Genomic DNA, 71,830 nt, shown 5'->3' on the forward strand with positions numbered 1-71,830 from the left:
CTCCTCCTCCTCCTCCTCCTCCATCATTCCCTTGTGACACTGATGATATTCCCTAGTTGGGTCATGAAACGTCTGCAAGAAAACCACCAAGCTGAGAGAGCACCAAGGACCCCATAGTTCTCTTCCTCTCCTCCTCCTCCTCCTCCTCCTCCTCCTCCTCCTCCTCCTCCTCCTCCTCCTCCTCCTCCTCCTCCTCCTCCTCCTCCTCCTCCTCCTCCTCCTCCATCATTCCCTTGTGGCACTGATGATATTCCCTAGTTGGGTTATGAAACGTCTGCAAGAAAACCACCAAGCTCAGAGAGCACCAAGAACTCCATATCCCCCCTCCTCTTCTTCCTGCAAACCCCATCCCCTTCTACCACTGATGATGTTCCCTAGATGGGTCATGAGACGTCTGCAAGAAAACCACCAAGCTCAGAGAGCACCAAGCACCCCCTTCAGTTCAACCCTGAGCTACCAAGATTCTCTTCTATTAATATTCTGACTATTATTACAGTTAGAGGCCATTATTCTCCATTATTTCTGACCGAATTGTCAATTATCCATTTTTTCCCCCCGTGCAGCTTGGATTTCTTGGAAGGCGGCAAGACGCAAATTGCAATTGGCAAGGTTTTACGCATGCGTTCGATCCCTCTTCTCAAAGCCTCCCAGCGTTGCCCATTGTCCGGGGCTGAATGGCAAGAGAAGGATTCCAGATCCCGCCCGAAATATCCTTGCCAATTTTGGGAAGGGGAGCTGCTGGCCTGGCAGTTTATTCCTGGATTCCACAGACTGAAGCCCTACCACTTCAAGGCAGCAGCTGCTCTTTGGAAGAGGGAGAGATTCTTATGCCAGGCCTGATTTTTGGGGCAACTGCCAGAACAGAAAAACAAACAGAACTGCTGCCATTAACCGAACAAAACATTTGCAGCTCAGAGCAGAACTGTGGGGTCCTTGGTGCTCTCTGAGCTGGGTGGTTTTCTTTGCAGACGTTTCCAAAGCAGGTAACATCATCAGTGGGTGTTGTGCTAAGAGGGAGCTAATCCCACAAGCACTAGCTCTGATGAGAGCAATAGCCCTTGGACTTATATACCGCTTCACGGTGCTTCCCAGCCCTCTCTAAGCGGTTTACAGAGTCAGCCTCTTGCCCCCCAACAATCTGGGTCCTCATTTTACTGATCCTCGGAAGGACGGAAGGCTGAGTCAACCTGGAGCCCAGATTTGAACTCCTGGCTGTGAGCAATGAATTAGCCTGCAATACTGCATTCTCAATCTCTGTGCCACCATGGATGGATGGATGGATGGATGGATGGATGGATGGATGGATGGATGGAAGGAAGGAAGGAAGTAAGTAAGGAAGGAAGGAAGGAAGGAAGGAAGGAGGGAGAATGGGGAAGAAGAAGGGAAGGAGAATGGGGAAGAAGGAAGGAAGGAAGGAAGGAAGGAAGGAGGGAAGGAAGGAGAATGGAGGAAGAAGAAGGGAAGGAGAATGGGGAAAGAAGGAAGGAAGAAAGGAAGGAAGGAGGAAGGAAGGGCAATAGCACTTTGACTTATATACCACTTCACAGTGTCTTACAGGAAGGAAGGAAGGAAGGAAGGAAGGAAGGAAGGAAGGAAGGAAGGAAGGAAGGAAGGAAGGAAGGAAGGAGAATGGGGGAAGAAGGAGGAAGGAAGGAGAATTGGGGAAGAAGGGAAGGAGAATGGGGGAAGAAGAAGGAAGGATGGATGGATGGATGGATGGAAGGAAGGAAGGAAGGAGAATGGGGAAGAAGAAGGGAAGGAGAATGGGGAAGAAGGAAGGAAACGAAGGAAGGATGGATGGAAGGAAGGAAGGAGAATGGAGGAAGAAGAAGGGAAGGAGAATGGGGAAAGAAGGAAGGAAGAAAGGAAGGAAGGAGGAAGGAAGGGCAATAGCACTTTGACATATACCGCTTCACAGTGTCTTACAGGAAGGAAGGAAGGAAGGAAGGAAGGAAGGAAGGAAGGAAGGAAGGAAGGAAAGGAGAATCGGGGAAGAAGTAGGAAGGAAGGAGAATGGGGGAAGGGAAGGGAAGGAGAATGGGGGAAGGAGAAGGAAGGAAGGATGGATGGATGGATGGATGGATGGATGGAAGGAAGGAAGGAAGGAAGGAAGGGCAATAGCAGTTACATTTATATACCGCTTCACAGTGTTTTCCAGCCCTCTCTAAGCTGTTAACAGAGTCAGCCTCTTGCTCCCAACAATCTGGGTCCTCATTTTTCCCCACTTTGGAAGGACGGGAGGCTGAGTCAACCCTGAGCTAGTAAGATTCAAACTGCTAAATTGCTGGCAGTCGGCACGCAGCAGAAGTAGCCTGCAGTACTGCACTCTCACCACTGCGCCACACAACTCTGATGATCTTACGTAGCTGGGTCATGAAATGATCTGTAAGAAAAGAACCAAGCTCAGATAGCACCAAGGACCCCACACTCCTCCTTTTTAGCACTGATGATGTTCCCCAGTTGGGTCATGAAACATCTGCAAGAAAACCACCCAGCCCAGAGACCACCAAGGCGATTCAACCACGAGCTACAAATATTCTCTTCTCTCCGTTCCTCCAATCCCGTTTCTTCACCTGCGTGGAGTAACATCCCCACCAGGCTCCAGGAGAATTCGGGCGGGACAACCTGAGCAGGTGAGCAGACTCAGCCTCAGGAGGCGTGGCAGGGCGAGGATTGGCCAATGAGGGTTGTAGCCTAGAAGCCTAAGAGATGAGGGGCTTCTCAGTGGTCCTTGATGGAGCTTGGAGCGTCACCAAGGAAACCAGGCAGACCAAAGGATGATGCTTTTAAGCAGTGCTTCTCAACCTTGGCGACTTTAAGTCCTGTGGACTTCAACTCCCAGAATCCCCCAGCCAGCACAGCTGGCTGGGGGATTCTGGGAGTTGAAGTCCACAGGACTTCAAGTCGCCAAGGTTGAGAAACACTGCTTTTAAGCTTCTGCAGAGGGTGGCTGGGAGCCCACCACACCCGGTGTGTCCCGCCCCGCTTCAAAGCTTGAAGGAGTTTCTCCTGCTTGAGCAGGGGGTTGGACTAGAGGACCTCCAAGGTCCCTTCCGACTCTGCAATTCTGTACTTTATGAGTTGGCCTTCTTCTTCCCACTCAACGCCCCTCACCCCCAGCGGCAAAGAACAATGGATCCTATTGGAAGGGAACATTTTCAACAGCTTCCTCCCTCCACCCCCCACCCCCCAATTTTGGGGTTTCTCTGGGACTTCCCCCAGCAAATGGGCTGTGTCCTCTTTGGGGGAAAGAAACTTTTTATTTTTATTTATACATGTTACCATCATTATACCTCCATTTAAACTACAATTGGTTTAATTGTTATCCCTCCTTCCTTCCCTCCTTCCTTCCTTCCCTCCTTTTTTTCTCCTTCTCTCCTTCGTTTCCCCTTCCTTTCCTCCTTCCTTCCCTTCTTCCCCTTCTCTCTCCTACATTCCCTCCTTCCTTCCCTCCTTTCTTCTCTCCTACTCTCCTTCTTTCCCTCCTTCCTTCCCTCCTCCTTCCCTCCTCTCCTTCCCTCCTTCCTTCCCTCCTTCCTTCCTTCCCTCCTTTCTTTTCTCCTTCTCTCCTTCCTTTCCCCTTCCTTTCCTCCTTCCTTCCCCCTTCCTTCTCTCCTACATTCCCTCCTTCCTTCCCTCCTTTCTTCTCTCCTTCCTTCCCTCCTTCCTTCCTTCCCTCCTTTCTTTTCTCCTTCTCTCCTTCCTTTCCCCCTTCCTTCCCTCCTTCCTTCCTTCCCTCCTTTCTTTTCTCCTTCTCTCCTTCCTTTCCCCCTTCCTTTCCTCCCTTCCTTCCCCCTTTCCTTCTCTCCTACATTCCCTCCTTCCTTCCCTCCTTTCTTCTCTCCTTCCTTCCCTCCTTCCTTCCTTCCCTCCTTTCTTTTCTCCTTCCTCCCTTCCTTTCCCCTTCCTTTCCTCCTTCCTTCCCCCTTCCTTCCCTCCTTTCTTCTCTCCTTCCTTCCCTCCTTTCTTCTCTCCTTCCTTCCCTCTTTCCTTCCCTCCTTTCTTCTCTCCTTCCTTCCCTCCTTTCTTCTCTCCTTCCTTCCTTCCCTCCTTCCTTCCCTCCTTTCTTCTCTCCTTCCTTCCCTCCTTCCCTCCTTGCTTTCCTCCCTCCTTCCTATCCCCTTTCTTCTCTTTCTTCTCTCCTTCCTTCCTTCCTCCTCTCCTTTCCCTCCTCTCCTTCCCCTTCCTCCCCTTTACCCTTCCCCTCTTCTTCCCATTCCTTCCCTCTTTCCTACTCTTACATTCCCTCCCATTCTTCCTCTGCCTTTCCCTTTCTCCTATTCCTCTCCTTTCTCCTCTCCTTCCTATCTTGGGGGAAAGAAACTTAAGGCTCGCCTTTCCCTGTGGTTTTCAGCGGCTACAATAAATTGGCTGATGCAGCTCACCAGACAGTCAAATTACATCTTTATTTTTGTATTTTGCCCTTCAGCAAAAATGGCAGACGGGCTAGGAACATCCAGTCACATATACGGAAGGGGAAGGAAGGAAGGAGGGAAGGAAGGAAGGAAGGAAGGAACAAAAAGAAAAATAGAAATATAGAAGAGGTCTGAATTGGACTTCAGCACAGGGAAGTCTTCATCCTCATCCTGGTTTCACTCCGGTTCCCGCCAAGCGATCCAATTTCCATTCCTTTGGCGGAGCTGAAACGCAGAGTGCTGATCCCCCCCCCCAAAAAAAAATAATATCCAGGATGTGATTAACTGCTGGGTCTGGGGAAGCTCCCCGTTTTTCTCCCTCTTCCGCCTCTGTGTCCTCCTTCCGAACGAGGAGGACATAGACGATGCAGAAGGACAGGAAACAGCAGACTTCGAATAAAAGCTGGATGCCCACGAACCTGGGAGAGGACGAGAAACACGAGGGTCGTTTGCAAAACAGCTTCCCTCGCTCGCTCCTCTGTTGCAGGGAAACAAGAGCCTAATAATAAATGCTTAATAAATGCGAATTTCATTTCTCCTTGTGTTTCTTAAGAATAGTAGCCGGATAACCCAGTATTGCCCGGGCAATATTTATTTATAGGGGGGGAAGTGTCTAGGACAGTGTTTCTCAACCTTGGCAACTTGAAGATGTCCGGACTTCAACTCCCAGAATTCCCCAGCCAGCATTCCCAGCCAGGGAGGGAAGAAGGGAAGGAGAGGGAGGGAAGGAGGAGGACAGCAAGAAGGAAGGAAGGAAGGAAGGAATGGAGAAAGTAAGAAAAGGATGAAGGGAAGTTGAGGAGAGGGAAGGGGAGAAGAGGGAAGGGGAAGGAGGAAGCCGGGAAGGCACAATGGGAAAAAGAAGAAAAAATGAGAAGAAGGGAAGAGAGGAAAGGGAGGAGGGGAGAGATGAGGAAAGGAAAGGGAAAGGACTGAGAGGGGGGAAGGAAGGAGAATGGAGGAAGGGAAAGAGAAGGAAGGAGAAAGAGGGAGGGAGGAAGAGGAAGAAGGGGAGGGAGAGGAAAGGAAGGAGGAGGGAGAGAAGAAAGGAAAGGACAAAGGGATAGACAGGCATTCGCTGGCTGGGGAATTCTGGGAGTTGAAGTCCGGACATCTTCAAGTTGCCAAGGTTGAGAAACACTGGCCCAGACCAAACGTAATTTCTAACGTTGGGTTTTCTCACTTACTAGAGGGCGCCCCCTGGTGGAGGACTGTGAAGCCGTTACCGTGGCAACTGCACAGTAGGAGCCATTTTACGGCAGTACAGAAGCCATTTTAAGGCACAACAGGCTGTATCATAACAGAACGTACAGCCTGAGGGCTGTTAGGGACGTCTTACCACCCATAGTATTTGTTTCCAAGGGAGTAGGAAGCCAGGATCGAGCAAAGGGAGAGGACTTACCTTTTGCGGAAGGCTGTGTGGTCGTAGTATCGGCATCCTGCTCTCTTTTTGCACTTATATTGCCACAGGAGACAGGTGGTGTCGATAGCACTGCCGTAGACCACGGGCGCAGGCAACCAGGCTGAGAAAGAAGCAAAGGGTTCGAATCCCAGTAAGGGTATGGCTAGCTGATGAGGGCTAAATCGCTTGAAATAGATCTATACTAGTTTCCCTTCATTTATTTACCAGCAAAAATGCAACATGTATGTATATATGTATGTATGTATGTATGTAGTCCTTGAGTTCAGTTAGTGGTCGTTCCAAGTTACAATGGCACTGAAAAAAGTGACTTATGACCACTTTTCACACTTACGACTGTTGCAGCATCCTCAGGGTTATGTGATCAGAGGTCAGAGGCTTGGCATCTGATTTATATTTATGACGGTCGCAGTGTCCTGGGACACATGATCCTCTTTTGTGACCTTTCAACAAGCAAAGTCAATGGGGGAGCCAGTGTTGTGGCCCACCAGTGGCCAGTGGGGCTGGCAGAAGAGCCGGACAGCGAGGAGGTTGGGGAGGAAGATGGGCCAGTCCTGGAGTCTGGGGAAGGCTCCGAGGAGGGCTCTGTGTCAGAGGCAGAGAGGGGGCCAGGGGCCGTCTGACAGTTATCAGCTGCCTTCGGAGTCGGACATCAGTGAGGCAGAAGAACAGCTGGAGCCTGTTCCCAGTGTGCGCATGCGCAGAGCGGCCAGAAGACGAGAACAACTCAGAAATTCAAGGTCGATGTGGGAGTAAAGCCACAGGTGGACGGTGAATGGCCCCTCCCATTTTGCAGGAAACAAATCATTCATTAGATTTGTTCCAGGAGTGTGAAGATCTGTCCGTGAATCCCAGAGACTCTGTGCCCAGCCTTTCCTTCCACAGCACCTCATTGGGACAATATTGACATGGCAGCTTTCCAAGATAGATAAGGTCTGTGGCCATAAAGCCACCTTTGAAAGACTGTTTGCCGGGCCTTTGCTGAAGGTGAATGGGAGGAATTCACGTTCGTTTAATAAAAGGGGTTTTGTTGGGACCAGGCCTCTGCCTCGGGCTCTTTGGGGAAGCCTACAGGTCAGAAAAGCCAGATTCACTCAACAATCGTGTTACTGTCCTAACAACTGCAGTGATTCGCTTAACAACGGTGGCAAGAAAGACCGTGAAACGGGACTAACAAATGTCTCGCTTAGCGACAGAAATGTGGGGCTCGATTGTGGTCGTATGTTGAGGACCACCTGCCCATTTCCTGCCACCGCCGGATGCTTGTTTCCCCAGGGAGTGCCTGGAGCTGTGGAAGGGGGCTCCAGGGAGGCCTCCTCTTGCGTTTCCAGCCCCAAAATGTCATTTTCATCCTGAAGGCCTCCTTCGGCTGGGGAAATGCGGCCTTCATTTCCTGCCTCTCCAGGCCCTGAACTGTCCCAGGTGCTGAAGCTGCAGGCGGCTGGATCTGCTCAGTCGAGCTCTTCCTGCTTTCCCATCCCAGGAGGGAAGGGAAGAGGGAAAGGGAAAGGGGGGGAAGGAGAGGGGAGGAGAGGAAAGAAAAGGAGTGGAAAAGGAAGTGAAAGGAAAGGAAAAGGGAAAAGAAAAGAGAGGAAGGAAAGGGGAGGGGAGGAAGCAGAATGGAGGAAGGGTAGAAGGAGGAAGTAAAAAGAGGGAGGGAGGGAGGAAGATAGGTGGAAGGGAGGATAGAGCAAAGAGAGGGAGGAAAAGGGAGGGAAGAAGGGAAGGAGATGGAGGGAAGGGGAGGACAGCAAGAAGGAAGGAAGGAAGGAAGGAATGGAGAAAGTAAGAAAAGGATGAAGGGAAGTTGAGGAGAGGGAAGGGGAGAAGAGGGAAGGGGAAGGAGGAAGCAGGGAAGGCACAATGGGAAAAAGAAGAAAAAATGAGAGGAAGGGAAGAGGGAAAGGGAGGAGAGATGAGGAAAGGAAAGGGAAAGGACTGAGAGGGGGGGAAGGAAGGAAGGAGAATGGAGGAAGGGAAAGAGAAGGAAGGAGAAAGAGGCAGGAAGAGGAAGAAGGGGAGGGAGAGGAAAGGAAGGAGGAGGGAGAGAAGAAAGGAAGGGACAAATGGAGAAAGTAAGAAAACGATGGAGGGAAGGGGAGAAGAGAGAAGGGGAAGGAGGAAGCAGGGAAGGAACAATGGGAAAAAGAAGAAAAATGAGAGGAAGGGAAGAGGGAAAGGGAGGAGGGGAGAGATGAGGAAAGGAAAGGGAAAGGACTGAGAGGGGGGGAAGGAAGGAAGGAGAATGGAGGAAGGGAAAGAGAAGGAAGGAGAAAGAGGCAGGAAGAGGAAGAAGGGGAGGGAGAGGAAAGGAAGGAGGAGGGAGAGAAGAAAGGAAGGGACAAATGGAGAAAGTAAGAAAACGATGGAGGGAAGAGGAGAAGAGAGAAGGGGAAGGAGAAAGCAGGGAAGGAACAATGGGAGAAAGGAAGAAAAGAAGGGAGGAAATGAAAGGTGGAGTTGGCAGATGTGCTCTGCATTGTAATGACATGTAGGAAGGCCCAGGAGGGACGAGGGGATCGGAGAAGAGCTGCCTAGTGGTCAGAGAAAGGAACCCAGGAAGCTCCCACCCTCACTGATCCGCCTGCAAAGCGAGAAGGCGGAAGACTGGCAAGGGTCCCTTAGCGCCACCTGACAATAAACCAGCGTGAGCTCATCTGGTTTCCTTGCCTACCAGGTGTGCCTGGCAGGGCTGGCAGCTGTTCTGATCCCCTGATGGAGCCTGGCACAGACCCCCCTTGGCAGAGAACTGGGCACGTCTGAGGCCCTGGGAGGAGGGAGGGTGAGAACACCAACCCAGCTCCCAGTCTGGTTTTTTTTAAAAAAAAATTCACGCATTTGTTTAAACCTCAACCTGCTTCTTAGATTGCTAAAAATTCAGCCCATTTCCCAGAATTCCCGATGGAACCGGCCTTGGAAGTTGACTTACCTAGAACTCTCAAGAGCATAAACTGCAGGCCCAGGGCGAAGGATTTGTCCTGTTTCTTGACGCTCCTAAAACTCCAAGGAAAAAAGTTTTGGTTGGGAATAAATATGCACATCTGTGCTAGTCGTTCCCGACTCTAGGAGGCGCTGCTCCTCTCCGTTTAAAAGCTGAAGAGCCAGCACTGTCCGAAGACGTCTCCGTGGTCATGTGGCTGGCATGACTCAATGCCCGAAGGCGCACGGAACGCTGCTCCCTTCCCACCAAAGGTGGCTCCTGTTTTTCTACTTGCATTTTTTTACGTGCTTTCAAACTGCTAGGTTGGCAGAAGCTGGGACGAGTCACGGGAGCTCACGCCGTTACGCGGCTCTAGGGATTCGAACCGCCAATCTTTCTGATCAACAAGCTCGGTGTCTTAGCCCCTGAGCCACCGCGTCCCTTTGAAATGTGCACGTGGGGAGGGGGAATATTGGGGCTCTCTTTCAAAAGGCAACTGGGCTGGGATTTTTTTTAAATGTTTCTCCAGGAAGAAGAAAGTTTAAAAGTTTAAAAGTTAGTTTAAAAGTTAGTTTAAAAGTTTAAAAGTTTAAAAGTGTTTAAAAGTTTAAAAGTGTTTAAAAGTTTAAAAGTGTTTAAAAGTTTAAAAGTTTAAAAGTTTAAAAGTTTAAAAGTTTAAAAGTTTAAAAGTTTAAAAGTTTAAAAGTTTAAAAGTTTAAAAGTTTAAAAGTTTAAAAGTTTAAAAGTTTAAAAGTTTAAAAGTTTAAAAGTTTAAAAGTTTAAAAGTTTAAAAGTTTAAAAGTTTAAAAGTTTAAAAGTTTAAAAGTTTAAAAGTTTAAAAGTTTAAAAGTTTAAAAGTTTAAAAGTTTAAAAGTTTAAAAGTTTAAAAGTTTAAAAGTTTAAAAGTTTAAAAGTTTAAAAGTTTAAAAGTTTAAAAGTTTAAAAGTTTAAAAGTTTAAAAGTTTAAAAGTTTAAAAGTTTAAAAGTTTAAAAGTTTAAAAGTTTAAAAGTTTAAAAGTTTAAAAGTTGTTTAAAAGTTTATAGTTTAAAAGTTTAAAAGTTTAAAAGTTTAAAAGTTTAAAAGTTTAAAAGTTTAAAAGTTTAAAAGTTTAAAAGTTTAAAAGTTTAAAAGTTTAAAAGTTTAAAAGAAGTTTCAAAGTTTCAAAGTTTCAAAGTTTCAAAGTTTCAAAGTTTCAAAGTTTCATAGTATTTGCATGCCGCCCAATCCCGTGGGACTCCGGGCGGCTAACAATACAAATCAAAAAGAATAGAAGGAGGTAGAAAAGATAGATTTAAAAACACACCATGGACTCCCTTCCAAGTGGGGCTGGACCATATTTTGGGGTCAACAGCCCCAGGCCTGCCGGAACAGCCAGGTTTTAGTGGCCTTAGGGAAGGCAGGGAGAGAGTGGGAAGGGTCCGGATCTCTGCGGGGAGATCATTCAAGAAGACATTTTTGCTTCCCCTTCGTAAAGATCATCAAGGCTGAACACAAATGAATCAACGGACGGACGCCCCCTTGCTTGGCTCCCTGCTTCGGCTACCTGAGAACCAGCACGAAGGCCGGTGTGTGGGAGAGGCTGGCTAGGAATCCGGATATCGCAGCGATGGTAACGAAGGGCATCAGGAGGTGCCCACAGGAGGAGCTGCAGTGGCCGGGCTTGGCGTACCCAATGGCATTGTTGACGATGACGCAGTTGCATCCGGTGTAGTTCTGAAGGAGAAGAAAGTGGAGAGGAGAAGGAGGAGAAAGTCAGGGAAGAAAGAATCAAGAGTAAGAGCAGAATAACAGACGGCGTCTCTATCCTTGGGACTTGAAGACGCGTGGACTTCGACTCCCAGAATTCCCCAGCCACCAAAGTGCCAGGAGTATCCAGCCTTGGGGACTTTAAGACTTGGCTGGCTGGGGAATTCTGGGAGTTGAAGTCCACAAGTCTTCACGTTCTCAACCCTAAATCATTTCGGACAAGTGATTGAAGTGGACTTCAACTCCCAGAGTTCCCCAGCCAGCCTTGTCCATGAGTCTTAAAAGCTGTTTGTAGGCAGGAAGCAGACTCACTTTTAATAGCACCCACCTTTGTCAATGGGCCATTAAAAGGCCTAGGGCGGTCTATTCTACATAACAAAGATCTCCCCCCTTCAGCTCCAGGTGTGATGGGATTAAGGCATGGTAGTATCAGCCCTTTACCCATCTCACCACAGGGCACCTGGGAAGAAGCCCTGTGGGGGGTTTGGGAATGAAACCCCAGTTAGTGAAGTCCAGGCATTGGCCACTCGGTTGCTGAAGTCGTATTTCCTGCAATTGAGTTTGGAGCAGTTTACCTTGAGTTCGTATCTATGGTGAGCTTGAGTGCTTAGAGGTCTTCTAGTCCAGCCCCCTGGCTCAAGCAGGGGACTCTAATAGACAGTGACGTACAACTTGGGAACTTCTAAATCTCGTCTTCCGGAAGAGGCGGTTTGCCCACGGTTGTTCTGAGCCGTGCTACAAATTTGAGCCTTTCTTTTCTGAGAGAGGCTCCTTCGAAATCCGCAGCGCTTCCCCCTCCCCTCCTCACATCTGTAGGAAGTTAGCCCCCCACCCCCCTCTCCTAGGAAAATGAAGTCTCCTGGGAAATATTGAAGAAGCAGAGTGTTCTATTTCTCTGGATCAGAAATGGAGAAACATGTTTTTAGGCAGGAAACAGACTCACTCTTAATAGCCCCCACCTTTTTTAAAAAAGTGGGTGTGCACGTGAGCTGGGTTAGTCTACTCTACATAACAAAGGTAGGATTAGCCTTCCACAGAAACTCGCCGCAGGGCACCTGGGAAAGAAGCAATGCTCAACCACACCTGGATTCAAAACGCAGCCCAGAGAGTTGCCCCTGCATGGCCCCCATGGGAGTCTGACAACCAATCAGAATGCAAAGCTCAAGATCAGCCGAGGTGGCGCAGTGGTTAGGGTGCAGTACTGAAGGCCACTACAGCTGACTGTTATCTGCAGTTCAGCGGTTCTAATCTCACCGGCTCAAGGTTGACTCAGCCTTCCATCCTTCCGAGGTGGGTGAAATGAGGACCCGGATTGTTGGGGGTGATATGCTGACTCTGTAAACCGCTTAGAGAGGGCTGAAAGCCCTATGAAGCGGTATATAAGTCTTAACTGCTATTGCTATTGCTATCAAAGGCCAGAAAGGGCATAAAACCAGGGACTTTCAGCATCTCAGCCCTTCCTTCTCTTCTTCTCCACCAACATTGAAGCATGTGATCCACCTTTTCTGTTCAGGACTCAAGCCACGTGGTCCTGTCCACCATTAAAACCATCTTTCCAAGCAGCCTCCGTGTCTCCGGTGTCTGTTCCCCCCACTTGGAGCCGAACCCAGAGGGACACTTCTTCCAACAATATAAAGGAATGCAAATGTGGATGCAATAAAGGTGCATTTTCTACCTACCAAGATGGTCTTGGTGATGGGATTGAGGTTGATATTGGTGCAGCCTGCAAAGCAAGGGGAGATGTATTCCAGGCGGTCCTGACCACAAACCGGGTTGAAAAAGGAGAGCGAACAATTGCACTTCAGGTTGCAAGCCGTAATCAGCTGCCAATATCCAGAACTATGAAAGGGGGGGGGGGGAATAGATATACATAGAAAGATAGTGTTAGAAATTCTGCTTAGATGCAGCACCGCAGAGCAAATGAAGAGCACAGTCACCATGTGCTCTTCGCCTTTACTGCTCAACTGTTTTACTGTTAACAAGAAACAGAAAATTTAAATACTATGGATGTTTAGCTACAATAGGATATAAGGATTTAGTGTCGTTGAAGGATTTTAGAAATATTAAATGAAATGCCAGTATGTGGTTATGCATTAAATCTTGGTATATTTTACGATGGACGTTTAAATAATTATAGTCAAATAAAAATGGAGGTATAAGGGCAACATGTATAAATGTTTGAGTTAAAATACTTGAGTCGATGTGAATTATGCTTGATGACTGTGGAAGAGATGCACGAAAACCTTTTGTAACCAACTGATACACTTTCTACAGTATGTAAGGAAGGAAGATTTTATGTGTTGTGTTTGTTTTGAAAATAAAATAAAGTAAAATTATATTCGATTCCCAGCAAGGGTATGGCTAGCTGACGAGAGCTAAATAGCTTGAAATAGATCTATACTAGTCTTCCTTTATTTATTTATCAGCACAAATATATATATATTTAGTGTCACAACCCCTGGTATGCCCAAATATGGGAGGAAGCCTACTGCTTCCTTTCTCTGTCTATCGGCTCGTCACAAGAGACCATCCAGACAGAAACCCAATATTTTTACTGTTCCCTTTGTTACATTTGTGTTGCATTTGTGCTGATAAATAAATAAAGGGAGACTAGTATAGATCTATTTCAAGCTATTTAGCTCTCATCAGCTAGCCATACCTTACTGGGATTCGAACCTGGGCTGTATTACATATTAGGCAGATGTGTTAACCACTAAGCCACAAGGTTTTCTTCCTTTATAAGCTGAGCCAGGGAAATAGGTATGTATTTAGTGTCACAAATACATCTCCCTAATATGTAATAAAGCCCAGGTTCGAATCCCAGTAAGGGTATGGCTAGCTGATGAGAGCTAAATAGCTTGAAATAGATCTATATTAGTCTCCCTTTATTTATTTATCAGCACAAATACAACACACACACACACACACACACACAGACACAAACACACAAACACACACACACAGACACAAACACACACAGACACACAGACAGACACAGACAGACACAGACAGACAGACAGACAGATAGACAGACACACACACACACACACACACACACACACATATATATATATATATGTTTTTATTTGTGCTGATATAACAAATATAACAAAGGCAACAGTAAAAATATTGGGTTTCTGTCATGATGGACTCTTGTGACGAGCCGAAGGACAGATGATGGAAGCAGTTAGCTTCCTCCCATAATTGGGGCTTACCAGGGGTTGTAAAAAATCTAATATATATATAATGTTATATTTGTGCTGATAAATATGTATCAGCACAAATATAACACATTTGTAGCAAAGGCAACAAGTAAAAATATTGGGTTTCTGTCTGGATGGTCTCTTGTGACGAGCCGGTGGACAGAGAATGGAAGCAGTGAACTTCCATATTTGGGCATACCAGGGGTTGTGACTTTAAATAAATAAATAAATAAATAAATAAATAAATAAATAAATAAATAAATAAATAAATAAATAAATAAATAAATAAATAAATAAATAAATAAATAAATAAGTAAGTAAGTAAGTAAGTAAGTAAGTAAATAAATAAATAAATAAATAAATAAATAAATAAATAATACATACATACATACATACATACATACATACATACATACATACATGAAACAGAAAATTCAACCTGGAACAAAAGCGCATACAGCAGTGTTGGTGAACCTTTTCGTCACCAAGTGGCCAAAATCAGAAAGTGCGCGCAGGCGTGCCGGGAACTGGAAGAGCGGCTGCCCGGTTGCGCATTCATGTGCCGCCCAGCTGTTCTTCCAGGTTCTGGTGCTCCTGCGTGCGCAAAGACCAGCTGACCTGTACAGATGCGAGCACCGGAACCTGGAAGAGCAGCTGGCGATGCCCAGAGAGAGGGTGTGTGTGTGTGTGAGCCCAAGTCTGTGTACCTTCCGGAGTAGTCCAGCCCTGCCACCGTCTGGGTGGGGCAGCCCATGAAGAGGAGGGGGATGTCAAAGAGGGCGCAAAAGGCCATGCTGATGATGCACAGGAGAGTCGCCTGCTGGAGAGAGAAGTTGCAGGTCTTTATGATGACCCCGCCGAGGATAATTCCCAGCATGGCTCCCGGGATGTTGACGGCACCTGCGGGCCGGAGGGAGAGAGAGAGCACAAAGGGGATGTTTAGGGCTGCCCCAAAGAAGAGGGGGCTCAAATTGTTTTTTCCAAAGCCCCCCCAAAGACAAGGAGCAATGGATGGACACTCATCAAGGGGAGAAGCAAGCTGGATGTCAGGCCTGCAGCCATCTTTGCTTTTCAGATTTCAGATTTCAGATTTAGTTTATTTGTATGCCGCCCTTCTCCAGGAGGGACTCAGGGCGGCGAACAACTCAAAAGGGGGAAAAGGGGATACAAACACAATACATATAATTAAAATACACAAGAGTCACACAGCCATACAAGTCGAGAGAGGAGGGGAACTCATCAACCCCAGGCCTGCCGGCACAGCCAGGTTTTGACGGCTTTCCGGAAGGCCTGGAGAGAGGTGAGGGTCCGAATCTCGGCGGGGAGTTCATTCCAAAGGGCCGGAGCTGCCACAGAGAAGGCCCTCCCCCGGGTAGTAGCCAGATGGCATTGGCTGGTAGACGGAACCCGGAGGAGGCCGACCCTGTGTGATCTAAGGGGTCTGTGGGAGGTAATTGGCAGCAGGCGGTCTCTCAAGTACCCAGGTCCAATACCATGAAGGGCTTTATAAGTTACGACTAGCACTTGGGAGCGTATCCGGAGACCGATCGGTAACCAGTGCAGCTCGCGGAGGATAGGTGTAACGTGGGTGTACCGAGGTGCACCCACAATCGCTCGCGCGGCTGCGTTCTGGACGAGTTGAAGTCTCCGAATACTCTTCAAAGGCTGCCCCATGTAGAGCGCATTGCAGTAGTCCAGTAGTCAGATCTTTGGCCTGCCACAATTTCCATTCTTCTGCTATGCATTTTCTATGGTGGGAAAATGGGATTGTATAGAGTTAGATGCTATGTAGCCATAACAACATTCTTTCTAGAAAACCAAGGTCATCCTTTGTCTTTGAACCTTTGCACCTGACCGGAACTGGATGGGTGGAAGCTGCCAGCGTGGCAGTGGGAGATTGGACCCTGGGATGGATTTGTGGGTGGGTGTGGGGGAAAGATCATGAACTTTCAGCCAGGTGGGGGAAACCAGGAAGCTTTCAGATTCAGGTTTTCCCAGCTGTGGCTCTCTTCATAAATTGGAACTTTTGAGCAATCCTTTGCCTCGGACTCTGATTTACTTCTGGATGCTATTTGGAACCCTGGCCCTGGGATTGAGGAGCAACTTCCTAACAGTGAGGACAATTAACCAATGGAACTGCTCGCCACCAGAAGTTGTGGGTGATGCTCCATCACCCACAACTTTGAAGAAGAGACTGGAGACTTGTATGAAACGGCCTAGGATGGTCTCCTGCTTGAGCAGAGGGCTGGACTAGACCACCTCCAAGGTCCCTTCCAGCTCTATTCAGATTCTGAATGGCGCACCTGCGGTGGCTGGCATCCCGATTGGCACTCGGCTGGCAGATGGATTGGTCGGTTTTGGTGGTTGTGGAAGTCCTACCCTGATGGGCCACAGCCGTGGGTGGGCCAGGCACACTGTGGCTACTTCAGTAAACCATGGATAGAGAGTCCTTGACTTACAACATAATTACAGACAATAAAGGCTGGATATATATCTTAGATCAGTGTTTCTCAACCTTGGCGACTTTAAGTCCTGTGGACTTCAATTCCCAGAATCCCCCAGCCAGCGCAGCTGCGCTGGCTGGGGGATTCTGGGAATTGAAGTCCACAGGACTTAAAGTCACCAAGGTTGAAAAACGCTGTATTAGATAAATAAAGAATTATATGGGAAGAGTAATCGGAGGGTTCGCCATCAAAAGGGGGAAACGAAGGCTGCCATGTCAAATGCCCAGAGTTGTTTTGATACAACTCGACTTACAACACTTCATTTAGTGACCGTTCAAAGTTATGACGGCAATGGAAAAAAACCTGACTCGTGACTGTGTTTTTTTGCAATTACGACTTCCAGCCTCCCCACCGTCACACGATCGAAATTTGGCAACCGACCCGTATTTACGACGGTTGCAGTGTCTGGGGGGGGGGATGTGATTCCCCTTTTGCGACCTTCCGGCCCGAGACGTCAATGGGAAATCCAGGTTCGCTTAACAACGGGTTACTCGTTTAACACCAGCAGGGATTCACTTAACAACTGTGGCAAGGAAAGTGGTAAAAGGGGAGCGAAATTCACCCGACCCGCTGTCTCGCTTAGCAACGGAAGGGTGGTGGGTCGAGGACTACCTGGAAATATTCATGACTAGGTAGCCCTTAGCACATACATACTAGTCGTTCCTGATTCTAGGGGGCGCTGCTCATCTACGTTTCAAAGCCGAAGAGCCAGCGCTGTCCGAAGACGTCTCCGTGGTCATGTGGCTGGCATGACTCAACTCCCGAAGCCACACGGAACGCTGTTCCCTTCCCACCAAAGGTGGTTCCTATTTTTTCTACTTGCATTTTTTAAAATGTGTTTTCAAACTGCTAGGTTTGGCAGAAGCTGGGACAAGTCACGGGAGCTCACTCTGTTAAGCGGTGCTGGGGATTCGAACCGCCGAACTGCTGACCTTTTCTGATCGGCAAGCTCAGCCTCTTAGCCCCTGAGCCACCGCGTCCCAGGTAGCCCTTACCTGGCCCCAAAGGTGCTTTTTCAAGACGCCCCTTTGGCGCAACCACGACTGGGATTATTATATTTATATGCCGCCCTGAGTCCCCTTCGGGGGGAAAAGGGCGACATATAAATATAATAAATGATAATGAAATGATAATGATGGGATGACTGAGAATCTCCCAGGGGTGGGTTCCTGCCAGTTCTAACCTCTTCTAGAGAAGAGGTTCCACAAATCTACCGTGCCGTTTAGAACCGGTTCCAGCTCCCTCCCTCCGCCCGTCCGCACATCATCAAGATGAAGAGTGAGAGGAGGAATTCTGGGAGTTGAAGTCCACAAGTCTTAAAGCTGTCAAGTTTGAACACCGCTGGGGCTTTTTTTCCCTAAAGGGTTAGGGGTGCGAGGGCCTTGTAACTTGACAGCTTTAAGACTTGTGTGCTTCAAATGCCAGAGTTTCTGAGCCAATATGACTGGAGGAGGAATTCTGGGAGTTGAAGTCCACAAGTCTTAAAGCTGTCAAGTTTGAACACCCCTGGGGCTTTTTTTTCTAAAGGGTTAGGGGTGCGAGGGTCTTGTAACTTGACAGCTTTAAGACTTGCGTGCTTCAAATGCCAGAGTTCCTGAGCCAACATTTTGGTTGCAAGAGCATTGTTAAGTGAGTTTCACCATATTTTACAAGTTGGACATGTCCGCCCAGTCACATGGCTGGCAAGCCACTCCCACCTGGTCACATGGCCGGCAAGCCACTCCCACCCAATCACATGGCCGGCAAGCCACTCCCACCCAATCACATGGCCGGCAAGCCACTCCCACCCGATCACATGGCCGGCAAGCCACTCCTACCCGATCACCTGGCCGGCAAGCCACTCCCACCCGGTCACATGGCCAGCAAGCCACTCCCACAAAGCAGGCCACACCTACAGAAGAGGTTCTAAAAAAATTTGAAACCCACCACTGGAACCTTACCTAGGATCATGTTGGCCAGGGACGCGGAGAGAGCAAATTGCTGCTCCAGGAATTTAGCCAGGAAAGTGGACAAGCCAGCAATCATGGATGACAGGTTCACCATCGCGAAAACCACCATGACGAAAACCGGATTCTTGAGGTTTCTCAGTAAGACCAACGGAAACACTGCAAAATGCCGGAGGGAAAGAAACCGGAGCAAGGTTGCAAAAAAGGAAAGATTAACAATAGGTGCCAAGGATAAGGGTGGTCCTCGACTTACGACCACAATCGAGCCCGTTGTTTTGGTGGTTAAGCGTTCAACATTTGCTGAGCGAGTTTTGCCCCAGCCCACAACTTTCCTTGCCGCAATTGTTAAGTGAATCGCTGCCGTTGTTAAGCGAGTCACACTGTTTTTAACGACTGATCAAAGTTAAAAGGGCACTGGAAAAAGTGGCTTGCGGCCGTTTTACACACTTACGACCGTTGCTGTATCCGGTGGTCACCTGATCAAAACGCTTGGCAACTGGCATGTACTTATGACTGTTCTCTGTCCTGAGGCCTTCCGGCAAGCAAAGTCAGTGTGGAAGCCAGATTCGCTTAGCAACCGTGTTTGTGACTTAATAACGGCAGGGATTCGCTTAACAACGGTGGCTGGAAAAATGGGGCGAAACTCACTTAAGAACTCTCTCGCTTAGCAACGGGAATGTTGCGCTCAATTTGTGGCCATAGGTTGAGGACTATTTGCATTTTTTTAAAATCGCATGCCTGCCCTACATCTTTAAAAATGGGGCCAGTCGTGGCAGTGATGTTGTGTTTAGTGAGATAGATCTATCTATCTATCTATCTATCTATCTATCTATCTATCTATCTATCTATCTATCTATCTATCTATCTATATCTATCTATATCTATCTATATCTATCTATATCTATCTATATCTATCTATATCTATCTATATCTATCTTACAATCTGACGACCGTCATTTAGAAGGGAAAAGTGGGCTGCAGAGATCCCTGGGAGATTTAGCCCAAAGGGGCTTTTTCAGGAGGCAACTGGACTTTCTGGTTTTTTCCTTTTGAAGACGTTTCTCTTCTCCTCCAAGAAGCTTCTTCAGCTCTGACTGGATGGTGGGGAAGGGAAGGGTTTATATTCCTTGCAGACAGCTGGTCCTTTGCATCCTTTGAGAGGGTCCTTGAGGCCACTTGGAGGTTTTATCTGTGTCCTCAGGGTCCCCTGAGTGGTGCAAATGGATGTGGAACCGTTCCAAGGAGATTCCACACCCATTTGCTCTACTCAGGGAATGGTCCCAAACCATGAAGGGCTTTAAAGGTGACGACCAACCTCTTGAATTGCACCCGGAAGCAAACCGACAGCCAATGCAGCTCCCGGAGGAGAGGTGAGACATCCGCACATCGGGCTGTGAACAAAACCAGTGGTGGGATTCCAAATCTTTTCCGACTCGTCCTATGAGAGAGTGCTTGGCTCGCACAGCACTCAAAGGCCACATCGGGAACGACACTTCAGAGAAATAATTTTTTTTTTAACGGCGTCCTTTTTAAATCGGGACTTTTTGAACGTGCAGCGGGACACGGGACAAATTTTGAAAAATCGTGACTGTCCCGCCAAAAGCGGGACGTCTGGTCACCTTACTCAGAAACCGCCCTCGGCGTGAGCGCTGGTGAGCTGAGCTTCTTTCTTAGCTGCTGAGGTGTGGCAATGCGCTGTACCGCGTGAATCAGCTGAGCTAAAAAAACAAGGGAATCTAGGACAGGGAACAATGGGGATGGGAGGGCCGGACCAGCCAGAGGTGGTATTTGCCGGTTCTCCGCACTACTCAAAATTTCCGCTACCGGTTCGCCTGAACTGTTCCAAACCGGCTGAATACCTCCTCTAGGGACCCAGCATTTGGCACCAACTGGCGCTTCCAGATGCTCTTCAAGGACAGCCCCATGTAGAGCGTGTTGCGATAGTCATGCCTAGGGCATGAGTGACTGTGAGGAGGGACTGCCTTTAGAAGTGAGAGAATTCAGAAGAATCCGATGAACCAGAGATTCAATCTATCAACCTGGATAGGGGGAAACTTGGTTCTCTCTCCCGAGCAACGTTTCTGTATTTCTCTCTTCTACACACTGCAGATATCAAATTTTAATCGCTTTTCGGACGGTAAGTGCTTCAAGTACGGAGAGGCTTTATAAACTGGGGGGGGGGGCGAACAATATCACAACGTTCAAAACCTGGAAGTTAAATCTAGCTTAGAGCTCAAGCAATATTAAATAAATGTGTAAGTGAAATCTGGGGGGGGGGGCGGGGAGGACAAACGAATCTACTTTCCTTTAAAACAGGGATATCCAAACTTGGGAACTTTAAGACTTGTGGATTTCAACTCTCAGATTGAAATGGCTGGCTGGGGAAATCTGAGATTTGAAATCCACAAGTCTTAAAGTTCCCAATTTTGGACACCCCTGATATATATATTTAGTGTCACAACCCCTGGTAAGCCCCAATTATGGGAGGAAGCTAACTGCTTCCATTATCTGTCAATCGGCTCGTCACAAGAGTCCATCACGACAGAAACCCAATATTTTTACTGTTGCCTTTGTTATATTTGTTCAAATCCCAGTAAGGGTATGACTAGCTGATGAGAGCTAAATAGCTTGAAATAGATCTATACTAGTCTCCCTTTATTTATTTATCAGCACAAATTAAAAAAAACAGAAATATAACAAAGGCAACAGTAAAAATATTGGGTTTCTGTCGTGATGGACTCTTGTGACAAGCCGATAGACAGATGATGGAAGCAGTTAGCTTCCTCCCATGATTGGGGCTTACCAGGGGTTGTAAAAATCTAATAGATACCTTTCACCCTGGCTTCGCTGATAACGGATAAGAGCCTGTGGCCTAATGGCTAAGATGTCTGCCTAGTATGTAATATAGCCCAGGTTATATTTGTTCAAATCCCAGTAAGGGTATGGCTAGCTGATGAGAGCTAAATAGCTTGAAATAGATCTATACTAGTCTCCCTTTATTTATTTATCAACACAAATTAAAAAAACACACACAAATATAACAAGGGCAACAGTAAAAATATTGGTCCTGGACTTATGACCGCCATGGGAAGCAGTGTTTCTGTTGCTAAGCAAGGCAGTGGGTAAGTGGGTCGCAAACTGAATGGATGAAACTTCCCCTCCCCTCCAGGGTTGCTGAGTGAATCATTGTAGTTGTTAAACCAAACATTAAATGGTTGTTAAGTGAATCTGGCTTCCTCCATTGACTTTGCGTACCGAAAGGAAAGTCGCATATGTAAATTTGCTTTTCTGTAATCCTTGAGAAAGAATTGGAATTCGAATGATTAGAATTAGAATTAATTAGAATCAGAAATGGAATTGGAATTAATTGGAATTGGAATTAGAATTATTAGAATTGGAATTAGAATTAATGGGAATTGAAATTGGAATGAGAATTAGATTGAAGTAGAATTAGAAAAATTAGAATTGGAATTAGAGTTAGAATACTTTACTTGGCCAAGCGTGATTAGACACACAAGGATTTTGTCTCCAGTGCTGGAGGTTTCCGCGTACATGCAAAGCAACAGAGTAATAATAATCATAATAATTACACCGAATAAGATGGGGTAATAAAGAAAGATAATTGTCAGGCCTGCAAACAATCATTTCTTTTGGGTCTTTGGCGACACACTTTCTATTCTTCTACTATGCATTTTCTATGGTGGGAAAATGGGAGGGGGTTAGATGATGTGTAGCTATAACAACATTCTTTCTAGAAAGCCAAGGTCATCCTTTGTCTCTGCATCTGACCGGAACTGGATGGGTGGAAGCTGCCAGCGTGGCAGAGGGAGATTGGACCATGGGATCGACTTGTGGGTGTGGGGGGCAAGATCTTGGACTTTCAACTGGGTGGGGAAAACCGGGAAGCTTTCAGATTTGGGTTTTCCCAGATGCGCCAACATGGCTCTCTTCATACATTGGAACTTTGAGCAATACTTATGAGCCAAGGTGGCGCAGTGGTTAAATGCAGCACTGCAGGCTACTGCTAGATCAGCAGGTCAGCGGTTCAAATCTCACCGGCTCAGGGTTGACTCAGCCTTCCATCCTTCCGAGGTGGGTAAAATGAGGACCCAGATTGTTGGGGGCAATATGCTGACTCTCTGTAAACCGCTTAGAGAGGCCTGAAAGGCCTATGAAGCGGTATATAAGTCTACTGCTATTGCTATTGCTATTGCTACTTTGCCTCGGATTCTGATTTAATTTTGGATGCTATTTGGAACCCGGACAATAATACTGTAATAATGCCAAAGCCATACAACAGGGGTGAATATACTGAGATATAAGAGTACTGAGAAGTTTTCCATAATTACATAACTGTCAGTGCAGCTAAGTTGACGCAACACCACGTCAAGGGGCAGCTGATTTGCTGTGGTTAGGTTTTAATGGCCTCGAAAGGCAGTCGAGAGCAACAAACACTCCAGAGGGACATTAGCAAGAGGAGTTGGAATATCTAATTACTTGTCTCGGTGTCCCTCAAGAGACCGAAAGTCAGAGCTGAAAGTCAGCTTCAGCTAAAAGTGGAAATAGAGATATATTTTTTTCCGCCCTCTGCAAGAAAGCCGTAAAAACAGGTAATTCTTGGTGTTCGAGTCACCAAATATATAAAGCCTATATTTGGTTTTGCGGAAAGGCCATCCCAAGAAAACATAAATTGAGAGTTCAAAGACACACCTATAACAACAAACAAAGAAAGGGAGAGAGGAGGAGAGGAAGAGGAGGGAGGGAAAGAAGGAAGAGGTAAGGAGAGAAGGGAGAGGAACAGAAAGAGAAAGGGTAGGAAGGGGAAGAGAGTAGTAGGAGTAGGAGAGAGGTAAGGGAAGAAGGAAGGAGAAGGAGTGGCTTCGGCCTGCTCTATCCAATACGAAGTTGAAACATGCCAGCAGTTTGGGGAGTGGCGTCAAGCTGGCCATGCCCATCCGGTTGGCCACGCCTACCCGGTTGGCCACACCCACCCAGTTGGCCATGCCCACCCAGCCGTCCATGCCTACCCCACCCCCTCAAGGTCAACCACAGCCCTAACGTGGCCCTCAATTAAATTGAGTTTGACACCCCTGCTTCTCTAAAGCGGGCAGAGAAGAGCAGAAAGGATGATGAGGGGACTGGAGGCTAAAACATATGAAGAACGGTTGCAGGAACTGGGCAGGCCTTATTCCGGTGAAAAGAATCTAGTCTACTATTTGAGAAGCTGCCAGGAAGAAGAGGGGATCATCTCATTTTCCAAAGCCCCCGAAGGCAGGACCACAAACAACGAACAGAAACTTATCGAGGAGAGAAGGAATTAAGGAGAAACTTCCTGACAGTTGGAACAATTAACCAGTGGAACAGCTGGCCTCTAGAAGTTGTGGGAGCTTCCTCACTGGAAGTTTTCAAGAAGATGTTGGATAACCATTTGACTGAAGTGGTGTAGGGTTTCCTGTCTAAGCAGGGGGTTGGACTAGAAGACCTCCAAGGTCCCTTCCAACTCTGTCATTCTGTCATTCTATTCTCCAAAGCTCCAGACACGAAGCAACGGATGGAAACTAATCAAGGAGAGAAGCAACCTAGAACTAAGGAGGGATTTCCTAACAGTGAGGACAATTGACCAGTGGAACAGCTTGCCACTAGAAATTGTGGGCACTCAATCATTGGAGACTTTTAAGAAGAGATTGGATAGCCGTGTGTCTGAAATGGCCCAGGGCTTCCTGCTTGAGCAGGGGGTTGGACTAGAAGACCTCCAAGGTCCCTTCCAACTCTGTCATTCTGTTAACAGGAGAGAAGAGCAAGTCTTGTTGGCAGTATAGGCACTAAAGGCAAATTTCTTGTGGGTCCAATCACACTTGGAAAAATAAAGAATTATATTCTATTCTAGCACCCCCAAAACACCTTTGGGCCACTAGGGAAAATAAAATACTGACTTTGTGCCTAAACAGCAGTTATTCCTAACTCCATATCCCAAGAATAGGGAGGGAGCAATCTTAAATTTCTGATTTTGGAGCAAGCTGTACTTGCAACCAATACTCTGAGGCAGTGTGTTAATGCCAAAGAGGACTATTCTCTCTCTTCTTCTTCTTCTTTTTAATACACATTTGGAAGGACCAAGGTCCATAAATATAGGTTTCCTGCCTCGTGGCAACCGAAGACCCTTTAAATCAAACTGTCCTCTTCTAATACGGATAAGAGGCTTCCTAAATTTTGTTCCCCCTGCAATTTTCCCCTGTTCCTTTTCATTAGGGCAATTTATCTTGCGCCCTTTTCTTCTGAAGAAAATCTGTATCTTTGAAAAATGAAAGCTTTGGGCATTCATTTAGGAGGGTGGAATTAACGTGTCCGGGGCGTTAATGAGCCCGGGAGCCATATATAGGGATTTATATATAATTCACGTTGGAGAGGAGTGTAAATTATACATCAGTAAAGGAAGATACATATCCTTGGTCAGCTAGGAACGCAGCTCTGCTGTGTTCAGAAAGCCGGAGAGAAAAAAATGGGAGGTTAAGGTTTAATCTATCGATTAGAAGAGATATATGAGTGTCCAATTATGTTCGGGGGAAATCTCAGCCAGGAACCTAGCGTTCTTTCTTTATCAGGATTTTATCTATACGGCCTTTTTTTTATATATATATATTTTTAAACCGGAGAAACAAAACTTCCAAGACCAAAAGTGACTTAGAGAAGGAAGGAAAATAAACTTAAGGAGAAAAATAATAATAAAAGCCAATGAGAAAAGACCAAGAAAGGAGACTCACAATATCAGCAAGTTAGCTGTGGCGTAGTTGGCCATGGGAAGTTAAACCCAGAGAATGGACTGTGTGGCACATTGTCCCAATCCACCCCAGGGCTGTTGTGGTCAGCCATTGGCCAGAGAAGCTGGCAGCAGATTCGGACAGTGAGGAGGTTGGGGAGGAAGATGGGCCAGTCCTGGAGTCTGGGGAAGGCTCGGATGAGGGCTCTGTGTCGGAGGCAGAGAGGGGGCCAGGGCCGTCTGACAGTTATCAGCTGCCTTCGGAGTCAGACATCAGTGGGGCAGAAGAACAGCTGGAGCCTGTTCCCAGTGTGCACATGCGCAGAGTTGCCAGACGAAGGGAACAGCTAAAGAACAGGGGTTGACTTGGGAGTAAGGCCACAGGTGGACGGTGAATGGCCCCTCCCAGAGGAAACAAAAGAGGAGCAACAGGGGAGTGGAGTTTGCAGGAGACCATCAGTTCCCTTCATTGGTTCGTGACTCTCCGAGACTCCTGGCCAAGTTCTGCAGATCTCAGCCTGGCAGCTCTCCAAGCCAGATAAGGTCTGTGACTGTAAATCCTCCTTTGAAAGACTTTGCTGGAGGTGAAGGAGCAGAATTCACAGTTAATAAAAGGGGGTCTTGTCGGAATCAGGAGTTGCTTCAGGCTCTCGGGAATCCTCGGTCAGAACATGGGCGAGTGAGGATTTTGGGAGCCGTCCAGGTGAATGAATGACTGACGGAGAAACCCGCCAGGTGAGTTGGCCACCTGGGCCAAAGACTTACTTTTGATGAACTGGAAGAGGGTGAAGCCTTCCTCCTCCGGGGTTTTATCCTTAAGCTGCTCAGAGACCTCCTCCTTGGACATGTCTGCAATGTTCTTTCGTGCGGCCTCATCCTAGGAGGGAGGGAAATGGAAGATTCAAAACGAAGAAGGGCCACCTCTGGAGACTCAGTCCCTGGGCAAAGGTTCTAAAAGGCACTTTCCCAAAGTCAGAAGTACTCCCTGCCACTTGGTCCCTGTGCGTGGACCTGGGTTTCGGAAGATAATTCTGTTTATTCAATTTAGAATAGAAGAGAATAGAAGAGAAGAGAATAGAGTAGGAAATATGGAATAGAATAGAATAGAATAGAATAGGAAATATAGAATAGGATAGAATAGAATAGAGAATAGAATAAGAAATTTAGAATAGAATAGAATAGAATAGAATAGAGTAGAGTAGGAAATATGGAATAGAATAGAATAGAAGAGAAGAGAAGAGAATAGAGTAGGAAATATGGAATAGAATAGAATAGAATAGAATAGAATAGGAAATATAGAATAGGATAGAATAGAATAGAGAATAGAATAAGAAATTTAGAATAGAATAGAATAGAATAGAATAGAGTAGGAAATATGGAATAGAATAGAAGAGAAGAGAAGAGAATAGAGTAGGAAATATGGAATAGAATAGAATAGAATAGAATAGAATAGAAAATATAGAATAGGATAGAATAGAATAGAGAATAGAATAAGAAATTTAGAATAGAATAGAATAGAATAGAATAGAGTAGGAAATATGGAATAGAATAGAATAGAATAGAATAGAAGAGAAGAGAAGAGAAGAGAACAGAACAGAACAGAACAGAAGTAAATTCCTTATTGGCCAAGTGTGATTGGACACACAAGGAATTTGTCTTTGGTGCAGAGGATGCTCTCAGTGTACATAAAAAGACAAGATACATTCGTCACGAATCGTAAGGTACAACACTTGATGATAGTCAGAGGGCCCAAATAAGCAATCAGGAAACAATCCATATCAATATAAATCGTAAGGATACAAAGAACAAATTTACAGTCCTGCAGTCATAAGTGGGAGGAGACGGGTGATAGGACGGATGGGAAGACTAGTAGTAATAGTAATTCTGTTTATTCAATTTAGAAGAGAAGAGAAGAGAAGAGAACAGAACTGAATTCGTTATCGGCCAAATGTGATTGGACACACAAGGAATTTGTCTTTGGTGTAGAGGATGCTCTCAGTGTGCATAAAAAGACAAGATACATGAGGAAGGGAAAAAAGAAGGAAGGAAGGAAGGAAGGAAGGAAGGAAGGAAGGAATAGAGCACGAGGGAGGGAAGAAAGTAATAGAATAGAATAGAATAGAGAACAGAACAGAATTCCTTATTGGCCAAGTGTGATTGGACACACAAGGAATTTGTCTTTGGTATAGAGGATGCTCTCAGTGTGCATAAAAAGACAAGATACATGAGGAAGGGAAAAAGGAAGGAAGGAAGGAAGGAAGGAAGGAAGGAAGGAAGGAAGGAAGGAAGGAAGGAATAGAGCACGAGGGAGGGAAGAAAGGAATAGAATAGAATAGAGAACAGAATAGAATTCTTTATTGGCCAAATGTGATTGGACACACAAGGAATTTGTCTTTGGTGTAGAGGATGCTCTCAGTGTACATAAAAAGACAAGATACATTCGCCAAGATAATGATCGCCATAAGGTACAAATAAGCAATCAGGAAACAATCAATATAAATCATAAGGATACAAGCAACAAAGTTACAGTCCTGCAGTCATCAGTGGGAGGAGATGGGGGGTAGGAAGGATGATAAGACTAATATTCCGAATAAGGAGGAACAGAAAGTTCCTCCTTATTTCCAGATTGAATCTCTCCTTGATCAGTTTCCATCCATCGTTCCTTGTCTGGCCTTCGGGGGCTTTGGAAAATAGCTTGACCCCTTTCTCCTCTCTGGGGCAGCCCCTCAAATACTGGAAGATGCTCTCCTGTCTCCCCTGGTCCTCATCTTCACTAGACTAGCCAGGCCCAGTTCCTGCAACCGTCCATCGTAGGTTTTAGCCTCCAGTCAGAGAACCAAGTTCTGCTTTCCCTAAGGGAAGGTTTAAAGTGCTTAGAACATAGAATAATAGAGTTGGAAGGGACCTTGGGGGTCATCTAATCTAACCCCTCTCCCCCTCACCCAAACAGGAGACCCTACACCATTTCTGACAGGTGGCAGTCCAGTCTCTTCTTGAAAGCTTCCAGGGATGAAGCTCCCACAACTTCTCTTCTTTGCAGATTAACAGAGTTGGAAGGGACCTTGTAGGTCATCTAGTCCAACCCCTGGCCCAAGCAGGGGACCCTACACCATTTCCGATAGATGGCAGTCAAATCTCTTCTTGAAAGCCTCGAGTGATGAAGCTCCCACATTTTCTGTTCCATGGGTGGAATGTTCTCGCTGTCAGGAAATTTCTCCTTATTTCCAGGTTGAATCTCTCCTGGATCAGTTTCCATCCATCATTTCTTGTCTGGCCTTCAGGGGCTTTGGAAAATAGCCTGACCCCCTCCTCTCTGGGGCAGCCCCTCAAATATTGGAAGATGCTCTCCTGTCTCCCCTGGTCCTTCTCTTCCCTAGACCAGCCAGGCCCAGTTCCTGCAACCGTCCATCGTATGTTTTAGCCTCCAGTCCCCTCATCATACTGGTTGCTCTTCTCTGCACTCTTTCCTCAAAGTTTCTTTATTCAGATTGACAGAGTTAGAAGGGACCTTGTAGGTCATCTAGTCCAACCCCCGCCCAAACAGGAGACCTTACACCATTTCTGACAATAGTCCAGTCTCTTCTTGAAAGCCTCCAGGGATGAAGCTCCCACAACCTCTGAAGGCAACTTCTGTTCCTTTGGTTGATGGTCCTCACTGTCAGGAAATTCCTCCTGATTTCCAGGTTGAATCTCTCCTTGATCATCCGTTATTCCTTCTCTGGCCTTTGGGGGCTTTGGAGAATAGGTTGACCCCCTCCTCTCTGTGGCAGCCCCTCAAATATTGGAAGATGCTCTCCTGTCTCCCCTGGTCCTTCTCTTCCCTAGACTAGCCAGGCCCAGTTCCTGCAACCGTCCATCGTATGTTTGAGCCTCCAGTCCCCTCATCCTCCTGGTTGCTCTTCTCTGCACTCTTTCTAAAGTCTCCACATCTTTTTTTATACCTTTATTTATTTAACACCTTTATTATTTTTTACCAACGTCCCAAAGTTGCTTTTCCCCCCCAAAAAAGGCAGCTGGGCTTTCTTGCTTTTTATTTTTCCCCTTGGAAGTCATTTCGTTTCACATCCGAGGAGCCTCTTCAGTACCACCGTTAAAAGCGAAGTTATTATGGGGGCTTTAGAGGAAGAGGCTGAGAGAAGGCAAAAGGTTATCTCTGCCTGTTAATGAGAAGAGAGAGATAGGGAGCCCAGCCAGAAGTTGAAGGGAGGCCCCCACCAGAAGCAGCCGCATTGGATTCGTACGGAAGAGGCACTCGTGATGCTCCGAAAGGCTCACAAACGCTCCAAAAATAAAAGAGGAGATGCAATTTACGATAAACCACTTTATAAGGTTTCAGCCTGTCTGGAGAGGCCGAGAAGCAGCGAGAAAGGAGCAGAGAAAATGACATGATGGGGCAGAGAGAGAAGGGCCCCAGTCCCAAGGCAACGAAAATCAAAACGTCCTTAGAGAAAAGAGGCTGCCAACTACGGTGGAAACAAATAAGTAGATTAAGCCACAATCCCCGCGGAGGTGAGTCATTAGGGAACAACTCGGTAGGACTAATTGAAGAGAATCGCTGGAGCTCAGGGGCTGCACTCCGGAGTCCTTGGTGCTCTCTGAGCTGGGTTAGCAATAGCAGTTAGACTTATATACCGCTTCATGGGGCTTTCAGTCCTCTCTAAGCGGTTTACAGAGTCAGCATATTGCCCCCAACAACAATCCGGGTCCTCATTTCACCCACCTCGGAAGGATGGAAGGCTGAGTCAACCTTGAGCCGGTGAGATTTGAACAGCCGAACTGCAGAACTGCAGTCAGCTGAAGTAGCCTGCAGTGCTGCATTTCACCACTGCGCCACCTCGGTTTGTTTTCCTGTAGACGTTTCATGACCCTAGTAGGTAACGTCATCAGTGCTAGAAGGGTGGGGGGATTGCGGAGAGGAGGAGGAGGAGGACTGTGGGGCCCTTGGTGCTCTCTGAGCTGGGTGATTTTCTTGCAGACATTTCATGAACCAACTAGGAAATATCATCAGTCCTCGAAGGGAATGGGGTTTGGGAGGAGGAGGAGGAGGAGGAGGAGGAGGAGGAGGAGGAGGAGGAGGAGGAGGAGGAGGAGGAGAGGAAGGGATGGAGAAGAGATGGAGGAAGAAGAAGAGGAGGAGGAGGAAGAAGACTGTGGGGTCCTTGGTCCTCTCTGATTTGGTTATTTTCTTGCAGATGTTTCATGGCCCAATTAGGCAACATCATCCATGCCAAAAGGGAGTGGGCTTTGCATTATATACAGTGGCTTGTCCTGCCATTTTCCTTCCTTCATTAGAGGAGGAGGAGGAGGAGGAGGAGGAGGAGGAGGAGGAGGAGGAGAAGGAGGAGGACTATGGAATCTCTGGTGCTCTCTGAGCTTGATGGTTTCCTTGCAGACATCTCATTACCCTAGTAGGCAACGCCATCAATGCTAGAAGGATGGGGTGGTGATGGATTGCGGTGAGGGGGAAGGGGCAGAAGAGGAGGGGGAGGAAGAGGAGGACTGCGGGGTCTCTGGTACTTTCTGAGCTTGGTGGTTTCCTTACAGATGTTTCATTAGCCAACTAGGGAGCATCATCAGTGCTAGAAGGGGATGGAGTTTGCAAAGTGGAGGAGGAGGAGGAAAAGGGGGGAGGGAGGAGGAGGACTGTGGGGTCCTTGTTCCTCTCTGAGCTTGGCTGCTTTCTTGTCGACATTTCAGGACCCACCGCGACACCTGAATAGTGTTAATGGTTCCTGTAGTCTGCCATTTTTCTGGAAGCCCCTTCAGACTCCCACACCATTTGGAGGGTGTCCATCCCAAACTGCATGGCCCTGAGGACTCCGACCGACCTCCAAGTGGCCTCAGCGACCCTCTAAAAAGGATGCAAAGGACCAGCTGTCGGCAAGGACTATCAATCCTTCCCTTCCCCACCCTCCTGTCAGAGCTGAAGAAGCTTCTGGGATGAGAAGAGAAACGTCTTCAAAAGGAAAAAAACAACAACAAGAAAGTCCAGTTGCCTCTATTGAAAAAAGCACCTTTGGGACAACTGTGATCCTGGAGGACGGAGAATCTCTACAGACGCTTAAACTGTGGATGCAGTTTAAAGGCAAGAGGCTCTACAGGGTGGGGCATAACCTTTTCCTAGGGGGTCACAGCAAGATCGACAGCAGTTTACAACTTCCACGACACCTCATTTTAAAGCCCATAAAAAACTGAATTGAATGAGCTATTAAATGTTAAATTTGCTTTAAGAATGGCTGGAAAATTCGATTCGGAAGAACAAAGGATCATTGACAGAATAAAATGCATTGCCTTTCGAGAGGCTCGCGATGCTGGAGCGACGTTTATCAATCGAAAATGGATTGCAAACAAATTGAAACGTCATCCGGATTGGGTTACTGATAATTGGAACAAACAAGCCCAAGAATGTTTCACAAAATTTGGAGAAGGGCGTCCTCTGCAACTGTCCCAAGAAAGCAAAGCCATCATTGCAACTGGCAGTCGCAAACAACGAAAAGGAAACCGAAAAGTGGCCCAAGAAATCCTTCAAATTCATGAAAAACGAGTTGATCAAAGGACAATCGGCCGATATCGAGAACGAGAAGGTTTGAAGCCATTCCACGTCATTTGCAAACCATTGAAAACTCAAACACACGTTCAAGATCGGCTTTGGTTGTGCGATTGGTTGTCTGAATGGACCGAGGAAGATTTTCTTCATTTGGCGCCATCTGACGAATTCTTCGTTTATGCCATTCGAAAACCGAATTTCCAGAACGATCAAATTTGGGCTAAAGACGTCGACGACATCGCCAAACATGAACGATATCGACAAATCGTTCGCAATCCGACTTGCATCGGGATTTTCGTCATTTTCACAGCCAAGAAACTGCATTGGGTTTTGAAGGATAAAGGGGAATCCTGGGATGGCAGTTATTTCCGTGAGAAAATTTTATTGGAGAATGTCATTCCATTTCTCAGTGATCCAGACAATGTCTTGGTGGTTGGTGAGGCTGTCTTTCTTCATGACAAAGCTCCTTGCATGCGTGCAAATGCGACTCAGCAATTGTTAAAGGAAAACAATGTCGAATTTTGGGGCAATGACGTCTGGCCGGGAAATTCGCCAGATCTCAATCCGGCAGAGAACATTGGGGCCATAATTAAGGATGAAGTGGAAGCTCTGATGATTCAGGAGCAAGGTCAAAATCGATATTCGGTTGAAACTTTGAGAATGAATTTGGAAACTGTGTTGAAAAATCTGGAAAATCGAACGGAACTGTTTGAAGATTTGTTGTGTTCTTATCCACCTCGTTTGAATGCTGTTCGAAGGGCTAATGGTGGTCATACTGACTATTAAATCGTGTCAATAAACTCAGTTTTTGATGGGCTTTCGAATGGTGTATGAATTATTTGTGTTGTTATTACAAGTGTTGCTGTGACCCCCTAGGAAAAGGTTATGCCCCGCCCTGTATATATCTGCCTCTTTGATCAGCGATCAAGATAAAAGGGAATGTAAGAGTGGGAAAGAGGGGAGGAATGGGAAGAAGAGGGGAAGGGTAAAGGGGAGGAAGGGGAAGGAGAGGAGGGAAAGGAGAGGAGGAAGGAAGGAAGGAGAGAAGAAAGAGAAGAAAGGGGGGTAGGAAGGAGGGAGGGAAGGAGGGAGGGAAGCAAGGAGGGAAGGAAGGAGGGAAGGAAGGAGAGAAGGAGAGAAGGAAGGAGGGAAGGAAGGAGGGAATGTAGGAGAGAAGGAAGGAGGGAAGGAAGGAGGGAAGGAGAGAAGAAAGGAGGGAAGGAAGGAAGGAGGGAAGGAAGGAGGGAAGGAGGGAAGGAGGGAAGGGGGAAGGAGGGAGGGAAGGAAGGAGGGAAGGAAGGAGAGTAGGAGAGAAGAAACGAGGGAAGGAAAGAGGGAGGGAGGGAAAAAGAAGTAGGACTGTTGTAAGATAAGATGGATCTATGAAATGTTAAAAAAGCAATCTTCAAGTATATTGTCAACTGTAGGGAAAAAATTGTTAAAATACATATTATTAATAACAGTTATGAGATCATATAATTGTGAATGTATATATGAAATTGATAAAATAAAAATAAAAAGATAAAAGGTTAGTGAGGGGCCAGCCAAGTTGCAACGCCGTGCGTGAGGTTCACGGCAGAAGACGCTCCGACATTCTGCATTCAGACCGGGGAGGTGAGAAGAGGATGAAGGATAGAGTGAGAAACTGGAGGGAGGGAGGAGTGTGGAGCTGGAGAGAGAACGTTTCCATGGAGCGGTCCAAGGAGAAAGATGGCGAGGGAGATTGTTCTGCAGATGGAGGATAAGAGAGGCGGTTGAGGATGCCGAATTAATCACAAAGGTTCTGGACAGGAGTCAGGGCTGCCGTCACTCTGCGGAGCGTTCCTCACTATCCAAGGTCACATCGTGAACAGCAGGCGAAAGATACATGGCGCAAATAGAAGAGAAGAGACGCAGAAGAGAATAGAACAGAATTTGAATAGAATAGAATAGAATATGGAATGGAATGGAGTAGAGTAGAATAGAGCAACAGAACAGAATAAAATAGATGCAGAATAGAAGAGAATAAAAGAGAATAGAATAGACTAGAATAGAATAAATGCAGAATAGAACAGAATTTGAATAGAATAGAAGAGAAGAGAATAAAAGAGAATAGAATAGAATAGAATATGGAATGGAGTAGAGTAGAACAGAACAGAACAGAATAGATGCAGAATAGAATAGAATAGAATAGAATAGAATAGATGCAGGATAAAACAGAATTTGAAGAGAAGAGAAGAGAAGAGAAGAGAATAAAAGAGAATAGAATAGAATAGAATAGAATAGAATAGAATATGGAATGGAGTAGAGTAGAACAGAATAGATGCAGAATAGAATAGAATAGAATAGAATAGAATAGATGCAGGATAAAACAGAATTTGAAGAGAATAGAATAGATGAGGAATAGAAAAGAAGAGAAGAGAATAAAAGAGAGTAGAATAGAATTTGAATACAATAGAATAGAATAGAATATGGAATGGAATGGAGTAGAGTAGAACAGAACAGAAAAGAATAGATGCAGAATAGAATAGAAGAGAATAAAAGAGAATAGAATAGAATAGAATATGGAATGGAGTAGAGTAGAACAGAACAGAACAGAACAGAATAGATGCAGAATAGAATAGAATAGAATAGAATAGATGCAGAATAGAATAGAATAGAATAGAATAGATGCAGGATAAAACAGAATTTGAAGAGAATAGAAGAGAATAAAAGAGAAGAGAATAGAATAGAATATGGAATGGAGTAGAGTAGAACAGAACAGAATAGATGCAGAATAGAATAGAATAGAATAGATGCAGGATAAAACAGAATTTGAAGAGAATAGAATAGATGAGGAATAGAAAAGAAGAGAAGAGAATAAAAGAGAGTAGAATAGAATTTGAATACAATAGAATAGAATAGAATATGGAATGGAATGGAGTAGAGTAGAACAGAACAGAAAAGAATAGATGCAGAATAGAATAGAAGAGAATAAAAGAGAATAGAATAGATGCAGAATAGAACAGAATTTGAATAGAATAAATGAGGAATAGAAGAGAAGAGAATAAAAGAGAATAACATAGCATAGCATTTGAATAGAATATGGAATGGAATGGAGTAGGGTAGAGTAGAACAGAACAGAACAGAATAAAATAGAATAGATGCAGAATAGAAGAGAAGAGAATAAAAGAGAATAGAATAGAATAGAATAGATGCAGAATAGAATAGAATTTGAATAGAACAGTCCAACCCCCTGCCTAGACAGGAAGATCTCTCGTCACGTGAGATATTTTATTTTCCAACTGACGAGGAGCTTCGTTGTTTAATGAGCCTTCCATTAACCAACCCAGCTGACCTGCAGTCACAACGGTTTTTCACGTTGTCCGGTGCGTCCTTACCTCTTTCGGCATTTCTCTCGGGAAGAAAAATAAGGGATGGAGGCGATGGCCACCGTGCTGGCGGCAAAAATGAAGCCGAGCCACCAGGCCCCCACCCAACGGGGGTCCTTGTTAGTGATGTGGACTTCCTCTGAAACAGAAGCAAAGGAGAGAGGGACGAAGCCAACTTGTTTAAACCGTGGGTGGCACTGAGTGGGGGATCAGAAGGGCTGCCTCGTTTTCCCCGATGTGTCGATAAGTGTGGCAATTCCAAAAGTGGTTTCCCAAAAGGCAGATGGACTTTCTTGGGATTTTCCCCCCGCTCCTTGGAGGATGTTTTGCTTCTCATCCGAGAAACTTCTTCAGTTCTGGACTGTAGAACTGAGGAAGCTTCTCACATGAGAAGCGAAACCTCTTCAAGGAAAAAACCCCCAAGAAAGTCCAAGTCCAACCCCCAAGAAAGTCAAAAAACCTCCCAAGAAAAGGCAAAAGTGTTTTGCCTTTTGGAAAAACATATTTGGGGCAACCATGAGCTGGAAGACTGAGAATCTTCATAGACAGATAATCGTGATTTCCACAACCTGCATTAATTATTCTCACTCGAGGAGGAAGGAAGGAAGGAGAGAAGAAAGAGAAGAAAGGGGGGGTAGGAAGGAGGGAGGGAAGGAGGGAGGGAAGCAAGGAGGGAAGGAAGGAGGGAAGGAAGGAGAGAAGGAGGGAAGGAAGGAGGGAAGGAAGGAGAGAAGGAGAGAAGAAAGGAGGGAAGGAGGGAATGTAGGAGAGAAGGAAGGGGGGAAGGAAGGAGAGAAGGAGAAAAGAAAGGAGGGAAGGAAGGAAGGAAAGAGGGAAGGAAGGAGGGAAGGAGAGAAGGAGGGAAGGGGGGAGGAGGGAGGGAAGGAAGGAGAGTAGGAGAGAAGAAATGAGGGAAGGAAAGAGGGAGGGAGGGAAGAAGAAGTAGGACCGTTGTAAGATAAGATGGATCTATGGGATGTTAAGAAAGCAATTTTCAAGTATATTGTCAACTGTAGGGAAAAAATTGTTATAAATACATATTATTAATAACAGTTATGAGATCATATAATTGTGAATGTATATATGAAATTGATAAAATAAAATAAAATTTAAAAAAATAATAATTATTCTCACTCTGTTCTCCTCATCCTCTCCACAAACCCCACCCCCTTCTAGCACTGATGATGTTACCTAGTTTGGTAATGAAACGTCACTACCACCATCATGACCCCCTCACCATCTCATCATCACCGTCCCATCATCATCATCATCATCAAAGAGGATGGACAAAGGGGATTTTTTTTCCTCTTGGAAACAGGCCCAGGTAGGTAGAAGGTTTGTCAGCTCACCTGAAGAAACTTTGTCAATGTCGACATAGAAACGGAGCATAAACGATCCCAAGATGAAGGCGATGGCCGGACCAAGTGCGGTTGCAGCAAAAATAAACCCTGGGTAGAAGAGGTGGGGGGAGAGGATTTATTTGGGAGAAGGGAAAATGTGGGAAGAAGAGAAGAGAAGAGAAGAGAAGAAGGAAATAGAATAGAGTAGAGTACAGTGGAGTGGGATGGAATGGAATAGAATAGAATAGAGTAGAACACAACACAACACAACACAACAGAAGACAAGGGAAGAGAAGAGGGAAATAGAATAGAATATAGGATAGGATAGAAAATAGAACAGAATAGAACAACACAACACAACAGAAGAGAAGAGAAGAGGGAAATAGAATAGAGTAGAGTACAGTGGAGTGGGATGGAATAGAATAGAATAGAATAGAACAGAACAGAACAGAACACAGAAGAGAAGAAGGAAATAGAATAGAATATAGGATAGGATAGGATAGGATAGGATAGGATAGGATAGGATAGGATAGGATAGGATAGGATAGGATAGGATAGAAAATAGAACACAAGAGAAAAGAAGAGAAGAGAACAGAAAAGAAAAGAAAAGAAGAGGGAAATAGAATAAAGTACAGTGGAATGGAATGGAATAGAATAGAATAGAGTAGAACACAACACAACACAACAGAAGACAAGGGAAGAGAAGAGGGAAATAGAATAGAATATAGGATAGGATAGAAAATAGAACAGAATAGAACAACACAACACAACACAACAGAAGAAAAGAGGGAAGTAGAATAGAGTAAAGTACAGTGGAGTGGAATGGAATGGAATAGAATAGAATAGAACAAACAGAACACAGAAGAGAAGAGGGAAATAGAATAGAATATAGGATAGGATAGAAAATAGAACACAAGAGAAAAGAAGAGAAGAGGGAAATAGAATAAAGTATAGTGTAATGGAGTGGAGTGGAATGGAATGCAATAGAATAGAATAGAATAGAATAGAATAGAACAGAACAGAACAGAACACAGAAGAGAAGAGGGAAATAGAATAGAATATAGGATAGGATAGAAAATAGAACAGAATAGAATAGAACAACACAACACAACAGAAGAGAAGAGAAGAGGGAAATAGAATAGTATAGAATAGAACACAAGAGAAGAGAAGAGAAGCTGGGAGGGGCCTTGGAGGTCTTCTAGTCCAGCCTGTGGGAACTTGCCTATATAGAGAGGGGAGTTGGTTGGGCTGGCGAAGTCGTCTATGTAGGAGATGCCGAAGGGCTGGATGGGCACTCCGCCAATGCCCAGCAAGGTTTGCCCAAAGAGGAGCAGGATCAGGATCAGGTTGCTCTCCCTCTGGCTGCCCGTGCAGACGTCCGTCGTGGGCCTAATCAATCCCGGGAGGCAGATATCCGTGGTGTTACTCGACCCTGGGGAGTCAAAGCCAGAAGGTTGCGTCCTCCGTTCTCACAACTCTCCGGGCTGGGAGAATCCCTCTTCCTGCCCCAGTTGGGATAAGAGAGCCCCGTTCCTATTTAACCCAAATTGTACAGGTCAGTCCTCGACTTACGACTGCTTGTTTAGCCACCGTTCAGGGTTACGCAGAGCCGAAGTGGCCCAGTGGTTAGAGTGCAGTACTGCAGGCCACTTCAGCTGACTGTTATCTGCAGTTCGGCGGTTCTAATCTCACCGGCTCAGGGTTGACTCAGCCTCCCATCCTTCCGAGGTGGGTGAAATGAGGACCCAGACTGTGGGGGCAATATGCTGACTCTATAAACCGCTTAGAGAGGGCTGAAAGCCTTATGAAGCGATATATAAGTCTAACTGCTATTGCTATTGCTATCCATCCCTCCATTCCTCCATATGCCTCTCTCTCTCTCTCTCTCTCTCTCTCTCTCTATCTATCTATCTATCTATCTATCTATCTATCTATCTATCTATCTATCTATCCCTCAGTATCTCCATCCATCCATCTCTGTCTGTCTGTCTATCCATCCATCCCTCAGTATCTACATCTGTCCATCCATCCATCCCTATGCCTGTCTCTCTCTCTCTCTCTCTCTCTCCATCCATCCCTCAGTATCTACATCTGTCCATCCATCCATCCCTATGCCTCTCTCTCTCTCTCTCTCTCTCTCTCTCTCTCTCTCTCTCTCTCCATCCATCCATCCCTCAGTATCTACATCTGTCCATCCATCCATCCCTATGCCTGTCTCTCTCTCTCTCTCTCTCTCTCTCTCTCTCTCCATCCATCCATCCCTCAGTATCTACATCTGTCCATCTATCCGAGGTGGCGCAGTGGTTAAATGCAGCACTGCAGGCCACTTCAGCTGACTGCAGTTCTGCAGTTCGGCTGTTCAAATCTCACCGGCTCAAGGTTGACTCAGCCTTCCATCCTTCCGAGGTGGGTGAAATGAGGACCCGGATTGTTGTTGGGGGCGATATGCTGACTCTGTAAACCGCTTAGAGAGGGCTGAGAGCCCTATGAAGCGGTATATAAGTCTAACTGCTATTGCTATTGCTATTACAGCGGCATTGGGGAAAAGGGAACCGTTTTTCACAGCGACAATCCTTGCAGCAGCCCGTGATCAAAATTCAGACCCTGACTCATATTTGTGACGGTCGCAACGTTCCCTGGGGGAGGGAGTTCACATGACACCCCCCCCCCCCTTTTGCAACCTTCCGACCAGCGAAGCCGGGGGGAGGAGGGAAGCCGGATTCACTGAACAGCCGTGCGACTAACTTAACAACTGCAGGGATTCACTTAGCAACGGTGGCAGGGAAGGTCGTTGCACGCTGGAACAGAATACAGAATAACAAGAGCTGGAAGGGTCCTTGGAGGTCATCTAGCCTGACCCCCTGCTCAAGCAGGAGACCCTCTACCATTCCAGACCAACGGTTGTCCAGTCTCTTCTTGAAAACCTCCAGTGATGGAGCAGCCACAATTTCTGGTGGCAAGCTGTTCCACGGGCGAAGTGTCCTCCCTGTCAGGAAATTCCTCCTTAGATCCAGGTTGCTTCCCTCCTTAATAATAATTCTTTATTGTCAGTGCACAACAGAGGTACAATGAGGTTGGTTGGGCTCCCTCAGGGCAGCCCCCCAACACAACTCACAGCGAAGACAAAAACATTAAAATATCCCTAACCCAATAAATCATATTCACGAAATCCCAGTCCCGTTACACCAGTGTGAACATGTTACACATTGCAAGTCCATTGTACTACTTAGTTATGATGTTACTTCGCATTCAGGAGTCTGACAGCCCAATCCTTGATTAGTTTCCACCCGTTGCTTCTGCTTGGAGAATAGCTTGGCTCCCTCTTCTTTGTGGCAACCCCTGAGATATCGGAAGGCTGCTATCATGTCTCCCCTAGCCCTTCTTTCTCTTAAACTAGACATTAGCAATAGCAGTTAGCAATAGCAGTTAGACTTATATACCGCTTCATAGGGCTTTCAGCCCTCCCTAAGCGGTTTACAGAGTCAGCATATCGCCCCCACAGTCTGGGTCCTCATTTCACCCACCTTGGAAGGATGGAAGGCTGAGTCAACCTTAGAAATGTGTATTTTTTTAAAATTTATTTGTTTCTTATGTTGGCTTTCAGGCCACCCGGTTTCCAAGGACTCCTGAGTCGTTCTCCAAAAAGGAGGCAAAGAATTCGGAGTCTAATCAATAAATAAAATTGTAATGGGTCTTACATAATTTCTTCTGTTATATAAGACATATAATAAATCGGGGACGTAATTATAGAAGGTGGCTTTACGGGAAGGCAGAGAACGGCTTAATCATTTGTCATTTTGGAGAGCTGGACATCAATGGATGGTCCCACAGTTCCAAATTTAAAATCTGAAAAAGCGAAGAATGTTTATAGAAAGTCATCCCAAAGGTGCTTTTTCCAGAAAGCAACTGGACTTTCTTTTTCCTGAGAGATGTTTCGCTTCTCATCCAAGGAGGTTCTTCAGTTCTGACTGAATGGTGCAGAGATGGGTTCCTACCAGTTCGGACCGGTTCAGTGGTGGTTTGGTGGTCTGAGTGGGTCGCTGGAACCGAGGCCTGCCACGCCCCCGGACTGGTTCTCCTACAGGGGCCGCCATCTTGATTTTCGGTTCTGCGCATGCGCAGGAGAATTGTCATTGCACAAATGTTATTGTTTCTCTTTTCTTAACGTTTTGCCCATGCGCAGACCTATTTCTGTGCAAATGTGGACATGCATGCAATTTTTTGCACGCACCGAACCGGCAGTAATGCCGGGAGTAACCCAACCCTGGAATGGTGGAGTATGGAAGGATTTATATTCTTCCTTGTAGTCCTCTGGTTGTTAGTGCTCTTACTGAGGATTGCAGGAATATCTGAAAAGCTCAGAAGGATTTTCAACCCATGCAAGTTGAATGCACACTTCAAACCCAAGAAGACACTAAGAGAGAAGCTAGTCCAGCCCAAGACACACACAGAGCAATGTGACATATGCAGTACAATGGGTCAACATTCTGAGTAATGTACCCCTTAAAAGCAGATGTCCGAGGCAGAAAAATTCCTCCAAGAACATGTTTATTGGATACATCATATCGGCACAACTGGTGAAAGAAAACTAACTCTGAAAGTTCTCGCAGTTTTCGTCTAATTTAAAGAGTAAAACTTCTCCTCTCCCAAGTGTGATCAGTCACATTGTCCAAGGAATATGGCTGGTGGGCTCCTCTCTTCCTTCATCAGCCACTAGTTATGATGACCTTGGTTCCCACAGGAAAAGCTTTTTATGCCAGGCCTGTAGCCCTCTTTTCTTCTGGGTCTTTGGCCTGTCACACTTTCTATTATTCTGCTATGCATTTTCTATGGTGGGAAAATGGGAGGGGGGATTGTACGGAGTTAGATGATATGTAGCCATAACAACATTCTTTCTAGAAAGCCAAGGTCATCCTTTGTCTCTGCACCTCTGCACCTGACCGGAACTGGATGGGTGGAAGCTGCCAGCATGGCAGTGGGAGATTGGACCATGGGATGGACTTGTGGGTGTGGGGGAAAGATCTTGGACTTTCAACTGGGTGGGGGAAACCGGGAAGTTTTCACAGATTCGGGTTTTCCCAGATGTGCCAGCGTGGCTCTCTTCATAAAGTGGAACTTTGAGCAATACTTTGCCTCGGACTCTGATTTACTTTTGGATGCTATTTGGAAACCCTGACTTTTTATTTTGATGGTTAGCTGGGCCAGCTACTTCCCCTCTCCCTTCCCCTTCTCAGCCTTTGGGGAAACTATGAGGCAGCACAAGATGGCTTCAGCCAGGTTCGTTTCAGAGTTGACACAATGCAGGGGGAACATGTACAGATCTGTGCATTGGGGAACAAAACAGCCACTTCACAAGCGCAAGGCCCAGCATAGCAGAACAAACCCATCAGGACGAGATTCAGGCGTCCACCTGCATTTGAAAGACATGCTTTTGAAGGCAGCAAACTCCACTTTCTGGACAGAGAGGACCGCTGGTTTGGAAGAGGGATCAAAGGGTCCATCTCTACATTAAGATTGAACAGCCCTGTCTCAACAGAGGGTGAGGAGTACGACACCCCCAGGAGACACCACTCCTCTCTGCAACCCAATCCTTTTAGCAGTTCCACACCCATTTGCAGTATTCAGGGCACCCCGAGGGCCTCAAGGATTCTCAGAAAGAATACCAATGACCAGATGACTGCAAGAAATAGAAATCCTTCTATTCCCCCACCATCCAGTCAGAACTGAAGAAGCTTCTTGAATGAGAAGAGAAAACTCTTCCAGGAAAAAAAAAAAGTTCCAGTTGTCTTTGGAACAACCGTGACCCGGAGGGCGGAGAATTTCCATAGAAGCTTCTAGAAAGTCCTTACCAGAAATGGACTGGTCGTATTCGTAAGGCGGTGAGACGAAGTGTGGAAGGGAAATGACCAATCCAGCCACAGAAACGAGGATGGCACCGCAGCCAATGAACCGTGGACGGTGGACCCGGCTGCCAAAATAACTCACAAAGATGATGAGCATCGTGTTTCCAACCTGACAGATGAAAGAAATGTTGGGTAGACCTTTAAGAAGGCTGAAGAAATTAGGCAGCCAGTCAGGTCACCAAGAACTCCACTCTCCCCCTCCTCCTCCTCCTCCTCCTCCTCCTCTTCTCCCCAAACCCTCCTCCCTTCTAGCACTGACGATATTCCCTAGCTGGGTAATGAAACGTCTGCAAGAAATCTATCAGGTTCAGAGAGCACCAAGGACCCCTCCTCTTTCTATTCCTCCTCCCCCTCCTCCTCTTTCTCTTTCTCTTCCTCCTCCTCTTCTCCTCCTCCACTTCCTCCTTCTCTTTCTCTTCCTCCTCCTCTCCTCCTCCTCCTCTTCTCCTCTTCCTCTTCCTCCTTCTCTTTCTCTTCCTCCTCCTTTTCTCTTCCTCCTTCTCTTTCTCTTCCTCCTCCTCTTCTCCTCTTCCTCTTCCTCCTTCTCTTTCTCTTCCTCCTCCTTTTCTCTTCCTCCTTCTCTTTCTCTTCCTCCTCCTCTTCTCCTCCTCCTCCTCTTCTCCTCTTCCTCTTCCTCCTTCTCTTTCTCTTCCTCCTCCTTTTCTCTTCCTCCTTCTCTTTCTCTTCCTCCTCCTCTTCTCCTCTTCCTCTTCCTCCTTCTCTTTCTCTTCCTCCTCCTCTTCTCCTCCTCCTCTTCCTCCTCTTTCTCTTCCTCCTCCTCTTCTCCTCCTCCTCTTCGTCCTTCTCCTTCTCTTTCTCTTCCTCTTCCTCCTCCCCCCAAACCCCTCTCCCTTCCAGCACTGACGATGTTCCCTAGCTGGGTCGTGAAACGCCTGCAAAGGAGGCCACCAACCTCAGGGAGCACCAAGGACCCCACAGTTCATTCCCGAGCTACGAATATCCCCTTTCGTGGGCACCATCGATTCTAAGACTTAACCGTTCGTGTTTACGTAGATTAATAGTGGTAATTAATAGTAGGGATAGCCATTGACTAATAGCAACGGCAGCAGGAGAGGCCTGGCCTAGCGGAGAGGAGCGTTGCGGGGGCTGAAAGGGGGGGGTACCTCGTGGAAGGAGGCCACCATGCCGGACGTCTGGCTGGAGAGGCCAAAGCGCCTTTCGATGGTGGAAATGGAGCTTTTCATGTAGCCGGAGGTCATCAGTTGCGAGAGCTGCAGGAACCCGTGGCACAGAACGAAGAACTGCAAGGGAGAAAGGAGGGAGGGTCAAAACCTCTCCGGGACCCCCCCGAGAAAAAACGCACCTGCCGTCCAAAGAAGGGGTCCGCCATGCAGAGCGATTCGCTTAGTGACCGCTTGAAGTTGCAACTGGACCATTTCCCCCACTTACGACGGCTGCCAGCGTGCCCGCGGCCACGAGATCAAAAAATTGGAGAGGGGCGCTGTTTGGGCATTCGGCCTATTTGAGAGGAGGGGCGGCCCAGCAACTCAGAGACCGAGGGGAGATTTTAAGAGGTCCTGGGTGATCTCTGAGCTTGGAGACGTTTCATGACCAAGCAAGGGACCATCATCAGTTTTGTAGCAGGGCAGTGCTAGGCAGCCTGGGTGATGTTACCTAATCTGGTAATGAAACGTCTGCAAGAAAACAATAGCAATAGCAGTTAGACTTATATACCGCTTCATAGGGCTTTCAGCCCTCTCTAAGCGGTTTACAGAGTCAGCATATTGCCCCCACAGTCTGGGTCCTCATTTCACCCACCTCGGAAGGATGGAAGGCTGAGTCAACCCTGAGCCGGTGAGATTTGAACAGCCGAACTGCAGATAACAGTCAGCTGAAGTGGCCTGCAGTACTGCATTTAACCACTGCGCCACCTCGGTCAGAGAGCATCAAGGACCTCACAGTCCTCCTTCCCCTCCTCCTCCTTCTTTCCTCCTCCTCTTCCTCTTCCTCCTCCTCCCTCCTCCTCTTCTAGCACTGATGAAGTTACCTAGCTGGGTAATGGAATATCTCTCAAGAAAACCACCAAGATCAGAGAACATTCGGAGCCCTCGTTCTCTTTCCTCTTCCTCCCTGGACATCCCAACCCTTCTCATCCTGATGATGTTCCCTGCTTGGGTCATGAAACGCCTGCAAAAAACCAGCCCAGCACGAACAGCACCGAGGACCATTCCCCGCCCCCTCCCCAGCTCAACCCTGAACGACAAATATTCTCTCCTGGGAAGTTATTCTTCAATGCCTTTGAGAGCTTGAAGCCATTGTATGTTGCTGGGTGCCATTTCATGATAATAGAATAGGAAATAGAATAGAAAATAGAATAGAAAATAGAATAGAAAATAGAATAGTTAATAGAATAGAAAATAGAATATAATAGAAAAGAATAGAAAATAGAATAGAATAGAAAGTAGAATAGAAAATAGAATAGTTAATAGAATAGAAAATAGAATATAATAGAAAAGAATAGAAAATAGAATAGAATAGAAAGTAGAATAGAAAAGAATAGAAAATAGAATAGAAAATAGAATAGAATTGAAAATAGAATAGAATTGAAAATAGAATAGAATAGAAAATAGAATATTCTTCAATGCCTTTGAGAGCTTGAAGCCATTGTATGTTGCTGGGTGCCATTTCATGATAATAGAATAGGAAATAGAATAGAAAAAAGAATAGGATATAGAATAGAAAATAGAATATAATAGAAAAGAATAGAAAATAGAATAGAAAATAGAATAGAATAGAAAAGAATAGAAAATAGAATAGAAAATAGAATAGAATAGAAAATAGAATAGAAAATAGAATAGAAAATAGAATAGAATTGAAAATAGAATAGAATAGAAAATAGAATAGAATAGAAAATAGAATATTCTTCAATGCCTTTGAGAGCTTGAAGCCATTTTATGTTGCTGGGTGCCATTTCATGATAATAGAATAGGAAATAGAATAGAAAATAGAATAGGAAATAGAATAGAAAATAGAATAGAAAATAGAATAGAAAATAGAATAGAAAATAGAATAGAATAGAATAGAAAATAGAATAGAAAATAGAATAGAAAATAGAATAGTTAATAGAACAGAAAATAGAATATAATAGAAAAGAATAGAAAATAGAATAGAATAGAAAGTAGAATAGAAAAGAATAGAAAATAGAATAGAATAGAAAATAGAATAGAATAGAAAATAGAATATTCTTCAATGCCTTTGAAAGCTTGAAGCCATTGTATGATGCTGGGTGCCATTTCATGATAATAGAATAGAAAATAGAATAGAAAATAGAATAGGAAATAGAATAGAAAATAGAATAGAAAATAGAATAGAAAATAGAATAGAAAATAGAATAGAATAGAATAGAAAATAGAATAGAAAATAGAACAGGAAATAGAATAGAAAATAGAATAGTTAATAGAATAGAAAATAGAATATAATAGAAAAGAATAGAAAATAGAATAGAATAGAAAGTAGAATAGAAAAGAATAGAAAATAGAATAGAAAATAGAATAGAATAGAAAATAGAATAGAAAATAGAATAGAAAATAGAATAGAATTGAAAATAGAATAGAATAGAAAATAGAATAGAATAGAAAATAGAATAGAATAGAAAATAGAATAGAAAATAGAATAGAAAATAGAATAGAAAATAGAATAGAAAATAGAATAGAAAATAGAATAGAAAATAGAATAGAAAATAGAATAGAAAATAGAATAGAATTGAAAATAGAATAGAATAGAAAATAGAATACAAAATAGAATAGAAAATTGAATAGAAAATAGAATACAAAATAGAATAGAAAATAGAATAGTTAATAGAATAGAAAATAGAATATAATAGAAAAGAATAGAAAATAGAATAGAATAGAAAGTAGAATAGAAAATAGAATAGTTAATAGAATAGAAAATAGTATATAATAGAAAAGAATAGAAAATAGAATAGAATAGAAAGTAGAATAGAAAAGAATAGAAAATAGAATAGAAAATAGAATAGAAAATAGAATAGAAAATAGAATAGAAAATAGAATAGAAAATAGAATAGAAAATAGAATAGAAAATAGAATAGAAAATAGAATAGAAAATAGAATATAATAGAAAAGAATAGAAAATAGAATAGAAAATAGAATAGAAAATAGAATAGAAAATAGAATAGAATAGAAAATAGAATAGAATAGAAAATAGAATAGAATAGAATATAGGAATAGAATAGAGTAGAGTAGAGTAGAATAGAATCTTTAATTGGCCAAATGTGATTTGTCACACAAGGAATTTGTCTTTGGTGTATAATCTCTCAGTGTACATAAGAAAAATAAAATACATTCATCAAGAATCATAGGATGCAACCCTTTGAGACAGTCATAGGTTACTAATAAGCTATCAAATTGTTCTAGGAAACAAATAAAAACAATATAAATTGAAAGATGCAAGCAACATGGTTATAGTCATAAGTGGGGAGAGATAGATACTAGGAAGGATGAGAAGAATAATAGCAATGCAGCCTTAGTGAATGGTTTGGCAGTGGGGAGGGAATTATTTGTTTAGCAGAGGGATGGCGTTTGGGGAAAAAACTGTCCTTGTGTCTAGTTGTTCTGGTGTGCAGTGCCCTATAAGCGTCATTTTGAGGGTAGGAGTTCAGACAATTTATGTCCAGGATGCGAGGGGTCTGTAGATATTTTCACAGCCCTCTTTTATAAGATTACAAGATAGTAGCTGAGCTGCTTTGATTTTCGCTGTACTTTTACTTGAGTTTATCTGCATTGTGTGAGGAGTTTAGGGTTGCAAAGGACAAGGCTGTCTACAAGGAAGAGGGATGGGTGGGTGGGTGGGTGGATGGATGGATGTATAGATGACGGATAGATAAAATAACAAATCGTCCATCACAGTTAGAACCAGGCGTAGTGACAATAAAGACAGAAATATTTCTTTGTGCTTGTGCTCAAGGACAATTTCTTTACAGGACGATTAACAGTCTCTTAAAACTTCCAATAGAATAGAATAGAATAGAATAGAATAGAATAGAATAGAATAGAATAGGAATATTGAATAGAATAGAATAGAATAGAATAGAATAGGAAAATAGAATAGAATAGGAATATTGAATAGAATAGAATAGAATAGGAATATTGAATAGAATAGAATAGAATAGGAATATTGAATAGAATAGAATAGAATAGAATAGAATAAGAATATTGAATAGAATAGAATAGAATAGGAATATTGAATAGAATAGAATAGGAATATTGAATAGAATAGAATAGGAATATTGAATAGAATAGAATAGGAATATTGAATAGAATAGAATAGAATAGAAATATTGAATAGAATAGAATAGAATAGGAATATTGAATAGAATAGAATAGAACAACAGAGTTGGAAGGGACCTTGGAGGTCTTCTAGTCCAACCCCTGCTTAGGTAGGAAACCCTACACCACCACAAAACCAGTCATACGCCCCTTTTTTCAGTGTCGTCGTAACCATGAATGGTCACTAAATGAACCGTTGGATGTTGAGGACTCCCTGCCTATGTACATATACAGCGGGCCAAACAGAGGATTGAATTGTTTATATTGCTTTTCCCTTTGGAGCCAAATCACGAAACAGACTCCTTGTCCCACCCACAAAATACCCTTTTTATTTGGCTAATGTGAATTCCTAGCGTTCACAGTCAGCAAAGTCCCGGCAAACAGTCTTCCCAAGGGTGAATTGCAAACACAGACCTTATCAGTCCTTGGATAGTTGCCAGGTCGATAGCTTCCAGACTCAACGCTGTACCAGAAAGTACATGGCAAGGAGCCTCGCAAATCTTCACACTAAGGCAGTGTTTCTCAACCTTGGCCACTTGAAGATGTCTGGACTTCAACTCCCAGAATTCCCCAGCCAGCGAATGCTGGCTGGGGGATTCTGGGAGTTGAAGTCCAGACATCTTCAAGTAGCCAAGGTTGAGAAACACTGCACTAAGGAACTAATGGCCTCCTGCAAACTCCACTCCCCTGTCGCTCCTCTTTTATTCCCTATGGGAGGGGCCATTCACCGTCCACCTGTGGTCTTACTCCCAAGTCGATCCTTGTTCTTTAGCTGTTCCCTTTGTCTGGCAGCTCTGCGCATGCGCCCACTGGAAACAGGCTCCAGCTGTTCTTCTGCCTCACTGATGTCTGACTCCGAAGGCAGCTGATAACTGTCAGACGGCCGTGGCCCCCTCTCTGCCTCCGACACAGAGCCCTCCTTGGAGCCTTCCCCAGACTCCAGGACTGGCCCACCTTCCTCCCCAACCCTCCTCACAGTCCGAATCTGCCGCCAGCTCTTCTGGCCACTGGCGGGCCACAACAGGCTGAACATGTACTTACTTTGATGGTGTAAAATGGATTTGAGAAGTAAAAACTTCCAAATGGAGGGGGAGTTTTCTCTGACATTTTCTCACATCCGCGGCGTATTTCTGCGGGAAAAGAAAACCGGGCTAGTTAAGGCTCCGAGGATTCCGGTTGGTTTACTTGGATGAGCAAATGTGGGTGTGTGTGGGGGGGGAAAGGTGGGTTTCTGCCAGTTTGCCCCCAGATCGGGCGAACCGGTATTAATGGCGGCAGGAGGCTCCGCCCATCCGCCTGGACGCTTCTGCGCACGTGCGAACCGGTAGTAAAATACATTGAAACCCACCACTTGTTGGGGGGGGGTTAATATCCGCCGGGCAAGGAATACAGATGACCACAGTTAAGCCCAACGTTTCTGTCGCTGAGCGAGACAGAGGTTGTTAAGGAACTTTGCTGCGTTTTACGACTTTCCTGGCCACTGTTGTTGAGCAAATCTTAAGTTAGCAGCACGGTCGTTAAGCGAATCTGGCTTCTTCCTCGTGGACTTTTGCTTGCCGGATGGCCGCCCAAGGGGAATTAGTGATGCGGCGACGGTCATATATATGAGTCGCTTGCCAAGCGTCTGAATTTTGATCATATGACCACAACAGTCATAAGTGACTTTCATTTTAGTGCCGTTGTAACATTGGTCACTGAACGAAGGGTTGTAAGTTGAGGACTGCCTACAATTCCGGCAAATGGCCTCCTCTTCCAGAGAGAGGCTATAGTTCAGATGATTTTTGAAGATTGGTTTCTCCAGGACAGCCCCGCCCTACCCCACCCCCACCATCAAGCCCACTCCCCATATCACAGCTCCCAAGTCCTCCTCTTCTCTTCTCTCTTACCCCATTTTTTTCTCTACTCTTTCATTTCAGCCTAGGTTGAAGGCTCGGGGAAAAGGGTGGGATGCCTACGAGTCCCATCCAGGCCTGACGGACAGATGAGGAAGAGATAGAAGATGGACGGTAGTGATAGGGATGACAGACAGAAAGACAGACAGACAGACGTAATGTCAGGCCTGCAGCCATCTTTCCTTTTGAGTCTTTGGCCTGCCACATTTTCTATTATTCTACTATGCATTTTCTATGGTGGGAAAATGGGAGGGGGGATTGTACCGAGTTAGATGATATGAAGCCATAACAACATTCTTTCTAGAAAGCCAAGGTCATCCTTTGTCTCTGCACTTCTGCACCCGACCGGAACTGGATGGGTGGAAGCTGCCAGTGTGGCAGTGGGAGATTGGACCATGGGATGGACTTGTGGGTGTGGGGGAAAGATCTTGAACTTTCAACTGGGTGGGGGGAAACCGGGAAGCTTTCAGATTCAGGTTTCCCCAGATGTGCCAACATGGCTCTCTTAATAAATGGGAACTTTTGAGGAATGCTTTGCCTCGGATTCTGATTTACTTTCGGATGCTATTTGGAAGCCTGACATTGAATAGTTTGCCCACTGCAATTGTGGGGGCTCCACCACTGGGTGTTTTCAAGAAAAGATTGGGCAACCGTTTGACTGTGATGGAACAAGGTCTCCTACTTGAGCAGAAGGTTGGGCTAGAACAGTGTTTCTACTGTTGTTGGTGGTGGTGGCAACGTTTAGGGAAAGTGTCTAGGACAGTGTTTCTCAACCTTGGCCACTTGAAGATGTCCGGACTTCAACTCCCAGAATTCCCCAGCCAGCATTCGCTGGCTGGGGAATTCTGGGAGTTGAAGTCCGGACATCTTCAGATTGCCAAGGTTGGGAAACACTGGGCTAGAAGACCTCCGAGGTCCTTCCCAGCCCTAGAATTCTAGGATCCAGTCATCTCCTCCTTCTACGCGAGATGGACATTTCCTGAAGCTGTTCCTACGGGTGGGGGTGGGGGGGAAACCATTGCAGAAATCCCGAATTTCACGCCTGGGTGTCTCTCCCGCAGGTATCACCCCGAGCCTGAAAGCTGCTGTTGGCGGAGGCCCATTTGACACATGATGCTTCGTTGCTCTCCTCACCCACGTAATTCTATTTTCTCCCAAGAATGGAGAAACGGAGAGGCGAATGCAATTGAGGGGGCATTTAGGTTGTCAAGCTGGATCCCGTCAAGGCAAGCAGAACTGAATTAAAAATGTTTTGTTTTCTACGGGCTCCGGAGAAGAAAAATGAGATGAGGCACAACTCCAAGTGCACAAGCGGTTTGGTGTCAGCCGGCACTTGTAAATAGCCTGGCTCGACTTTTGTATAATGAGCTGGGGGTGTTGCACTCTTCTCCTCCGCTGTATCCAGAGCTGGAATAAGTCGCTTCGGACCGGTTCGCCCCAAACCAGTGGTGGAAATTGCAGGTGGGCCCGCTGTCCTATTTAGGCACGATTGCAAGCCACGCGGGCGATCAAAAACGCACACACAGAAGGCTGAGGGCACACACGCTCACATTTGCGAACCGGTAGGGAAAGTACCATATTTTTCGGAGTATAAGACGCACTTCCCTTCACCCTAAAAGAGGGTGAAAATTTGGGAGCGTCTTATACACCGAATGTAGCCAAAACCGCAAGGCACGGAGGAGGCGATGGTCCGTGGTAATCCCTGCAGCCTGGAGCAGCTGACTGGGGGTATTCCGGGAGGCCGATCCTCCCGCCAATCAGCTGCTCCTGCTGAATCGGGCTGCGATAATGTGCTGAATGAAGCTGGCCTGGCTTCCTGCTATTTGCGGCAAGGGACGTGAGACGTGTCAAGAGTTTGCAGCAGCCATCACATCCAGAAAGCATGGATGGGTGGATCGATAGGCAGGGGAGTGGATGGATGGATGGATGGATGGATGGATAGAAATTAGATAGAGATATAGATATACGTAGATATAGATATAGATGTAGATATAGATAGATAGAGACATAGATAGATATAGCTAGACATATAGCTAAAATGAGCCAAGGTGGCGCAGTGGTTAAAAGCAGCACTGCAGGCTACTGCTAGATCAGCAGGTCAGCGGTTCAAATCTCACCGGCTCAGGGTTGACTCAGCCTTCCATCCTTCCGAGGTGGGTAAAATGAGGACCCAGATTGTTGGGGGCAATATGCTGACTCTCTGTAAACCGCTTAGAGAGGCCTGAAAGGCCTATGAAGCGGTATATAAGTCTACTGCTATTGCTATTGCTATTGCTATAGACGGATGGATGGATGGATGGATGGATGGATGGATGGATGGATGGATGGATGGATGGATAGATAGATAGATAGATAGATAGATAGATAGATATACATAGAGATAGATACAGAGAGACATATATATATATAGATAGATAGATAGATAGAGAGAGAGAGAGAGAGAGAGATAATAGAGATAGATAGATAGATAGATAGATAGATTGATTGATTGATTGATTGATTATAGATAAAGATAGAGATAGAGATATATAGATAGATGCAGATAGAGAGATAGAGATAGAGATAGAGATAGAGATAGAGATAGAGATAGAGATAGAGATAGAGATAGAGATAGAGATAGAGATAGAGATAGATAGATAGATAGATAGATAGATAGAGATAGAGAGTGATAGATAGAAAGAAAGAAAGATAGATAGATAGATAGATAGATAGATAGAAGGATAGATAGATAGATAGAGATAGTGATAGATAGATAGATAGATAGATAGATAGATAGATAGATAGATATACATAGAGATAGATACAGAGAGACATATATATATAGATAGATAGAGAGAGAGAGAGAGATAATAGAGATAGATAGATAGATAGATAGATAGATAGATTGATTGATTGATTGATTGATTATAGATAAAGATAGAGATAGAGATATATAGATAGATGCAGATAGAGAGATAGAGATAGAGATAGAGATAGAGATAGAGATAGAGATAGAGATAGAGATAGAGATAGAGATAGAGATAGATAGATAGATAGATAGATAGATAGATAGATAGAGATAGAGAGTGATAGATAGAAAGAAAGAAAGAAAGATAGATAGATAGATAGATAGAAGGATAGATAGATAGAGATAGAGAGTGATAGATAGATAGATAGATAGATAGATAGATAGATAGATAGATAGATAGATGATAGATAGATAGATATCAAGGCAGATCATGTCTTCCTGTAAAGAAAAAAAGGGGGAAAAGAAGGAATTGGGAGGAAGCGACCCCTTCAGCTGTTTGCAGTTTTTGGAACAAAAAATACATAAATAGATTCCCAAGCCATACCAATGAATGGGTGCCCAAGGATACTGTTTCCCGGGACTGGAAGCGTGTGAACCCCCCCCCCCCCGCTGCAAACTCCAAACGTGTGATTGTAATTAAACTGACTGTGCAAACATCAACAAATTACTCACATGGAGCTAATTAAAAAAGGGCGGGGGAATGTTCACAACCATGCTTCATTATCCTTCCTCGTCTGCACATAAATTACTTTTCAATGCTCGGGGATGGAGGACGGTTCCCCCCAGTGCCGCCAATTCATCTTGGCTGCAACTTTTGGCTCCCTCTTCCATCTTGTGCGGCTCATCTTGAGAAGCAGCAGCGCCACTTGAGCCACAGCCATATCTTTCCGGAGGCCATACCTTGGAAAGTTATCCAACGGCAATAGCGGGAAAGGCTAATGGGAGTTCACTTCTGGGCCCCAATTGTCCTGTTGGGTATCAATCAGCTGAAGTGGCCTGCAGTACTGCACTCTAACCACTGGGCCGCCTCGGCTCTTGCCACCAGAAGTTGTGGGTGCTCCATCACTGGACGTTTTTAAGGAAAGACTGGACAGGCACACTTGATTCAAATGGTCTAGGGCCTCCTGCTTGAGTAGGGGGCTGGACTAGAAGACCTCCAAGTTCCCTTCCAACTCTGTGATTGTCAGCTTCTGCTTTGCTGTCGCTTCAGCTGCCATGAAACGGGGAGGGAGGGCATGGTATTTGGGAGGGGTTACTCATTGTGCTGGAGGAAGGTTCTGGAGTTCACCGACTGATCGGACTACGCATGCGTGGGTGTTTCCCGCCAGGACTAACGGCACCGACATTCCATCTTCGTGATGCCTTTTGAAGTTAACTCACACCTGACACTTGGAAGAATTATGATTGGACTGGGACTGTGATGCCAAGGGGTGGGGAATGGGCTATTCTATATATCAATCGCTTTCGCGCCTAAATAATCAGACTTCGCTACGCTTTGCCTTTAACCATTCTTAATTAGTAAAAGTACACTTGATTTCTACACATGGAGTCTCGTGGTCTTTCTTTCCTAATTAATTAATGGAGAGGAGCTGACAGTGATTCTGTAATTCTGCAAGGGTCGCCTGTTTGAGCTGGGGGGTTTGACTAGAGGACCTCGAAGCTTTATTCTCATGGATGGATGGATGGATGGATGGATGGATGGATGGATGGATGGATGGCATGCTAAAAGGAGCCAAGGTGGCGCAGTGGTTAAATGCAGCACTGCAGGCTACTGCTAGATCAGCAGGTCAGCGGTTCAAATCTCACCGGCTCAGGGTTGACTCAGCCTTCCATCCTTCCGAGGTGGGTAAAATGAGGACCCAGATTGTTGGGGGCAATATGCTGACTCTCTGTAAACCGCTTAGAGAGGCCTGAAAGGCCTATGAAGCGGTATATAAGTCTACTGCTATTGCTATTGCTATCAATCATACCTGGGAAGATTTTAGATGCCACAATAAAGAGATCAGATTGTCAGCAACTCCCTAAAAATATTACAATGATGAGAAGTCAGATGCCATTTGTCAACGTAATCACATTTTTGAGATGGGGGTTTCTTAATGCATGACGGACATCTGGTGGGTTTGTAGTGATCGTAGAAAAGCTTTGACAAGCCTCACGCTCAGAGCAGTGAGCGAGTAAAATGTAGGTTTGGGTAGCCCAACCATTAGAGGGGAAAATAGCAGGCTTAAAAAAAAACCATTCTCGAGCGAGTGCCGAACGGCATTCCCCTCATCCCTCTAGTCCTCAACATTTCTTTTTAGGGATAATTTGGCTGCAGAAATGGGGGAAATGCTTACAAAAGCCAGATAGGAAATGAAGTGGGCCAGCTAATAACCACAAATATTTCCTAGAAGACCGGCGTACAACTGGGCATGATCTTGTTAGCTGAGATGAATGGCTTGAAAGTAACAGAATTAAATTTCCCAGGGACTGTCCATGCCAATTACGGTGTCTATAAGATTGTTTCCAGAAGTTCTGGAAAATTCTGCACTTTTTGATGTGTAGATAATATTGATTGTGAATCGTAAACTCTTTTACGAATTGTTACTAATTCTCTCCCTCCCTCCTTCTCCTGTTCTCTTTCCTAATCTCTCTTCCGTTGTCTCTCTTTCTCTTCCTCTTTCTTTCTTTCCTTTGTCACTTTCTCCTTTCTTTCTCCTATTTTCTCTCTCTTTTTCTTCTTTCTTTCTTGCTCCTTGTTCTTTCTCTTTCTTTCCTTCCGTGTCACTCATTCTCTCTGTTTCTTGCCTTCTCTTTTTCTCATTCTCTCTCTCTTGCTTTCATTTCTTTCTTTTTTTCTTTTTCTCCTTTCCTTTCTCTCTCCCTTCTTTTCAGTCTCTCTTCTTTTTATTCTCTCTCTCCCCCCTCTCCTTTTAAACCCACCCTCTGTTTTTGGCTGACTTTTCCTCTGCTTTTCACAGTTAGCCAGATGTTTTCTTCCTAACATTTATTAAATACAAATCAAGCTATATCTTTGCTAACTGGATTGAGTGATTGGCTAGCTTGCTCTGATCTGAATAGAGGTATTTGAGTGGGAATATGCTGATGCACAGAAGGGACACGGTGGCTCAGGAGCTAAGACACTGAGTTTTTGATTAGAAAGGTCGGCAGTTCAGCGGTTCGAACCTAGTGCCCCATAATGGAATAGGCTCCCGTTACATGTCCCAGCTTCTGCCAACCTGGCAGTTCGAAAGCATGTAAAAAAATATGCAAGTAGAAAAACAGGGACCATCTTTGGTGGGAAGTAACAGTGTTCCGTGCGCCTTTGGCCTTGAGTCATGCCGGCCACATGACCATGGAGATGTCTCCGGACAGCGCTGGCTCTTGGGCTTTGAAATGGAGATGAGCACTGCCCCCTAGAGTCAGGAATGACTAGCACATATGTGCGAGAGGAACCCTTAAATTTACTTTTATGCTGATGCACAAACTAAGTTAGAAATCCCCTGCAGGAATTTTCCAACAACCAAGAGATTGAACGATAGCAATTGGGAATGTCCTGCTTTGAAGAGAGAGAAGCCCAAGGGGAAATTATCTGACTCAGAAGAAAGGAAAGGCTTGCCTTCTATTGTTCATTGTGTAGGACACAGGATAATGGATTTAAGCCACAAGAAAACCGATGCTGACAGAAATGTTGGAAAAAACAATTCAACAGTGTGATCAATTACTGAAAGGGTGATGGATTTTCCTCTGGATATGTTCAAGCACAGGCTTGTCATAATTATATTCTATTTCACACATTGCACTACTGTTTATATCTTCTTCAGAGACGATTTCAGTAGATATGGGGGGGGAATAAAATAAAAGTTGCAAACATTCCCAAGGCCCAACCCCCCCTCCCGTTTTCACAAATCAAATTGTAGAAATTCCCACCATAGGCTCTTACTAATTCATTCTTTCAAATAGAAAATCACCCTCATAATTTGCTTTTCTTTTAAGGTTTAGGGAATTGAGGATGTACAATTTAAAAATATTAGAAACCAACAGAGAAGATATATTTGCAGCTCGGGGTCAAATGGCGGGATCCTTGGTGATCTCTCAGATGGTTTTTCTTGTGTGTGCAGCATCTTTGGTGCTCTCTGAATGGCTAGTTTTCTTGCAGATGTTTCCTGACCCAACTAGGTAACATCATCAGTGGTAGAAGGGAGTGGGGTTTGCAGGGAGGAGGAGGAGGAGGAGGAGGAGGAGGAGGAGGAGGAGGAGGAGGAGGAGGAGGAGGAGGAGGAGGAGGAGGAAGAAGAAGAAGAAGAGAAGGACTGTTAGGTCCTTGGTACCTTTTGAGCTAAGTTATTCTCTTGCAGATGTTTCCTGACCCAACTAGGTAACATCATCAGTGCTAGAAGGGAGTGGGGTTTTCAAGGAGGAAGAGGAAGAGGAAGAGGAGGAGGAGGAGGAAGATTATGGGGTGCTTGATACTCTCTGAACTTGTTTGTTCTCTTGTAGACGTTTCCTGACCCAACTAGCTAACATCATCAGTGCTAGAAGGGAGTGGGGTTTGGTCTTTGCAAGCAAGCCATTTGTATATAAACAGAGAGCAAAAACACCCTTCCTCTTAGCACTGACGGCGTTACCTAGTTGGGTCACGAAACAACCAAGCTCAGAGAGCACCAGGGACCCCCACAAAAATATCAAGAGACGGGCATATTTCCGCATCAGACGTTGAAATCAGCAGAGGAAGGGACCCACTGATCTAAAATCACGCTGGGCATCAGAAGGGCGGAGGCTACGATGGGGGAGTCTCCCAACTTGACAACGTTAAGACTGGTGGACTTCGACTCCCAGAATTCCCCAGCCAGCCAGGCATGGCTGGCTGGGGAATTCTGGGAGTCGAAGTCCACCAGTCTTAACGTTGCCCAGTTCAAACGGTGATGCATCCAATCCTTTCCCAAACCGGGCCAGCCAAATCTGGGGGGATTCAAAACAGCCCTGCAGGTGGTGTACCCCACAACCAGCACCTTGCCCCTCTGGGGCTCCTGCAGGAGCTGCGCGGCAATCTTGACAACCTGCCAATGTCATCCTTGGCAGTTGGCTCTGCCAACCGAGTTGGGTCACATCTGGATGAACGAAAGGCTGTTCGGCATTGTTTGCGGGAGAAAGATGGCACGCTTTCCGTGAAGTCGTTTGTTAGCCGGTGAGGTGCGCCATGATTAATGCATGGCCCTGTCTTCTTAACATTATTTAATATTTAATGGGGGTGCAGTAGATGCTCTTCTATTATGCATTGATGCTTCAGTATGCGAAACCGGTTTCCCCCCACCCCCCAACTTTGCTTTTCTGGAGTCTGATGTTGCATCTCAAGAGGAAATTTTGCAAAAAAAATAAATAATGGTTTGAGGTTTCGTTCCTCGTGGGTTTCATTTTGCAGCATCAGTCCACGTCAGCCTCTATTGATTTAATTTTGCATCCTTTATTCAACTTCAGATAAATGAAATCAAGCAAAGTAACATTTAGATTTTTAACCTGCCATCACCTGCTATTTGGGGGAGTTTGCCCCGAAGTATAAAATGCCTGCTTGCCCGGAAGAGGTTTTTCACCTCTAAAATCCTCTGTTGTGTTTTGAAATCCTTCCAGTTCATAGTTGAATTGAATTGAATTGAATTTATTGCATTTATATGCCGCCCTTTTCCCCCCGAAGGGGACTCAGGGCGGCTCACAATCCAAGTCAGGGAAGGGGGTACAGATAAGGGATAAAAAAGACGAACAGAACAATACACAATTTAAAAGCACACAACAACCTTACCATTCGAGGGGGGGGGGGGCAAAAGCTCTTTAGCCCCAGGCCTGTCGGAACAGCCAGGTTTTAAGGGCTTTGCGGAAGGCCTGGAGGGTGGTGAGGGTTCGAATCTCCACAGGGGGAGCTCGTTCCAGAGGGTCGGAGCAGCCACAGAGAAGGCCCTCCTCCGGGTAGTCGCCAGTCGACACTGGCCGGCGGATGGAATTCGGAGGAGGCCTAATCTGTGGGATCTAATGGGTCTTTGGGAGGTAATTGGCAGCAGGCGGTCTCTCAAGTACCCAGGTCCAATACCATGAAGGGCTTTATAAGTGACGACTAGCGCCTTGAAGCGTATCCGGAGACCAATAGGCAGCCAGTGCAGCTCGCGGAGGATAGGTGTTACGTGGGTGAACCGAGCTGCACCCACGATCGCTTGCGCGGCTGCATTCTGGACAAGCTGAAGTCTCCGAATGCTCTTCAAGGGCTGCCCCATGTAGAGGACATTACAGTAGTTCATGCAGAATTCTCTGGACATGACCACATTAAATTAGGCCCACATTTCGTTTCTTTCACGGAAGTATCCCTGAATTGGAAAACGCATTGGTGGGGGGTTTTTCATCCTTTTTCTGAGTTATATACCAAAACGTTGGCAGAAAACCAACATTTTTCTTGCGGCAAACCTCGATTTTAAAAGGCTCTCTTTGTTTTCTTGTATGAAGCTCTTTGCCATTTCAAAGATTGCTTTGGGGGAATAAGCGCCTTTTATCCTGGCCACTTTTCATGTTCAATCCAACTCCTCTCTCATCTGAATTTCCAGTACGGGATTTTAAAAAGGTGAACAGAACGGGACAGACAGATTAAAAAAAACAAACCTTCAGACTCTGGAAAGAGTGCAGAGAAGAGCAACAAAGAGGATGAGGGGACTGGAGATTAAAACATATGAGGAACGGTTGCAGGAATTTGGAGTAGGTCTAGTTTAATGAAAAGAAGGACCAGGGGAGACATGATAGCATCTTCCAGTATCTCAGGGGTTGCCACAGAAAGGAGGGGGGTCCAACTATTCTCCAAAGGACCTAAAGGAGGAGAGGAGGATTCTGGGGTCCTGGGTGCTCTCTGAGCTGGATTGTTTTCTTGCAGATGTTTCATGACCCAACTAGGTAACATCATCAGTGCTACAAGGGGATGGAGTTTGTGGAGAGGAAGAGGAGGAGGAGGAGGAGGAGGAGGAGGAGGAGGAGGAGGAGGAGGAGGAGAGGAGGAGGAGGAGGAGGAGGAGGAGGAGGAGGAGGAAGACTGTGGGATCCTTGGTGCTCTCTGAACTGGGTAGTTTTCTTGCGGACATTTCATGACCCAACTAGGTAACATCATCAGTTCTTGAAGAGAGTGAGGTTTGCATTGATGATGTTACTTAGTTGGTCCCACAGCCCTCCTTCTTCTCCTTCTTCTCCTTCTTCTCCTTTTCCTTCTCCTTGTCCTTGTCCTTCTCCTTCTCTTTCTCCTTCTTCTCCTCTTTATTCTCCTTCTCTTTCTCCTCCTCCTCTTCGTCCTCCTTCTCCTCCTCTGTACAACCACCCTCCCTTCTGGTACTGATGATGTTGCCTATTTGGGTCACAGAACATCTACAAGAAAACCACTAAGCTCAGAGAGCACCAAGGGCCCCACATCTTCCTCCCCCCCACCTCCTCCTCCTCCTCCTCTCTTGCAAACCTTTCTCCCTGCACCTTCTAGCACTGATGATGTTCCCTAGTTGGGCCATGAAACATCTGCAAGAAAACAAGCCAACTCAAAGAGCAACCAGGACCCCACAGTCATTCTCCTCCTCCTCCTCCTCCTTCCTTGCAAACCCCCCCTCCCTTCTATCACTGATGACGTTCCCTAGTTGGGCCATGAAACGTCTGCAAGAAAACCACCCAGCTCAGAGAGCACCAAGGACCCCACATCTTCCTCCTCCTCCTCCTCCTCCTCCTCCTCCTCCTCCTCCTCCTCCTCCTCCTCCTCCTCTTCCTCCCTTGCAAACCTTTCTCCCTGCACCTTCTAGCACTGATGATGTTCCCTAGTTGGGCCATGAAACATCTGCAAGAAAACCACCAAGCTCAGAGAGCACCAATGACCCCACAGTCCTTTTCCTCCTTCCTCCTCTTCCTCTTCTTTCTCTCCCCCCTCCTCCTCCTCCTCTGTACAAACCCCCCTCCCTTCTAGTACTGATGAAGTTACCTAGTTGGGTCGCACGACATCTGCAAGAAAACCACCCAGCTCAGAGAGACACCAAGGACCCCTCCATTCAACCCTGAGCTACATTCTCCTTTATCGATACTCGTGTGGCTGGAAGGGGCCTTGGAAGCCCCCTAGTTCAACCCCCAAGTTTACTTCTTAACAGGCTGACTCCTGAACAGGAAGGGATTATTAGATATCCGTCAGAGGAAATTAAGCACAACTCTAAACTTAATTCAAGTTCGCGAGAAAAGAACCTCAGAAATTCATCCGGGGGGTGGGGGTGGGGGGGTGGGAGAAAGAGGCTGAAAAGGACGTTTAGGTGGGAAGAGCTGTTCTCTAGATGCAATTTGCAAGGGAAAGAAGACTGCGGAGCGAGGGTCAAAGGCAGGGCTGTAACAAAAGGGGGAAATACAATGGGAAGAAAGTCATCACTAAAGTAAGCGAAGGGAAGAACGGAAGAAAAAAAAGAAGCGAAGAAAGCCGAAAGAATTGGGCCCAAGTCGTGCGTTGCTGAGCAGGCGATCTGCAGATTAAATCTCAACACCGTTAAATTAATCCAGACGGGCGGGGCAGCCTCCCCTCCCTCTTTCAAAGAGCTTGAAACTGGTTCCCGCACGCCGAAGCCATTCGTAGAGAACATCTATGCGCTGGCTGAGAGTGGGAAACGACTTGACGGTGGCGAATGAATCAAAATGGCTCTTGCCTTCTGGCAGCTCTGCGCATGGGCACACTGGGAACAGGCTCCAGCTGTTCTTCTGCCCCACTGATGTCTGACTCCGAAGGCAGCTGATAACTGTCAGACGGCCCTGGCCCCCTCTCTGCCTCCGACACAGAGCCCTCCTCAGAGCCTCCCCCAGACTCCAGGACTGGCCCATCTTTCTCCCCAACCTCCTCACTGTCTGACTCTGCTGCCAGCTCCGCAGGCTGCTGGCGGACCACAACACATTTATCTCACACACACATACACCCCAAAGCAAACGCCAAGAGCTGGAAACCACTCTGGAGAATGTGTGTGAGATAAATGTGTTGTGGTCCGCCAGCAGCCTGCGGAGCTGGCAGCAGAGTCAGACAGTGAGGAGGTTGGGGAGAAAGATGGGGCCACAGTTCCTCTTAGTGTTAGTTGTTACTTCTGCCTCTTCTCTACTTTCAAGCCTTAAATCTCTTGCAGGGAACCTCCACCTGCCTCTCCCGGAATTAATTTCTATTGCATGCTGAGAATGGGGATCTATTTTGGCCGTTAAGATGTCCGATGCAATTTTTATGAACTGCCAGGGTTTTAACGTTGTACGTGTATAATTCATAGCGGCATATCCGGCTGCTCCTATATTCGGCGTCCCTCTCCATTCATCTCCCCTCCAATTTAGAAAAAAGTTTCCAGAAAGCCGTGAAAAAATGCTCAGCAGAAATTGGAAGATAATGCTGCGCCTTCTCAAATTTTGTGCACACAGACAAAAAAAAGAGATTTGATTGTTCCGGTATAAAAGCATTTTTTAAAAAAAATGGGGGGTGGAATTTAGTTTTGGGTTCACAGGCGGGAGGGGGCGCATTCCAGAGGACCAAAAGACAGCCGAGTTTTACATAGTTTGGTTGGGAGGGAGAGAATCAAGGCAGCCCCTTCGTAGCAGTCCCCAAAATATAACAGAAGAGAATATTTATAGCTCAGGGCAGAACTGTGGGGTCCTTGATGCTTTCTGAGCTTGGTGGCTTTCTTGCAGATGTTTCATGACCCAATTAGGGAACATCATCAGTGCTAGAAGGGGGGTTTGCAAGGAGGAGGAGGAGGAGGAGGGAGGAGGAGGAGGAGGAGGAGGAGGAGGAGGAGGAGGAGGAAGACAATGATGACAGTGGGGTCCCTTGTGCGCCACTGTTTTCTATGTTTTTTTTTCTTCCAGGGATAACATCCTTTCTGCAGGAGGGCCGAATGTCAGCCTCTATCTCGCTTGCTTGCTATCAGCCGCCATAGTAACGGGGAGGGAGGGGGGCTCATGGTATTTGGGAGGGGAAGCATGCTAGTGGAGATGTCTCGAAAAAGGGAGCTTTTTTGTGGAGATGAGGAGGAAGAGGAGGATGACATCTGTAGGGTCCTTGGTGGTTTTCTTGCATACATTTCATGGCTCAACTAGGGAATATCATCAGTGCTAGGAGGGAGTGGGGTTTGCAGAGAGGAGGAGGAGGAGGACTGTGGGGTCCTTGGTGCTCTCTGAGCTGGGCGATTTTCTTGCAGACATTTCATGCCCCAACTAGGTAACCTCATCAGTGCTGGTGAGTGTAAGGTTTGCTCTCTTTTTATATACCAGTGGCTTGCCCTGTCAATATTCCCCTCTGTCTCCTCCAAACTCACTATCTTGTAGCACTGATGCTGTCGCCTAGTTGGGTCATCAAATGTGTGTAAGGAAACAATGAAGCTCAGAGGGCACCAAAGACTCCACAGTCCTCCTCCTCCTCCTCCTCCTCCTCTCTGCAAACCCCACTCCCATCACTGATTATATTATCTAGCTGGGGCATGAAATGTCTGCCAGGAAACCACCCAGATCAGAGTCCACCAAGGACTCCAAGACAGAGCCGAGGTGGCGCAGTGGTTAGACTGCAGTACTGCAGGCCACTTCAGTTGACTGCTATTTGCAGTTCAGCGGTTCAAATCTCACCGGCCTCAAGGTTGACTCTGCCTTCCATCCTTCCGAGGTGGGTGAAATGAGGACCCAGACCGTGGGGGCGATATGCTGACTCTGTAAACCGCTTAGAGAGGGCTGAAAGCCCTATGAAGCGGTACATAAGTTTAACTGCTATTGCTTATAACAGTTTAATGGAAAGAAGGAGATGATGCCAATTGTGCCAAGCCAATATTGGCTGGACAGACCCCCCCCCACCCCAAGTAACCAGGCCCTGTGCCATGCAGGGTTTTACGTAGCACTGGGTTTGTAAGTAGGCTTCAGTTGCAAGTACTAATCAAAACTATAGCATCTCTTGGAGCACAGGGACCTCCAAATGTGGCCCCTTTAAGAGTGGACTTCAGCTCCCAGAATTCCCCAGCCAGGGGAATTCTGGGAGCTGAAGTCCACCACTCTCAAAGGGGCCACATTATTTTGGAGACCCCACTGTGGCCTTTCGCCTCCCACTGAACATCTTCCTAACTACGTTCGAAAGTTTGCAATAAGCTTTCCTAGACATTTTTTGGGGGGATACCTGTGAAGAAGGGAAAATGTTTGGCTGTGCACATTTCAAATAAGGAAGGAAAAAAACCCCACAAAGCATTTTCTTATGAGTTCAGAACTTAATTCCTGCTGAAGGAATAATCCCGGATGACTTTGAGCCCTGGAGAGAGATTGTGTTTGCCTCACGGAGGCAAACATTGTTTTTTTGCAAAACATTGCATAATCGCGATTTAATTTCCGAAGCGCATTGTTGCTTTGGTGACTTCTGCTGGCCACCTTGGGGGGCGAAACGTGGGCCAAATTGCCAGGGCGCTGTGGGCATTTGCCCCGCAACGTGGCAGCCCTAATTAATCTCCAGGGGACAGCGGATCGGTAATTCATAACAACAGTTTATTGCTCTAATGGTTGGAAACAGGAGAGAAGTAATTATTCTGAACGGACTTATGTGGGGAGTTGAGAAAACTTTTGTTCTGCTGGGAATCCCGTCGGAACAATGAAGATGGCAAGTTTAGGAAACCTCCGTCGGTTAATTGCCTTGGCATGGATAATGCCAACTAGGGTGGGGGCGATGAGGTCAAACTTTCAAACAATACAAAAGAGACTTGAGCTTTTGCTGCTCTCAGGCCTTAAACTTTTTCCCTGCAAGGGATGATGGACTCGACTGCAAAGTGCACAAAGAATTGGCACGGAGATAAATAGGTCTGTTTGTCACGACACACGGAATGGGTTAACGGGAAGTGATCAGGGTACTGTGAAGCTACCCAAAAGAAATTCACTGCACTGCTGAGGTTACCTAGTTGGGGTCGTGCGAGGTCTGCAAGAAAATAACCGAGCTCAGAGAATAACAAGGATCCCATAATCCTCCTCCACCTCTCTTCTCCTCCTCCTCCTCTCCCTTCTAGCATGAATGATGTAACCTAGATGGGTTGTGCGAGGTCTGCAAGAAAACAATCGAGCCTCAAAGAATAACAAGGACCCCACAGGCTTCTTCCTCCCCCTCCCCCTTCCTCCTTCTCCGCAAACCCTATTCCCTTCTAGTCCTGATGATGTTACCTAGTTGGGTAATATACAATTTTGCAAGAAAACAACCAAGCTCAGAGGGCACCAAGGACCTCACTTCCCCATTCGTCCTCCTCCTCCTCCTCCTCTTCTCTGCCTCCTCCTCCTCCTACAGAAGAGGAGGAGGAAGGAGAAGGAGAAGGAGGGATGGGTGGATGTAGTTTGGGTCTTTGAGCTTGGTTCTTTTCTTGCAGACCTTTCGTGACCCAGCTACGTAACACCATCAGTGCTAGCACCAAGGCCCTAACAATGTACTATGTATTCCTAGAAGGCCGTAATCAGTGCTAGAAGGGAGGAGGAGTGAGGAGGAGGAGGAGGAGGAGGAAGGAAGGAGGAGGAGAAGAGGAGGAGGAGGAGGAGGAGGAGAATTCTATAATGGAGAATATTTGTAGCTCAGGGTTGAACTGTGGGGTCCTTGGTGCTCTCTGAGCTGGGTGGTTTTCTTGCAGACATTTCATGACCCAACTAGGTAACATTGTCAGTGCTAGTGTTAGTAGCTAGGGCTAGTTACTGCCTCGTGCTAGTGACATCATCAGACTAGTTGGGGCATGAAATGTCCGCAAGAAAATCGCCCAGCTCAGAGAGCACCAAGGACCCCACAGTCCTCCTCCTCCTCCTCTCTGCAAACCCCACTCCCTCCTAGCACTGATGATGTTCCCTAGTTGAGCCATGAAATGTATGCAAGAAAACCACCAAGGACCCTACAGATATCCTCCTCCTTCTCCTCCTCCTCCTCCTCATCTCCACAAAAAAGCTCCCTTTTTCGAGACATCTCCACTAGCATGCTTCCCCTCCCAAATACCATGAGCCCCCTCCCTCCCCGTACTATGGCAGCTGAAAGCAAGCAAGCGAGATAGAGGCTGACATTCGGCCCTCCTGCAGAAAGGATGTTATCCCTGGAAGAAAAAAAACATAGAAAACAATGGAGCACAAGGACCCCACTGTCATCATTGTCTTCCTCCTCCTCCTCCTCCTCCTCCTCCTCCTCCTCCTCCTCCTCCTCCTCCTCCTCCTCCTCCTCCTCCTCCTCCTTGCAAACCCCCCTTCTAGCACTGATGATGTTCCCTAATTGGGTCATGAAACATCTGCAAGAAAGCCACCAAGCTCAGAGTGTTGTAATATAATTCCTTGTGTAGGTGTGGGTCACCCATGGCCCAGTTCATAACGGGGCATGCAGAGCCATGCTGAACCACACAGGAGAAAACAAACTCCTAAAACCCCATAACATCCTGATAGTGCATAACATAACATCCTGAGATGTGCCCTACCAATGACGCCCAGGATTTGACCATATATAGACTGAGCAGTAGATTAGAAATTGTACTTTTTACAGGCTGTTTTTACTCACATGCTATTGCTCCTCCTGCCCTTTGTCCTATCTCAATAAAAGGGGCTCTCAGACCCCCGATCTGGGTTGTTGCTCCATCCCGAGAAAGATCGTGTCCTGTCTTTTCTCCACATTGGTCTCATGGACGAACCACGGGAACGTTACATCAGAGAGCACCCAAGACCCCTCATTTTCAACCCTGAGCTACAACGATTCTCCTTTTATGGGAATAGGAATGGCCAGTGAGGCCATTCTGAGGATACTGGTGATAAGGATGACTTATTAAACTTGCCACCTGACAATCAACAACTCTGGGCAACTCACAAATTGCCATAAAGTCAAGAAAGCAGAAAAGATAAGAGAGGAGGGGGGGGGGAAACCATCTCCCTAGCCCAACGCCTGGGTCAAGAGCCAGATGTTCACCGCTCTTCTGAACCACAGCAGAGGAGGAGGGGGGTCACCCCAGGTCTCTGGGGGAACATTCAGGGGGCAGCCAGCATTCCCCACACTTCCACAATCTTGAGAAATGTTGTGTTGTAATCAAAGGAAGCCAATCCTACAGGATCAAATCAGCCAGGAAGTGTTACAGGAGACGGGAGGTCTGTCCAGTAACCTGGTCAGGTGCAAAAAACATCTTAGCCCTGAGCTCTTTGAGATTTAATGCAGAGGGCAGGATAAAGGAGTTGGAAGGGACCTTGGAGGTCACCAGAAAATATTGCAAAATCCCCATTCCCTCCCCACTCTGGAGCCAGTCGGAGGTAGCATTTGCAATAGTTCTCTGAACTACTCAAAATTTCCACTACCGGTTCTCCAGAACCTGTCAGAACCAGCTGGATTTCATCCCCCGATTATTAGGTAATTTTGTGATACAGCTGGGGGGTGGGTGGGTGGAGAAGAGCAGACTTTACTTCTGGAATTTAAAAAAAAAAAGTCGAAAGCAGCCTGCTGGCGTCTTTTTCCAAGTCACAAATCTTATTGCGAAGCTATTTTCTGCTTTAATGGCTCCGGAGGAAAATTGATCAAGGTCAGGAGATGATGGCGCAAAACCACAACGTGTGGTTAATTTAATCAGAATTGGATGGGTTTGGTAAAAGACGTTAAGGGGGAATCCACCAAACCATCTTACGACTGAGGCGTGAATTTAGATCAGTGTTTCTCAAGCTTGGCAACTTGAAGATGTCTGGACTTCAAGTCCCAGAATTCCCCAGCCAGCGAATGCTGGCTGGGGAATTCTGGGACTTGAAGTCCAGACATCTTCAAGTTGCCAAGCTTGAGAAACACTGATCTAGATAGTGGGTTTTATTTTAAACTAGCTGATAACCCAGGTATTTATTTATAGGGGGGAAATGTCCGGACCAAATGTAATTTCTAATGTTGGATTTTTTCCCCGTACCAGAGGGAGCCCCCTCGTGGAGTACTGTGAAGACCTTACTATGGCAACTCCACTGCGCTGCACAGTAGAAGCCATTTTATAACAATATAGGAGAAGCCATTTTACGGCAGTACAGTAGAAGCCATTTTAAGGCACAACAGGCTGTATTTCAAGATAATCATACTCCACTGCTGGAATGGCCTGAGAATAGCCCAGACCTTACCCCAATTGAAAAACTACGGAGCCGACTAAATAAATTTGTTAGTCAGAAGCGACCCAGCAATAAAACCCAGTTAACAGAAGCCATCATTCCATCTTGGTTTCACATTATAACAGCTGCAGAACTAAAAGACTTGGTCCCCTCCATGGGAAGACGTTGTAAGGCCCTAATTCATACTAAAGGTTAACTAACTAAGTATTAACTGACATGGTGATAATTCTTGTATATCTCATTTTTTCTACATGTTTCATTTTTCTTTCTTTATAACTGTTAGTGTAATAGCAAATCCTTCCTGAAAGTTATTGCATTACGTTCTTGATTCAATTATCTTTCCATTGATATACAATTTTATGGTACTACTCCCCCCCTCAAAAAAGGTGGGTGTTATTAGGTAGTTTTAGAAAATACACTTTTCCCAAACAGTTTCCACAATTTTGGCCACTACTGTACGTTTAAACGGTGCTGCTAAAGTGAGCTTGCCCCTACCACCTAAAATGTGAATTTTTTTCGCCTGGCGTTTTTGAATTAAGAGAAATAGCAGGACAATTCACAATTACTCCTATTCCTCGGTGGGGCCCGGGGATGGCAAAGGGGCAGGAGGGGTCATTAACCAGGGAAATGGGTGTTGACGTCTTAAAAGGGAGCATTGACTCGGTCAGGTGGGAATTCGTGAAGGGAGGCTGCTGTGGGAAGCCCTTTTCCTTATAAAAGCTTGCAGTGCATTTCATGGGTTCATTTTTTTAAAAAATTTTTATTTTTGGTAATGAAATCATTGCTGACATTGCTAGCGAGAAGACAGGGACAAAACTATTGCCACTTCAACTTGCAAGTAAGTGCATATTCATACAATAAGAGGGGAAAAGAAAAATGACAGAAAGAAATATCCAAATGCTAAATATGCTCATAGAAATTCTCTCTCATAATTCAGGTTGGAAAGACAACATATTTTTTTTTCATTGACCAGGTTTTAACAGAGATCCAGAATATCGTCCCCCAAAAATCCACCCCTAATTTAGAGACTAATTTAGAGATTAACTAATCATCCTCATTTCTGTGTTGTACCTGACTTACAATATGTTATGTTATGTTATACTTAGCAATAGCAATAGCAATAGCAGTTAGACTTATATACCGCTTCACAGGGCTTTCAGCCCTCTCTAAGCGGTTTACAGAGTCAGCATATCTCCCCCAACAACAATCCGGGTCCTCATTTTACCCACCTCGGAAGGATGGAAGCCTGAGTCAACCTTGAGCCAGTGAGATTTGAACCTCCGAACTGCAGAACTGCAATCAGCTGAAGTGGCCTGCAGTGCTGCACTCTAACCACTGCGCAACCTCGGCTCTCTTGACGGGTGTCTTCCAGTATCTTTTTTGTTTCGTATTATTATACTTGCTGTATTGCCTTGTTTATTTGTATTGTATTACTCCTTCGTTATGTTTACGCTTTTTTAAAAATCATTTTTCCTATTTTATTGTGGTAGCCCTGAGTAGACTTGCAGTGAGATAGAAGGCAAATAAATTTAACAAATAAACAGTTAGTTGTACAAGGATCAAAGCAATTGCAAGGAAGAACCAGTAAAAACCAGCAGAATATTGTACATCCAATCCAAATCCCCAGAGATAGTTTGCCAGGTGCTAGTAAGTAATATAATGTTTTGAAGCATGATTGATCTAGCACCACTGGCCTTGTTTAGAGACCATTTAACAGACTGAATGGGATCAACCCCGTTTCCCAAATCTTGGTCTTCCGTAGATGTCCTTGACTACAGCTCCCATCATCCAGCTACAGTTAGACTGATGTTGAAAAGCATACCTTATACAAAAAGTGCATAGTCTTTATAGACTAAGAAAATTTGATATACAAGACCTGACAGTAAAATAATTTTCCCCCGCATGTGAAGTCTCTGATCGATACCTTTTATTTAATCCAGTTTTATTGCATCTAGTTTCGGTCCCCATGATATAAAAAAAACGTTGAGACTCTGGAAAGAGTGCAGAATAACAGAGCTGGAAGGGACCTTGGAGGTCTTCTAGTCCAACCCCCTGCTATAGCAGGAGACCCCATACCATTTCAGTCAAAAGGTTGTCCAATCTCTTTTTAAAACCCTCCAGTGATGGAGCACCCACAACTTCTGGTGGCAAGCTGTTCCACTGGTTAATTGTCCTCACTGTTAGGAAACTTCTCCTTAATTCCAGGTTGAATCTCTCCTTGATTCATTGCTTCTTTTTAAATTTTTATTTATTTATTAAGAAAATTGATAGGGCTTTGCAACTCACTCATGATGACCCTGGGCAATTTACTGAAGTAAAGCTCCACTACAAAACCCAATAAACTATTGACTATACACAAAACAAATATGGGACTAAGAATTTCCAGATAGCCTATGCTTAAGATTAGGAATAAGTTAAACTGCTTAAAGTTTGGGTAACAGCAAGAAGCTGAGTTCAACGTAGAGATCTTATTGACTTTCTTTTTTCTCTCTCTTTAATCTCCTTTGTTTTAATATATTTTAGACTGTGTTTGTTAAAAAGCTATACCGGGTACGGGCTCTGGGAAGTCGGGGGGGGGGGGAAGGGAGGTGGGGTCTTAGGGGGGAGGGGGGAAATATGGTATGTGTTAGATTTTAAAGTAACATGATTGCACTTGTATACTGTTGCTCTTTAATTCTAGTGTAAAAATAGGGCAAGCTGAATATATTGATAGATAGTAGAAATACACCGAAGGGAGGAGTAGAGGGAAAGAAGAAGGAGGGGTGGAGAGGGTGGGAGAGAGGATTGGAGGGAGGATTAGAAGGAAGGGAGGGAGTGTATTGGGAGAGAGGAGTGATAGAGGGGGAGGGGAAGTAGGGTAGAGGGGAATGTTGGAGGGAAGAACGAAAGTTGGAGGGGGGGGCGAAAGAAAGGGTGTATGGAGGGTCGAAGTGTTATATTGGGTTTGTATTTTGGGGGGTATTGTTGACAAGAGGGAGGGCTGTGTTTATTGTTCAATGTTATATGCCCCGGTTATGCACAGTATATATGTGATTGTACGAAATGAAATGGAAATAAAATATATTTACATAAAAATAAAAAAAACCAATAAACTCTCAACCCCCTGGTGACCAGATGTTGAGGCTCAGTCCAGAGAAGAGCGACAAAGAAGATTAGGAAAAATAGGAGGCTAAAACATATAAAGAAAGGTTGCTGGAACTAGGTTGTTATTTTTAGTTGCAAATTCGTGTCCGACCCATTGCGACCCCATGGACCACGTTCCTCCAGGCCTTCCTGTCCTCTGCCATCCTCTGGAGTCCATTGAAGCTCAGGCCGGCTGCTTTGGTGACTCCATCCAGCCACCTCCTTCTCTGCCGTCCCCTTCTTCTTCTTTTGCCCTCCATCGTTCCCAGCATGAGGCTCTTCTCCAGGGAGTCCTTCTTCCTTCTCATCAGGTGGCCAAAGTCTTTGAGTTTCCTCTTCAGGATTTGGCCTTCTGAAGAGCAGTCAGGGTGGATCTCCTCTAGGACTGACCAGTTGGATGGCCTTGTAGTCCTTCTTCTTTTGCCCTCCATCGTTCCCAGCATGAGGCTCTTCTCCAGGGAGTCCTTCTTCCTTCTCATCAGGTGGCCAAAGTCTTTGAGTTTCCTCTTCAGGATTTGGCCTTCTGAAGAGCAGTCAGGGTGGATCTCCTCTAGGACTGACCAGTTGGATGGCCTTGTAGTCCTTCTTCTTTTGCCCTCCATCGTTCCCAGCATGAGGCTCTTCTCCAGGGAGTCCTTCTTCCTTCTCATCAGGTGGCCAAAGTCTTTGAGTTTCCTCTTCAGGATTTGGCCTTCTGAAGAGCAGTCAGGGTGGATCTCCTCTAGGACTGACCAGTTGGATGGCCTTGTAGTCCTTCTTCTTTTGCCCTCCATCGTTCCCAGCATGAGGCTCTTCTCCAGGGAGTCCTTCTTCCTTCTCCTTAGGTGGCCAAAGTCTTTGAGTTTCCTCTTCAGGATCTGGCCTTCTAAAGAGCAGTCAGGGTTGATCTCCTCTAGGACTGACCGGTTGGATGGCCTTGCAGTCCAAGGGACTCAATGCAGGAGTCTCCTCCAGCACCAGAGTTCAAAGCCCTCCATTCTTTGGCCCTCAGCCTTCCTTATGGTCCAAACTTCACAGCCATCCATGGCAACTGAGAAAACCACAGCCTTGACTAGATGCACTTTTGATTGGCAGGGTGATGTCTCTGCTTTTTAGGATGCTGTCTAGATTTCCCATCGCTTTCCTCCCCAGGAGCAAGCGTCTTTTAATTCCTTGGAATTGGGTATGTCTAGTTTAATGCAAAGAAGGACCGAGGTATTGTATTGTGGTTGCTGCAATTAATATACTTAATAACTCCATTTTTATTCTTTATTTTTTAATAATAATTTTCATAACAGTTGCTCCTGTTTCTGTAATTACCGTTTTATATTATTATTTTAGTGGACTGTTGTACACCGCTGAGAGTCATTTCTATTGAGATGTACACATTTGAACAATAAACGTATTTATTTTCGTATTTAAGGAAAGGCATCATCTATACACTAAGCAAAAGTGTAGCTTCCAAGATGTGCCCTTGGGGTCTTGAAATTGGTGGGAATCTACTCAGAGATTAAATGAGGAAAGCTTAATAATAGGGAGTTCTTGACTTTTCATAAACCTTTGAAACATAATCAATAATAATAATAATGGAGTTTTGTGCTTAGAC

General features: G+C 45.6%; 1 protein-coding gene across 1 annotated transcript; it reads right to left on the reverse strand.

Annotated features, from left to right (window-relative positions):
- Positions 1–4,581: 4,581 nt before the first annotated feature.
- SLCO2B1 (solute carrier organic anion transporter family member 2B1) lies at positions 4,582–48,465 on the reverse strand. Its single transcript, XM_087722016.1, is given in 15 exon segments — positions 4,582–4,834; positions 5,818–5,938; positions 8,765–8,829; positions 10,300–10,469; positions 12,182–12,341; positions 14,413–14,605; positions 18,150–18,314; positions 25,678–25,789; positions 34,819–34,847; positions 34,850–34,948; positions 36,159–36,257; positions 37,372–37,581; positions 41,999–42,161; positions 43,177–43,314; positions 48,400–48,465. Coding segments are annotated over 15 exon segments (2,043 nt in total).
- Between the last annotated feature and the right edge of the window lie 23,365 nt (positions 48,466–71,830).

Source organism: Thamnophis sirtalis, unplaced genomic scaffold (genome assembly GCF_051295495.1).
Source record: "Thamnophis sirtalis isolate CommonGarterSnake01/CBP01778 unplaced genomic scaffold, rThaSir2_p1.2 scaffold_8, whole genome shotgun sequence".
Classification (NCBI taxonomy): domain Eukaryota; kingdom Metazoa; phylum Chordata; class Lepidosauria; order Squamata; family Natricidae; genus Thamnophis; species Thamnophis sirtalis.